The sequence below is a fragment of the Rhipicephalus sanguineus genome, chromosome 10 (assembly GCF_013339695.2).
Source record: "Rhipicephalus sanguineus isolate Rsan-2018 chromosome 10, BIME_Rsan_1.4, whole genome shotgun sequence".
NCBI classification, from domain to species: Eukaryota; Metazoa; Arthropoda; class Arachnida; order Ixodida; family Ixodidae; genus Rhipicephalus; species Rhipicephalus sanguineus.
In genome coordinates, this window is record NC_051185.1 from 43326258 (window position 1) to 43377237 (window position 50980).

Below are 50980 nucleotides of genomic sequence, written 5' to 3' on the forward strand. Positions count from 1 at the left end.
CTACGAATGACGAACGTGTGTAACATAATTACGAAATGTTCTTACGCGCAAACAACCATTGTCATTGTCATCTAAATCTTTTTTTTTCATCGCACAGTATCAAAAGCAGCTTAGGTTTTTCTCGAAATTTTTACTCACATTTTCTTCGCTGTTCATTTTTTCTTTGCATCTAACATGCATTTCATAAGCTGAAACCGTCACAAAACTTGTAGTCAGATAATCAAGGCAAGAAAATTCATCCACTTCAAGCAAAAAAAAAAAAAGATAGATTCAGTGCTGCGCCGTCGGCATGTGTCATAGCAAAACGCTCGTCAGCCATACCAAGTGATCTTGACCAATGCAGCTGCATGCGAATGTGTTTTACTAGCCTCGAAATAACGATATCGCGTCGTGAATGTGTTTCAACCAGACCTTGTGCCTAAGTGCGAACGACTTTTTTCTCACCACAGTGAAGTAACCACGGGCTGAGATCCGTTGTTTATATGTGTATATCTCAGAAAAATGAAAAAGAAAACAACATAAAGAAAGTTAAAAACTTCAGCCTGTTGTCTGCGTTGGTTTCAAGGCCTTGTGTTCTGGAAAATCAGGGGCTAAAAATGTCACCCAGTCTACACAGCATGGCCCACGGAACCATGCTCTTGATGCGGTCGAAATGGGCAAGGTAAGTGGCATTTTAACTGTGGCGCTTATTCTTTGATTCCTCAAGTGCCTAATGGAGCTAATATCCCCACATAATGTGAAACTGTTCATCACCTAGAGCGCTGCGTATAGAACATTAGGCCTCTTCATCATCAGTGTCGTTACGTATCGACAGTGTGACCCTGGCTTCGATTGCATCACTTATTTTATTCCACAGTGCAATACTGGCGGCGATTACAACAGTTATGAATATGGTGTTGGTCACCCGCGCATCAGCCACAATATTCTCACGTGGTTGCGACGGTGAAGAAGGCTGCAGCAAGACTGGAAAATACGGAACTCTTTATTTGTGCGAACTTGTTACCGGGAGCGGAAAAGTCAAGGTGCAAGCAATGAACGCTGTACACTGACAGCGGCGAGAACAGCCGACGGCCGGCGAGTAATTTGATCAGCAGTAAAGCGCGTCGGCATTTAATGCCTGCGGCATCGAAGGACCCATCGTTATTGCTTACTAATTATAATATCGGGGGTTTAACGTCCCAAAACCACCATATGACTATGAGAGACGCCGTAGTGGAGGGCTCTGGAAATTTCGACCACCTGGAGTTCTTTAACGTGCGCCTAAATCTAAGTACACGGGCCTCAAACATTTTCGCCTCCATCGAAAATGCAGCCGCCGCAGCCGGGATTCGATCCCGCGACCTTCGGGTCAGCAGTAGAGCGCCATAACCACTAGACCACCGTGGCGGGGCCCACACCGTTCTTTTCGACAGGCACAACGTGAAGCGCATGTGCTTTGTACAAGCAGCGCTGAAGACGAGGACGCAATAAGGAACAGAAAGACTACACGAGCGCTAACTTCGAGCTCAAGTTTATTCTCAGAAATCCACGCCCATGTATCAATCAAAGCTGATCCCAGAACTCTTCATGCTCCTTCTCGTGTCCTTGTCTTTCGCACTATTTGTCCAAGCATTAATTACTCCAAACTAGTATAAATTTTACTTCTTGTAAGCATAAGGACTGTTACAAGAAATCTATCTCAACTTTGGACTCCGTGTCGCAGTCTTGCTGAAGACTAGCAGTTTCTTGGCGTCACCAAGGTGCTCGCACTATTGCAAACCAGGACGACCCCACCACCATAGGCGTGCGCACGGGGGGGGGGGGGGGGGGAGGGTAGGGGGGTGCCCCCTCTCTTGTCAATGAAGGTGGAGGGGGGCGCAAAGTCACCTTCCACCACTACAGTTGACATAATAGGGAGGGGGGGGCTGCGACTCGGGGGAGGGACAAACCTTCGCCCCCCCCCCCCCTTGAGGGGAACCCTGCGCACGCCTATGCCCACCACCGCCATTGACGTCGTTTCTTCGTCGGCGAATGCTGCTATGGTGGCTACCATAATGCTGCTTTGAGCTCGTCACGCATCGCCAAAAAGTTGCCTGCCAGCAGGCCTGCACTTTTTTTAACAATTAAAGGGGGGAGTAAAAAGAGTGTCGTTTTGTCTCACAGCAATATTCATCGTCTGGCTTCCTTGTGCTTCTTTCCTTGAAAACTCGGCGCTCGCCACCTTGCTATCAGGAATGATCTGTCACGCTGATAACGCGCATGCCGTTTGTGACTTGGAAGCATTGGGCGCGCGCCGATAATGCAAGGAAGGCACGCAACATTGGTGACGATTATTACTGCGGGACAAAAAAGACACCCGCTTTACGTGCTCTTTGCGTCGACTGTAGCTGTACAGCACCTCCGCTCCTGTGCTGCGAAAACATCAGGGGTATGCGGCGCTTGCTTGTTGGTTAGCGCTTTACGTGGCAGATGGCGCTGCATAGAGTTCTGGCAGCGCGGTAGGATAGTGTGTACTACGTAGTGCAAGCAGTGCGAACGATGCGGGATTTCGACAACAGCAGAATTCCGTGCTCCGTGGACGTCGGATTCCCCAGTGTGAGCGAGCATTTCTGCATTTCACGACACGAAAGTGCACTCTTGACTCACACTTGTCTAGAGTGGTCGAGCGCATAGCTGAGGACGCTGTCGCCGTCCGCAGATGCCGCCTCGCGTTAGCTTGAAGCTTCAATTCACCCTTCAATTATAGCGCAAGGACCTAGCATGCGGTATGACATTGTTTAGTATCATTACGGCGTGCTTCTCTGCATACCTTGTGCCAAAAAAAAAAAAAAAAAAACGGCGGTTGAAGAGGCCGAGTGGCCGCTCAAGACAAGTGTGAATCGGACCCTACTTCGGAACTCTCTTGAAGACACTGGTCTCATGTGAGTTTGTTGAGTGTTGTGCAGATTCTGCATCTGCCACGCCCTGCGCATATCATTTCCCTTTTCGTCATACCCATTTGGTGTAACACGCAAGGCGTACCACCGAGCAAACCGCTCATTAATCAGTCAACATCATCATCATCCTCGGCCTATTCGATGTCCCCTGCAGGACGATTGCTTCTCCCAATTATCCCCAATTCATCCTGTCTTGTGCGAGTTGATTCCGTTTTGTGCCAGTGAAGTTCTTTACATCATCACGTTGTGTAACTCCAACTCTCTGCCGTCCTCGGCTGTGTTGCCCTTCCCTTGTGTCAATTCCATTGCTATAACTGACCAGAAGGTATCTGCCCAAACCTCTCCGGTATCCCGATCAAAAGAAGGGGTCACTGGTCATCTCCTATCACATAATTCAGTAACACAACTTCGTCATTCTGTCGGATGCGTCTATATACTTCCACGCGCGCTTATTAATGTGGTCGGGCTTCACCCACAAAACACTGTTGCCCCCATTCGTCGAAGACCTCGCCGTAATGTTTGGAAACTTTGCGGTCGTTTCAGACTGTTAAGACTACGCGCAGGACACGAGTAACAGAGTTTCTTCTAGCGCTAACGCGAGCCCCAGCGATAACGCTGGAAGGTTCGATACGGCATGTATAAAAGCTGACGCATTTCACAGACGAGCATATTATCGACGACCGAGGTTCTTGCTCGCCTTTGGGTTGCTCGTATTGTTGCTCGTAGTGCTGCTCGTATTTTAAGTATTTCCTTTCCATGGCACAAGTTCGCGCAGTAAAAAAAGTTTCATCTTTACCGGCCTGAGTTTTGCGCCCTTCGCCGTCACAACCACGTGGAAATGTCGCGTAAATAGTAAGTCATGAACGACCCTTTCTCTCTCTTCGTCGACGCTTCAGAGTTCGCCGACATAGATTTGTAGACAGGATTCCGCTTTTAAAAGCTATGGGCTCGCAATCGCACAACAACCGCGCTTTGAAGAGCTTCACAGTTTAAGCGGGACCTCGGGCGCGCCAACTTTCCAATTCAACGTAACGCCTGCCCACAGTGACCACTCTATTGTCCTTGCCGAAATAAACGAACGCGCGCCCGCTCAACTATACATATAGGCCCGCTCGCCGATGCGCCACTTTCGATCAGTGGCCGACCTTTTATCAGCCTTGTGCCGCAACCCATTAGCACTATTTGTCGCCCCGCGCGTGACCCGAATGCCCCATTCCGGCTTCCGTAATCCGCTTGGCGTTTCCGCAAGCCTGCAACCAAATAAGCGTTCAGTGTCCATCGGTCTGCTGTGTCCGCTAAATACCCGCGGTGGTGCGTGCCAGGGATCCGTAGTTGATTGGCCCGAGGCCCCATTACCAGAACCTGTTTTGCTTTACTTTGATCTCCTTGCTGCTTTGATTGTTGGCGGCTTTTCTTCTTTCCGGTGCAACGGTCTCGTATTCCAAGCACGCCGCGGAGCGTCCCTTGTTCGCGCGCTGTCCCTAATGGTCATTGCGAGCAGCGAATGGCTGGCTGCTTGATAAGAGAGGATGCGCAGCCGTGTTAGTGGGCAGGGGCGACCACAATGAGTAATGGTGCTGGCAGTTCAGAAATATTTTTTGTTGTTGTTTTGTTAGACTTGTTATGACTCGCAGGTTTTCGTGGCGGCGTCGTACGCGAAAACCCAGCAGCCGGCGCGGGCACAGAAATGCGACCTTCGAAGGTGTGCCGGTAACGTGCGCGTTTGTGTACGCCGTTTTCAAGTAATCGATCCTCTTTCGATCGCGTGCTTCTCGGCGACCAGCCGTTTCTGATATGACAATCTGATCTTTTATCCAGGTCACTTGTCCTTTCACGTTGCCGCATTTCATTGTTGCTTGGGTATCAGCCCTTGGCCGTTGTTGTTGCCTGTCGTAAAGGAAGTGTCGCTCTGCTAGCACGTGGATGAAGGTCCAATTCTTGGCATGGAGGAAGAAAAAAAGTTTACGAAGGAGCATCGCGCGGTGAGAAAGAAGAAAGAAAAGAAAGAAAGAAAGAAAGAAAGAAAGAAAGAAAAAAAGAAAGAAAGAAAGAAAGAAAGAAAGAAAGAAAGAAAGAAAGAAAGAAAGAAAGAAAGAAAGAAAGAAAGAAAGAAAGAAAGAAAAACTTACTTGATATGTGCTCGCGTGTGTTTGTATGTATGCGTGTATATACACACATGCAAAATTGAAAAAATTCGGGGGTGTTTCGAGCCCCTTAAACCCCTCCTCCCGGCTACGCCAGTGACCCAGACGCTAGACTATATAGTTACCTGCTACTGTGCGTCCTTGTGCCTTCTATGTGTGAAAGGCGCACGAACACGAGAAAAATCCGATATCCCTGTTGTCATCTAAGGGAGCACGCCAGACGCTTGACGAGGCAGGGGCAGCTCTAGCAATTTTTCAGTCTACCTTGGCTCCCTGTCCGGCTTTTCAAATTCAAAACTAATGGGGGAACGCGCAGGTGAGGCTGCTATGTTGAATCTTTAGGGAGATATATACACACGACTCTACAATACCACCGTGCGTCAAACTGTAAACCAATTCGTATACAAACCCACTGTCGTCACTTACCGTGAGTGCTCGCTCATTTGTTCGAATCCTAACTTGAAACTTGCGTTGAGACGCTAATGTTGAACGCGTTTCTATGAATGACGAGCGTCAGTCGTGACGGAACAATTTCTTTTCCTCCGTCTCGTCCTCATGTTCGACTGAAAGGAGAGTGCGTGCTGAGTATTGCCTTTATTTATCTCGAAGATAATTCACATCTTTGGCGACTCTTGACGACAGTAGTTGTGTATAGTCTACTATGTACAATAAAACACAGAGATCACAGTCAATGAAATATGTACAAAGCTTGGACTAGCGTTACAGATGCTATGACGAGTACTGAAACATTGCCCTTGATTCAGGGCTATAGCCGGAACATTTCCTCTTGCACGTAGTAGTGTCGTTCTCTTCTGAAAATCAAAGAAGTGTGCATTACATCGAGAATGACCAATAACGGCATGAAGCGCCATAAAAAAAACAAAAAAGAGAGACAAAGTTGGAAAGACAGCAAATGACACGAAGTCCTTTATATCTTACTCACTTGAAAGGCGTTAAAATTCGGCAATCTGTGCATAGCCATATGAGACTCAACCACAGGCTTATATATATAAAAAAGGACTACGCAACAAAATGCAGTACATCACAAAAAACCAGTTTGAAGTAACATTGCAGAAGCTTGTGCTAAAGTCCGCAAGTACTACGTCGCAAATACCCGCTCCACCCTAGAGTGAGCATCAAAATGCAGCGTATGCGTTCCGGGCAACTATGAATTGTGGCCTTCTTTACTAGCGTAGATAGTGAACGTTTTAGGAATAGCATCGCTGGAAGGAAGAAAAGACAACATTTATTCACAGAAAGCAGTGGTGCGGGACGGGGCCAGCTTGTTCCACAAGTCCCATCTACCTAGGCTGGCTGCCCTTAGTACAGGGCACCAGAAGGAACACTCAAGCTTAAAAGTGTGGCTGTTTAGAGGTAGTGTGATCGTTTCGAGGCAGTGTGACCTCCATCGTCTCAGGGACCCCGATGAGCACATCTGCGCTGCGTGAAGGCAACAATGTCCTACGTGAGCACAGTGCTCCTTGTTTAACGTGAATGTAATGCGTATGTACAACACTATTATTTCTCTCTATCTCTTTAGCTCTCTCTCCATGTATAGGGCAGGAAGCCGAACCAAATCTAGTCAACCAGCATGCCTTGTCTTTGTCTTCCATATTGGAGAAGTGCATTTTTACTCGGAAGTAGCTTTAGGCGATTGACTTGGAATGTCAAGCTGTAGTTAGGTAGCACCGTGGCTTGCGAATCTTCTAGGCGCATGCATTCCAGTTTTTCTGGTTTACTCTCCCGTAATACTCCCCACGTGTCCGCTGGCAGGCCTCATCAAGTCTGCTTAACATTTCCTTCATTACGTTCTCTCTCTATCTATCTCTTAACAGCTACTATCTCTGAGTTCCTGTGTTCATTCTTAATGAAGAACTGCTTGTTTCGTTTGTTTGTAACACACCGTACAGTGCAGAAACAGTGGAGCTCTCAAGCAGTTCGTCTGAGGTAATCGTTAATGCAATCACTGTGGAGTACAGCAAAAACCTTGCTTCCATTAGCTGCGAGCTGAAAGTGGACATAGACGCATTGGGGAGGAAAGCAATGTGCGCACGCATACGCTGCAAGGAATCATCATCTGAAATGAAGAATTGTCATTCAGAGCAGCCGGGTCGCCTGGCAATTGTCGACGGTGTTTGCTTCCTCATTTCCTACAACCACTGTGTCTGCAAAACACAAAAAGATTACGGCATATGCACCGATACAAACGCCTGTGCCTTCTTGCAGCTCGTTAACCCAAATACAAGCGAGGTCCTCCTGCACTGTCGATTTCATGTGGCGGAACTAATGCCGTCACATGCTATACAAACGTGAGTCGTTGGTCTTGTCGGTGCGACACTTCAAGGTAGAGGAGCGCTGATGCTGAGGGATGAAACAACAGATGCGGACGGGAATGGCGCTCACAAAAATCTCATCAGAATGTCGTCGTTCTCTCTGACGCATTCAAGATACTCGCCTGGACACCGTATGATATGGTGCTCAGGCGATGCACCATGGACACCATATTATGGTGCCCATGGCATATTCGAAACTTTTTAGCAGTAGTTACTTCTCTTTATGACAAAAAATTTGTAGTAGACAGGAGGCGTGCTGGAGCCGACGTTTCGACAAGCGGACTTGTCTTCTTCAAGACTGCAGTTGCAGCCTTGAAGGAGACAAGTCCGCTTGTAGAAACGTCTGCCCCAGCACACCAACTGTTTACGAATTTTTCATCACAAGCTTCCGTCGTCCTCTTATTAATCTGCCTTCTTTTGTATTACTTCTTTGCGAGTTGTTCTCAAGCTAAAATAACTGGCGTACCAGAGCCTTGTCGGCTTCTACGGATTCGCCTGGCAGCTGACAACACCAGCATAAGTTCGATTCTCCGGTAGTTTCGAGTGAGGTCAAAAATTAAACAAAAGTGAAAAGCGTCGCTTTATTTGCTCGACTGGCCTTGCATAGCTACGTAAATTGAAAAATAATAATAAAAATAAAAGCGAGAAGTTCTCATTACATGCACGGACATGTCATTTTACGGCAATGTCCACATGTCTGTCTAAACAAGAATCTCATCACATTCCGAACGGCGCCTCGCGATCGGAATATGCCGGGCGTGTGCGATAAGACGACTGGCGGAATAATTTCGAGGAGGCCGGGAGCAAATAATCAGAAGCCATCAAGAGCAAATATTGACTATGCAACCTTTTGTAAGGCTGTAGGCTGTGATGGTTTTCTCCACTCGCGTTCTCTTTTGAACGATGATTACATTTTTTTTTTATTTCTTTGGCTGCTGCGCCAATGTACAGTCTACAGGCTAAAATTATTATATGCTGGAATTATGTTTGTACATAAGCACCTGTCGGTTCACGAGAGATATCGGAAAGCTATTAAGAACACTGAGCGATTGTAATGTGTCCTGCGAAATTCTCATGAAGAAAGAGCAAATATAGATTGCGCTCCCGGCTTCGTATTTACTCGACCCGCGCGAAGCATACTTGGAGACTGCGCGTGCGTTGATGCGGATGAACCTGCATTTCGAACAAAAGGCAACGTTCTGACTTCTGATGAACGTGCCATCGCTGATTACTGTGTTGCGCGTGACGTCATTTTTATTTCTTCTCCGAGTTCGGGGTGGTGATGCCAACGTGGAGATTATGGTTGCTGTTTGGCTTGTCTTTGGGAACTTGTAAGAATACCGAACAACACACTGTCCGCTTATGGTGGTACAGTGTTCATGCTGCTCTCGGCTGCTGACCCGAAAATCGCGTGTTCGATCCCGGTCGCGTCAGTCGCATTTAGATGGAGGCAAAATGCTAGAGGCCCGTGCACTGTCCGATGTCAATTTACGTTAAATAACACCACATGGTGGAAATTTCCACAGCCCTCCACTACGGTGTTCCTCACGATCATATACTGGTTTTGGCATGTAAAGCCCCAGATATTATATAACACCGGTATACACACCGTGCGAATAATGATCTGCTGCTCCTCACTAGTCGTAATGCTAAGACTGGTCGTCAGAACGAACAACAAGGTTGAGTTAGACGTTTCGTACATATAGTAAAGAAGTTCGTGTTAGCTTAGCGAGATGCGAAGGCGTGGATGGTGAAGTAGCTATACGGGGAGTGTAGAATCACGACAAGTTTGCTTCACGTTACGCGAGGTTGCTCCACTAACTATTACATCTTAGCTTAGTTATCTTCACAGCATACACTCGTTCTTTCGTAACAGATTGATTCCTACAACTGCCCCCCCCCTTCCATCATTTTTTTTTCTTCTCTAATTTCTCGCAAATCCGCAAAACGGGAGCACTGTGTATGGCGGGCGCGAATATCCCCCCCCCCTCTTTATTTTCTTTCCAATTATTGATCTAGCCAGTATGAGGCGAGCAGCACAATGACGACTAGAATCCTCCCAGCGCCATCTAGCACCGATTAAGCCAATCATTGAGTAATATGCGTGAACCACGAAACACGTTCCAAACTTCTCGGCGTGGAAATAGACAATCAAGATAAAATGCCACGGAAAGATATGCCATACTTTTCCCATATGTTTGTGCAGCATCCTATTGAAATCTTCATTGGTAGCCTGCGGGAAAGCATTGAATAGGCGGGTTTTCACACAGAGCAAGAAGCAAGTCATTTACGTACAAAACAAAAGCACTTTGTTAGTCATAGGGCTTACAATGCAGTTCAGGCGACTGAACTGCATTCGAACTTCCACAAAGCAGTTCAGGCGACTGAACTGCCTTGTTGTAGTTCAGTCGAACTAACATCCACTCTTCAACAGTAAATTTGTTCAGGTGAATGTTAAATTAGCGAATACGGAGGTGAGCGGAATTCTATAGCGTGGAAAATAAAAAAAAAATTTGATGACATGGACTTGATTGTTTGTATTAACAAAAAGCTAACCCAGTGTAGCCTTTACCTTTCCCTGTCCACATCTTTGTAAGATAGATTTAGCGGTTTAAACACGTAGCTATTATCTACTCACATTTATTTGGTATCAAAATAGGTCCTATACGCTTCTATGTTTATAGCAAGCCAGTTCGAAATTAAATCCAGATTAATGAGTGAACGTCATCGTTGCTTTGATGTCAGTCAGATTTAAATGCAGATTCCGAGAGCAAATGACAAAGCGCATTTAGCATTTGCGTAGGAACTCAACTTTATTACACAACATAAATAAACTAAGTAATAGTACACAAGTTTAACGCCAGCGCTGATCCACAACTGTACATACAGGCAGAACTTGCGACACTTGTAAATAAGAAAGGACACGCAGTCAATAAGAACATATGTTCGTTAAGAAAAAAACAAAAAAAAAAACAAGCATAAGAATGTGAGGAAGCACACGCATTGTAATTGAACACTTTACCCCGAAAGGTAGCAATTTATGCTTACCATAGGGTTGTCCAATTCACAGCTATCAAAACAGGTTATATGCAATATTGTAGTAGCAGTTGTCTCCAAAAGTGCCCTGCCTTGGTGCTAGCCTGCTTAAGTGCCAGACACGTTGAGCACTCCTTTACTATGTACACTCTTCTAGATACTTTGTCCAAGTTATACACTTCAAGCTCTAGGCTTAAGAAGTTTTACACATAAGTGAAGCTGCAGCCAGCGCAAGGGTTAGCTGAAACGCATGGAAACTAAGAAAAATCTCGAAACGAAACTAGCCCCGTGACAGTTGAGTACGTGGAGTGTGTGCTGTCTGCAAATATTTGAGAAGGCCCTGAAAAAGAATGCCCAAAAAAGTAATTTCTAACTTCCAGGAAGTGTGGCATATTGGGCCCTGGACTGAGGTGTATCGAGCCTCTGCGACTTCACAAGCAAAACGAACAAAGATAAAGTTTTTTACGACTACTAGTGTGAAACCGCGGTGTTATGAATGAGCACTGTGGTCGCAGTAACGTTCTTTCTAAAATTTTTACTCGCGTTAAACTAAGAAAGGAGTTTTCGACCACGAATATGTCTTGCGAAAATGGTTGAAAAGTTGTTTCTCAAACGCCTTCACGCTAAAGAAACGAAATATCGACGTAAATGTCTGCATAGATAACAGCCAACGAAAGATCACTAAGGGGTTGCTCATGTGCATTCTTTCTTTGCAACTATTCCAGACGAGCAAAATGATTAGGCGTCATGCTTCCGAGATCGTTGCTCTTGCGAGCAATGACGCATCTTGTAACACTCAGACCTACTAAGCGTCTAGAATAATGGCAAAAAAACCAACCTCGATGATTGAAGAATATCGACGGGAATGGTGTATGAACGAATAAATACATGCGTGAATAAATAATACTATGAAGAAGACGACAGTATTGTTAAGGAAGCATAAATATAGTATATGTATTCGCCTGAAGTGCGAAACAAAACAGAAAAAGAAGTCAGGTGAAGATTTTTCGTTGTGTACTTTCAAGACTCTTCACACACTCTACGGCTTGCGCATGCAGAAATGATGAGCTTCTGTCATAACATGCGCCTTGCAGGCTGGATTTAGTGGCAGCGGAGGGACTGCATAGTTTTGCAGGGAACCACTGAAGGTAGTGTAATCCATACAACGCTTGCTGCCATATGGCCGTTTCTTTTCGAATACCTTCACAAAGGGACTGTAGTCAGGGTGGCAACGGCAGTGTTGCCTCCCTAGTAGCTCTTTCTTGGCATTCTACCCAAGGTGAGCAGGGAAAGACTTCTCAATCGTTTCTGGTGGTGCGGCTTTTTGGGCCATTCGGAATTTCGCGCCGTTGCGGTCGTAAAAATATGTGGAACATTGATTGCCACGTTGATATCTTGTCTTACCTACGGTACCATTCTAAAGGAGAAAGACAGTAGCACTGTCATTTTGCGTCTCGTTATTGCGACGTTGCCACCCTCTCTCAGTCTCTAACACACGCCATGTTCGAACAACCACGGTAGACTACAAAAACAGCACTTTCAAGACGTGAGCACAAGTACGACTAAAAAAATTAAACATAAACGCACACACAAACACATATACGCGTCTACTTTCATACACAGCACTTATTTCAACTACTTCTTGGATAATTAAACACGAAAAACACTTTAAAACACCATATGTACCTAACTTCAAACACAAAAAAAGCGTGGAGAAAGGGGGGGGGGCAGAAAAAAGCATGATGGCTCAACGATTATTTCATTGTAGTAAGTTCTAGACAGCGTTCGACTTCTCAGAAAACAATACCTCGTTGACGTTATTGTGTTACTGTAAACTAAACAGCCAATCGCAGATGTATAACCTGAAAGCCGAATGGCGAAATATTCCGCTTCGGACGTGAACGATGCGTCCACACAGGATGACATGCCATCTGAACTGCGTGTTTCGAAGCAAATGAAAAAAAAAAAAACCCGCAGGTAAAGGTTTTGCGACTACTGCTAAGTGCCACTTCTCATTAACCATGCAGCGTACAAAAATGTCTACGATGTTAGGCCCGTAGTAAGAAGGACACATCCGCTTGTAACCGGCTGATATTAAGCACTGCATGTGAACCACTTAACAATGTGAATAAATCGCAGATTGTTTTCTGCACCAATGAAGTTTCTGAAACTTGCGCTTTGAAAAAGACACCGTAGCTTATAATGATGATTCAATAGATCTAAAAAAGAATCATCGCTCTTAGGCAAGAGTGCCAGAACCTCATCCTCGTGTAAAGAGCACAAGACTATTCAAATAATTGTAAGTTACACCTTTTTTTTTTTTCAACACCTATTAAACCAGTCTGGTTTCTTATTGTCCATTTTTCTTGCTAAGTTGACGGCAGATCTTAAACTTCGTTCAAGGTGATAGCAAGACAAACGTTTGCTCGCAGCAATAAAAGGAATCTGAGGTACGTGCTAAAAATAGAATTTCTCGAAGCATTCAACTAGCCAAGACTCATTCAGTGACAACTACTACAAGTTTGTTCCTTCAAGCGCGCGTAGGCGAGTGTTTCACTTCTGCTACCACGGCGGTCATGTGTCAAATTGAGATATTAAAAGAATTCTAGTTTGTCCACAGACTTCTCACCGTTTGCGTATTACGCACTTACGGACAAGTATGCATATTGGCCAACGCTGGTGGCGACGCCTGACGATGCAGAGCCTAACCAGAGGCACGAAATGTACACGCTCTTCTTTACTGTTGGTGTAAAGCGCTGACGGTAACATAATCATTGAATCACAGTATTTTCATGCTTTTGTCCACTGAGAACACTAACGCCACTGACCAAAAATGCAAATGTATTGTGGTTGTAAAAAACGACACAGGATGTCACTACCAGCTGTGCTGCTGCCGTCAACTGCTCCTGTAAACGGTATTCGCAGACGTCAAGAAGTTCACGGACAAACCGAAGCTCGCTATTTTTTTGTGTGTCACTTTTTTTTTTCTTCGGAACCACCACTGACGTACCAAATAGCAGAAGACCCGCACATCTTGAGCGCATCACGCAAACACACACACGAAACACCCTTACGCAAGAGCGCTTGCTCTCCTACGCCGATTTCTTGTCCCGCGGTCCAATCGCGAAGCATTTCACCCCTTAACAAAGAGTCTTTGCGCGAGTGAACATTTGAGTCCATTGATAATCAACCGGCCACACCGCGATCACCTCCGGTGCGGCCGACCGTACAGAGCGGCCACGTCGTTCACGGTAATCTCGTTCGCCTCTCGGTATCCCTCGAGGGTCCGAGACGCCGACACGACGTGCGGGTGGTCTAGCGTCTCGATGCGCGGCGCCTTGTGGCCCGCGGCGCCGGCGTCGTAGCGCAGGTTCTCCCAGGCGCGCTTGTAGTGCCTCTGCAGTCCGTGCTCGGCGTAGGCGCCCACGGGAGAGTGTTCCAGAGACGAACAGCCACTCGATCCGCCCGGAGGCACCTTGGTACCGCGACAGCGGTCGACGCCGTCGCAGTCTCCTTGCCTCGCACTGTGGTGTGAAGGGATCGGCCCCAAGTTGGTTGGTTGGTCGCTTTGTTGTGTGAGACAGGGAGGGCGGGGTGGGGCCTAAACACCGATCTACCGAGACCTGTTAACGTGCGAAAGTGGAGAGGACGGGAAGGAGGGAGAGGGCACGCAGGCAAACCACGAAGGATTCTGGTCAGTGATGGTTAATAACCCGGGCTCGCGCGCGTGATGGTAGTAACAATGCATCTAAAGCCAAGCCAAACAAGGTGGGCACCAAGAAACGTGCCAGACACGTGGTTAACAATTTCCGTCCTGATGAAAATCTATGCGCTATCGTCCAAAAAGCTCTAGCGGCTGCGCTAAGTAAGGAATAGAAGAGCCCTAGTTTGAGCTGTCCATCAGTTCGCTCAGATGTGTCTTTTCCATATGCAGGAACTCGGGGACGAGGACGCACCGACCACATAGATATAAAGGGCATCCCTACATCTATTTCAATACAGAACTATGTTTAAATGTTTCAGTGATAAGTGACCTTGTGCGTGGACAGGCTCAATATATACCGAAACGTGCAAATCTTGAAAACAAAACTCTAGATAAAGACTGAACTCTTCTCTCGACATAGGCACAAAACTTCTCAACCATCTATACCACCGAAGGTACTAAGAGGTAACTGCTATCCGACCAATGTATTGGTTTGATCTGGAAACATTGAAACACTAACCCAAAAGGGCTGCGGGTATATTCCCGCAGTTTGCGTTCTGCTTTTCTTCCATATTTTCATGGAAGTCCTTAGAGCAATGGATGTCGGAGCTTGGTTGCCGGAATCGCCTCCCGACGATACCCGTACCTAATATTTGAGTCTGCTTGCTCTGAACTAGTTAGCGCAATCACGCAAGGAAACATTTCGATTGGAGAATCACGTTGTTAAAAAAGTCATGAGCACGCACAAGGGCCTCAGTGAAGAAATGCGGTTACTTTTCCTCCGGTAAGCCTGAACAAGTTTATTATATATTTATGATGATAAGTTCGCTCCATGCCATGTACAATTTAAACGTGGTGAGGTAAATTAGCGGCCTGGAGTAAACGTGGCCTTTGAAATTTAATACTGCCAGCGAGGTCCAGAGGGCCGGCATGGTTTCGATAAGCTAATGCACACCTCCATTGAGTTCCCCTCGCACAAACTAAGGAATCGGTGCATCGTCTAGCGAATGACTTCAGGTGGTCTATAGATCCCTTTCATACTCAAGAATTATTCGTACTGAAGAATTCATACCTTTTCATATTATAGAATTATTCGAGAAAACGGATAGGCAAGATTCTTTTCTCTGTTACGTGATCTATCATGCCCAGGAACCATATCAACGTCCCTTCAGTGTTACCACAAAGGCTCAAACACCACGATTCAAACGAGCTGAATTTTCATGTCAGGGCTCTTTGAATATAATGTGCGAGAGTAGCAGACCGGGCTTGTCAACGGTTGTACGGAACCAATTTTTCAGCCTCCCCGTTTCCCTCTTTTATATAATCAAGAGCTCAGGCCATTTGCCCGCTGTTGCCTTGAAAATACCATATGTCACACACTGTGCTGAGCAACTAAAGGATGTGGTACAGGCTTCACGCTTTCCACGCGACAATGTCAGACGGGTCATAGAACACTGTTTGAGCTCTCAAGGTTTATGCTGTAGCCGGGCTATCATCTTTGAGCTTTCGAATAGATTATCTCAGATTCATCTGGCAACGATGACGAATATGAAGTGTATATTGGCGCATCAGACCAATAGTGCCCAAAAAGAATGTGCCGGACATTGTTTGGCTTTGTGGCAAAAGTTCATTGCTCATACACTGGCTGCGTCTGCATATACTCAATTTTGGCTCCGAAGCTGCCTTCTGGTGCTGGTGGTGGCGATCTGTACACTATGAACCATGGCACTATGCAAAACTAAACTTGCATAAAATTTTTTCAACTGCAAAACACAATCAGCAGTCCCTTGCCTTATTGTTATTTTTTGAAGTATGGTATATCGTTACTACTTCTTAGAACATTTTGATAATGACATCCCCTTATTTCGCCTTTACCATGTCGCCTTACCATGAGATACAAGAACGGTGCCACTGCAGCTAGTTAATATCAATCACTCCTTCGTGTTAATCAACATAAAACGCATCAAAAGGCAGCACTGTACTTCACAATTATCAACGTCAATGCCACATCACTAGAAGAACAAAAAACAAAGAGGCAACAGTGCCGGAGATAGTGGAGAAGGACGTGCTGTGCCCTCCATTAATGTTCTTGTGTAACCGGCCACCCATGCAAGAGGATGCAATAGGGCATGCGATTTTCCCACCAATGCCGTTTCCCACTCCAGACATCATCGTGTGTCAGGTTATTGACCTTTTCAACACACATGCACAAAAATGCGATAAATTGACACTGCCGTCATGTATTCAGCTTCCAGTGACTGTTCAACGCTACCACCGGTCGAATTGCCGAGGCCCGTTCATAGCGAGGCCGCAGGCTCGCACACAAAGTGCAGAAATGTTTGCCTTGGCCGAAGCCGGTTTCAATTATGATCATTTCTTTAGCAATCACTTCTTCACTGGTGGTAGCGTTTCTCAGCCAGTAAAACTAATTTTTGAAACATCGAATATTGTTGCTCTCACGAGCACTTATAATCGTAATCATTATTTATAAGTCTATTATACAGGGGCGTAGCCAGAAATTTTTTTCGGGGAGGGTTCAACCATACTTTATGTATGTTCGTGCGTGCGTTTGTATGTGTGCGTGTATACATGCGCAAGCAAAACTGAAAAATTTCTGGGGGGTTTTCAACCCCCCACCCCCCCCCCCCCCTTGGCTACGCCCCTGCTTTATATCTCCACTGCATCACGAAGCTTCTTTCAATTATCTTCAATTTACCCTATCTTGAGCGAGTTGATTGCAAAATTCCATTTTATTACTGCGAATTAATTTCGCCCCTCCATACAACTCGCTGCCTTCCTCGACTTCACTTCTTATCCCTTGGTTCCGTTGATCTAACTAGCCACCGGCTGTTTCTCCTACGCATTACGCGTCCCGCCCAGTTCCATTTCTTGCGCCCAATGTCAACTACAGTATCAGCTACCCCTCCTTGTTCCCTGACACAGTGTGATGTCTTCCGATCTCGTAATGTCACGCCTGCAATTTTCCTTTTAAACGCACACAGCGAGGTCCTTAGCTTTTTCTCGAGCTTCTTAGTTATCATCCAAGTTTCAGCCCAGTATATAGAACTGGCAGTGCAATGACTATTTTTCGTTTTAGGGACAGCGGCAAATTGTCTGTCATTATTCGGGAATGCCTCCCATATGTGCTCAAGCCAATCCTTATTCCCCTGTGGCCCCGTCACGGTGATCTAGTGGTTATGGCGCCCGACTGCTGACTCGAAGATCGCGGGATCGTATCCCGGTCGCGGCAGCTGCATTTTCGGTGGAGGCGCAAATGTCTGAGGCCCGTGTACTTATATTTAGGCGCACGTTAAAGAACGCCACGTGGTCGAAATTTCCGGACCCCTCCACTACGGCGTCCCTCATAATCATATCATGGTTTTGGCACGTTAAACCCCAGATATTATTATTATATTCTCCTGTGAATTTTACTTCCGTAAGCAGGCTTCCCTGTTTGTAATTGACCTAGTATGAACGCTCTTTTACAGAGCCCAAAAGTTCGATGAACTAAACGTCATTTGCACTCAGTGCACTCATCATTTGCACTCATCGACCTGACGCAACATATTACACGAGTAAGGTAACTGGAACACATGCACCTCCTAAATGCCAGGCTACCTGTAGCATCGACCTTTCTGAGTGCCAGCATCAGCACAAACGTCTGATCACTTTTCAGGCGAGCATAGCTCGTTATTACCTACTTCAGCAGTGGTTATAAGCGTTATGTCAAGTACACCAAAAGGCATTACGCAAAAATTACAGTAGTCGTTTTAGCTAAACCGCATGTTTCCTACTTTTCATCAAGTTCTACGCAGCAACCTTCGCGAGAAAGTTCGGTTTTCTCACCTTCTCCAGACAAAACGTGCAGGTACTTGTTCACACTTGACAGTGCTGTTTAGTTAACGAGAGTTTCACATGTGTGAAGATTTCTTAATCTGAACAGCTCATCAAAACTAACTTTTGCCCTCCGCTATGACGCCTCCCACAGATACTGGGTTAATATAAGATGTAACGTCCCATCTACACAATTTCCGATAGCATCAAATGTTTTACGCCACACCTTTTCCGAAACACTGCTCGTCGATTTTTTTTTTTCACTTGAGACGAATTTTCCATCTCTCCAAGCTTCCACCTTCCGCTGAAATTCTGCTTGATCAGAGTAAAAACAAGAAACATCAGTTCAGCCCTACTGTTTTCTTTCTGTTTGCGTGTGCGTGGTTTCTGCAAGTATGCTTACGTCAGTGTGACGACACTTCTCGCGAGCAAAGTGTAAAGCAAAAAAAACTTTTCAGTTCTGGGTTTCCGGATGCATGCTAGCGTAATCGGGTCGCAGCATTCGAGTCGAAGAGCGCCTGCCATAGACGCCCAGCGGACCGTACCCTACCCCGGCATTCATAGACGGAGAGGCCACGAAGTTCCGCACGGTTCCCCGCTTTCCTTTGGTTCACTCGCACTCCCAACTCGGTCGCCTGGCACGCGTCACGCCATCGAGGCACGCGTACAGTCATTGAGACGCCCGCCTATTGTCAACCGGATCCGAATCCGCAAGAGCCGGGCGAGACGGAGCCCAGACCCTCTCCTCTGCCTTCCAAGCATAGCTTCTGACTTGCATCGAAATCCGGGTAGCTTTGTACTTTCTAATAAACGAGCGAGCTTTACTCCTGATCTAAGTTGATCCTGATACCTAATACAGATCTGCATCTATCTGGCAATTAACTGCCCAGTAACTGCCATTTCCCGGAAAATATCGCCGTCAGGCTTCCTGTTGCTAGAATTATCGTATACTCTATGCCGCAGTCGCCTAAGGCCTCATGACTAACACTACAGATCACTCAGTCATGCATACAATTTGACCAAGTCATTCAGTCAATCGTTCCACCTTCACTGTCAACACGGCACCAATTCGTGTTTCGTAGCGTCAGTTCCGTCTTTCTGTTTTCGGATTTGCTTTTAACAATCCTGATTTACATAATTCGAGAAAATTGTTAAAATTTTACATTTGCTGAAGAGGTAAACATAAGTAACCGGCGCACTATGCATGGTGAATCACTCAATTCAGCGGGCCGCATTCACGTGTCACCCGTAACTTCACCGTTATCCCAGCAACGGTCCACGCAGTACTTATATAATTGGATTAGTAATTACATGGGCGTATCTCACGTCCGTAGACGGCAGCAGCAATACTACAATAGTATTACACTCCGTCATTTCGCATGGTGTTCAACACCCTCAACAAAAGTCTATGTAAGTACGTTCCGAATATGGCTGTACTATTCCAGTTACGTGTGGGCAACTCTCGCGGCCTTGATGAGCATGTTTGGAGACACCATGCATGTGGTCTTATTCCTCAACAGTATTTAGAGAAGTATCGAGTTCCTCAGAAATTTTGCGAGGTAGGTGCAAAAATGTGCAGTGAAGGGTGCCATGATTCAGGTTCTCGGCGAAGTGAAACAGCAGATTGCTAAAGTGCAAGATCATGGTGCTGACAACTGAACTTACCGTCGTATGACGATGACAACGATTGTGATGACTGCGGCGAGCACGACGAAACCTCCGAAGACGCCCAGTGCTATGAATCCCCCTGAAAATGAATACATATATCATATGAATAGGTTAAAGGTTCGTTATTATAGCCCAACCTTGAATAAGACCTCTCCTAAGCACTAAAGAAGCAAGAAAATATGGTAAAAATACACTGCAGCGCTTGTCCTCATCGTTTCCTTGTCCGCTGTGTACTTTTTGCGCTAAAGTTTTAACATTACGGTAACAAGACATGTCCATCTTTAACAGCTAAGAATAACTTACAGATGGGTTTCGGGGCCGCCATATTGGGCTTTAGCCTTGTCGTTTTGCGTCTTTAACAAGTAACTAAGCAGTGCTACGGTAGACGAATGCGCATGAAAACGGCTAGGATGGTGCATTCAACGTTTCGTGACCTTATTAATTCCCGTCGCGATATAAAAAAAAAATAGGAAAGCGTTCACTTAACAGCCCGATATGGCGGCGCCATGCGTCTTACGTAAGATGGTCGCCAGTCGTAACTCTGCGAACAGCAAACTCCCTAGTACACGTCTGTGCTATAGAACTTGGGCAAACCCCACTACGCAACAGTGGTCCACTGAAAATGAAGGAGGGAACCCACGGGAGGCAAGCATAAATTAAAATCGCGAATGAAATGCCAAGCCCATGCGGCAAGTCATACACGATGGCACATGTCCCGGCAAAAGACGCATGCTGCTCAAAGGGAAAACATTATAAAGCTCAAAAGGGACTTTCTGCACCTTTTGTGCAGCTTTCATCGAAATTCTGTGCCCCTCCCTGCCGTGTGCTACACAGCTCCGCTGGCCATCCACCTTCATAGAGCGGAATGGCTCATGAATTTGTTTTTAATAGCGAAGCTGTTAAAGCTGACAGTAAGACGTCCGTTAACAAGAAATCCTTGCTGTGCCGTTGCCATAGCAACTGCCACAGCTGCACGCAACCTGTGCTAGGAATAGCCGAGCCGCCGCCGCCGCGCGAGGAGCAGCCGCCGCCCAGCCGTCGGCATAGCAGCCGCCACATTTTCTTACACTGTGGCTCAGGGACGGCGATTTCAACATATTCAGAGTGGCAAGCTTTGCGCGTATTCCGGATCAGCCCGTCGCCGTCTCTTCGCTGCCGCTTCTTCGATGAAAATTTGCTTTAGTTATGCTGCATTTAGGTACCATATACAGTAACTCTACTTCCAGCGCCAGGTCAATGCCATCTGACGCCGGTTCAGCGCATTCAAAGCCTTGCTTTTGACACGCATTGCCTATTATACTTTGTTTCAAAACACGTTTGTAAATAGGCCATAAAACCGATGTAATTTTTTTCCCGCAAAGCCAAGATGCTATGCAAGCACTTATTTAGAAAATCGGTTAGGCAAATGAGGCTTACCCATGTTGAGCTTGGCTCCCGCACGTGCCGCCGAATCGTCGGCGAAGCTGTTGTGCAGGTCTGGCGGGGCCAGCACTGTCCGGTGTCCCGACGACCCGGCCACGTCATGGTCGACGGGCCGGAATGCCGGCCTGCGCGGCGGTTGCGAGGGCGTCGTGGGCTGAGGCCGCGGCCGCTGCGTCGCCCGGACAGTGGCCGTCGCACTCGGCCGGGGAGACGCCACGGTTGTCGTCACGAACGTGGGCCGCTGATCGGGACGGTCGGGCATGAAGTCCGGATGGAACCTGTCAAGTCATGTAGAAAAAGGACGAGGCTCTGTAGCACAGCTTTCACTTCATTAAAGAGAAGTTTTCTTAGTGAACCTCGGGTTTTTCTGACCATCCTGCTGATGGCGGCTGCTGTTCAACCCAGCTGACTTTCGGTTACGCAGCTCCGGCCACTTAATCTACATCACATAGTGGACAGCAGCCACATTACTTAATGTTGGTGGAATGGGCTTGGAAATAGATGCCGCGTCGCGCAAGTAGGAGCATTTGTTGAAAGACAAATTAGCAAAGAAGCTTCGCTCTTTTTTTTTACAAGAGAACGTTGAACACGCTGCATTTATTTTAAATTTTTCTAGACTGGAAGCGTCCTCATCCGCTAAACGCATCGGCAAGCAGCTTGGCTGGTCCAAGGAGGCTTTTGCTTAGAGAATGCGATAACACCGCTGTTTTTCTGACGCGTTCATGAGAGAGCAATGCATATTAAAACTTGCAAGAGAGTTGAAAAAAAATTAATTTTCATATTTACGTATTGCATACCAGCGATAGTATACTTCAAATGCAACGATTTCATGTGACGCCTTTTCCAACACTGTAATATTAGGTAATCTGGTAAATGGTATTCTACTAAACGAATCTGTTAAGCAGACCCTTGAAGGCCATGGAACTTCTACCTTGTCGGCACGATGGCAGGACCTTCGTTGCCACCTGCGCTGTGCCCATTGATCTGAGGTGGTGGCGGCGGCTCCTCAGTCGTAGTGGTCGTTGTCGTCGTCGTAGTCGTTATAACGGGCCTCGGTGTCGTCGGCCCTGCGTCATCGAGATAGCCATACATGTAGACGCACAGCACGCCTTGTCACTATGCACAGTTTCGTACAAGACTCAGCTCTTACGAGAAACAAATGCAGCACCAGTGAATTCGTCAAACGCAACTCAATATGTCGGTCCTATGACGTCCTTAAGAGGACACGTTGTTCGCAACAGAACTACATCTCATGTCAACGTCGTAGCAAGGCGACAGGCTTCTAGCACTGTTGTGTGCATAACAACGAATATTCTTAGTGTAGGGAGGAAGAAGATCATATGCCACAGTGGGCCCCTACCTTAGCTCAAAGAGCCGAGCGCGAGCTGTTGGCGCTTGGACTGTGATTCTCGTTTCTGTTATCGCCGGCCGCCTTCAGCGTCCGTAAACCTCCTTCTCAAGTGCTACTTGTCGCCCACAAACAACATTCCATTAGTAACATAGCAAAGCACGTTTTTGTTGAAATGCGTCCGGGTGACTATTCACTCTGTATAACGCCAAAAGCATCCTTTAGCTCTTCATGTTCATCTATTACTGCTAAAAAAATGCTGCAGTGGCTTAGCTCGGCTATGCCAGGATAACGTAGCGTTAGCAAAGGTTCACCTGATTGTTCTTAGCTTTCCTGATTGTCTAGGATTAGCTTGATTATCATGCTTACTGCTGCTCCAATGACACACACAGTATACATAGCATGTGGCACATGTATATTTATTTTGACAGGCAACTACTTCGGGATCTGGTGGGTTAAGCTTCTTCGCTCTTCTGCGCCGTTGAACAGCATTTGCGCTCTCCTTCTCCGTGGCTAAACCACACTGGCAAACGCAAGTCAGAGGCGCTATTAAGCGGCTCCAGCACAGTGTCAGACGGCGACTGCACAGTGAAGGCGAATAGCTGTGCGCGCCGGCGCCAGTGCGTCTACTGCGTCTACTTCGGCTACGATGTCACTCCTCTGGAAAGCGCAGACCGGCGGCAGCGAGTCGCGCGCGGCAGCGGCGGAGTGCGCGGGAGGTGCCGGCTCCGATGCGCCAGCTGTGTGACATCACTGATCCTTGTGCATGTGCAGCAGGGCTCTTGAGGAGCCACGCGAAACTGGCTCGGCTAGGCCAGTGTAGCTAATGCTACAAAAGATTGCCAGATTGCCTTCGCAGAAGATTGTTTCACGTCTAAGCCAAATTTATATTTGAGGTGTTTAGTTTGTGTTTTAGGCTTTATTCTAGTATTACACTGTTCAGGTTTTACATACTTCACATACAATATTCTATGTCCATACACGAGCATCTTTCTTTTTTTCATGAACTTAGTCTTGGTAACCTAGCGCCAGCTTGGCGTGTCCATTATTTATCACTCGGAGGGCACAGCAATTCCATGCATGTCCTTTCGCACTTGATTCCTGCGCCCTGCGCAAATGCACCACTAGCCTCGCGAGTTTATACATTTTGCGTTGCCGCGAACAAACTTTCGGCGGGGCCGCAAAAGCCTGCGAAAATTTCAAGCGCACTTCAAGAGGCCTCCCTCACTCTCGTGGTCTGGCGCGCATCTCTGCGCGGGAAGACGCTGTAGCTACGTCCTTTATTCTTTCTCGCCATCGTTCACCAGAGCGCACCCTGTATCTAAGTCGGCGAAACGTATTTTTCTCGCGGTTCGTTCACGCGAGATTCGAATCAAGTTCCGTCCGCCTTCCCCACAGTGCCCTATTCCGCTAGATGAGCAGGGCTGAGCGTACAGTGCGAGAAACGGAGACATCTCTGAGAAACCGCCAGGCCGGAAGGAAGCGGCCAAAGACAGGAAGGGAATGACGGAAGCGGCGATGTTGTATTCGCGAGCCTCCAGGCCCCGCAGTCTCCACCGTTTGCGTCTTCACTGGGCCACCGCGCGGCATTTAATAGCGGCGCCCAGAAGCGACGAGCTTATCAGAGCGACGCCGGCCGCCTCTTCTTTTGAGACGGCAGCGCCAGACCGTGTAGCCGTACCGCACCTGTCGCCTCAGGGGCTGTTGTGGTACAAAAGCTGCGCGACGCCACAAAAGTAGAAAAATAAAAGCTGATACGACAAAGGGAAGTTCTCCTTGTTTCGCGTCCGGCATTTCCGGAGGCTTGAACACCGTTCTACTATTCACCCGTAGTTTATTAATGAGATAGCAGTGTAGACAAGGAGATGTCTGCGGCTGCAATACAACTAGTGGTGATGTCTGCAACGTTTCGCATATCCGCGGTGCGTTAGACGCGTTCTTGTCTTTCGTTACGTGGTATTCATGAAACAGCGCACAAAAGACACCTGTACACACACATAAAGAATACGCAAGCACAACCGCTGGCTTCTTCATTATCATGGCTCACCAAGGAGTACGTCAGTACATATTGTTACATGGTGTTCTCAAAGAAAACAAAATATCGAAAAGGTAGCTGCTCATTCATGATAACGAACATTTACATCCGCGAAAGCAGTTGTCTCTAGGAGCTGCAGGGAAGACAGTGGAAAAGTACGTGGGCAGTGGTTTTTTCACTGCCACAGTGATCACAGGCAGCACGCGCCTCCATGACTAGCCGCTTTCCGAGCAATGAATTTTAGGATGCCGGAAGGTTCGGGTTTCCAACTAAAAATCGACGAAGGAGCTGCTGAAGCTTCCGCCGTCAACCGCCCTCGCCGAACGCCTACGACACTCCCGCGCTTGAGTGTTTGTGTGTGTGTGTTTTTTTTTTAATATTTTAACCCTTTCTCTCAATATTTCATTCTGCCTTTCTGTCCCACCTTACCATTTCTCCAGTGCACGGTAGCAAACCGGATAAGTTTCTTCCGGTTAACCTCTGCCTTTCACTTAACTTCTCTCTCTCTCTCTCTCTCTCTCTCTCTATGTCCACGAATAAGATATGGCTTCAACATAAGTATAGCTTTGTGTTTTCTATGTCTAGATTCGACGTCACTAGAGGCCGTCATCGATGTAGCTCCTAGCGCGCACGCCCACAGTAACCCTGAATTCCGTAATTGGTAATATTGCATTAATACGACATATGGTCCACATTTAAATTCCATAGTTTACGGCACATTATTTCTAGCATCGTGCCTCAGTTGGGCCCTGGCATATGCTACATACATACATACAAAGAACTTTATTGGAGTCCTGAGGGACAAGATTAAAAGAGGCCGAGAAACCTCCCTAGTCAAGTCGGTGGCTCCACTCATGTCGGCACCGGGAGATGATGACTCTCGGTGACATATGCTAGACGCAATTTTCCTTGGTACTACTAATGTTTGATTGATGTACACTCAAACCTCGATATAACGAACACGGATATAACGGATTATCGGTTATAACGAAGTAAATGAAGAGTATACTTGTCATAGCTACAGTGTTACAAATAAACGTTTATAATGAATTTTCGGATATAACGAAGTTATTTTCGTGGCAGATGTGACTTTGTTGTAATGAAGTTCGAGTGTACCTTTAAAGGGCTCTGGCTGTTGAGTCGCTGTTTCTGTTTTAAAATTGCGTGCGATAGTTGTGTTCCTAGCAAAACATGCTAGACGATTGTCCTTGGTGCAAAGCCTTTCGAAGCACAGAACTTGAGTACACAACGCGGCCAAGCACATTTTCGTCTCAGCATGTTAGTTCACTCCACCCCCAGTGAGTTATGAGCTGTTCGACACCCAGGTTTCGTGCATCGAGGGCATTGAACTCACGGAGGCATACGGGAACGTCTCCCTGCCAGAAGCCTGTGGGTCCGCACAGCAGATGCGGGTTGCCGCTGAGCTGATAGCCCGGCTCGCAGTCGTACTCGGCCACCGTGCCAAAGATGGTCGAGGCAGCCGAGAGGCGAACCAGGCCGTGTGCAACGGCTGGCGGAGGTCGGCACATGACCGCTGCACAAACGTACGCCGGTGTGCTTATTCTAGCAAATCGCCAAGTTGGACTAGTTGCTGGAGGTTAGCCTTGAAAAAGTTTTGTTTCTCTTTTTTTTTAGCGCTAAAAACACGGACAACAGAAGGTGAAAAGTAGAAGACGAAATAGGGACGAAAATGGAGGACGCTAAATTTTCATTCACTTTTTACCCGACTTCCCTTGTTACGCAAGGAAACTCTTTTGATCAATTAAACACGCCGGTGCACTGTGTTTCGCGCTGAATACAGCTCTTCGCGCCTGTAGTCAACGAACAGAATGCTATTGGTATTATTTTTTAATGCTTCACAGAACAAAGATGGAGCTCGGCCCTCAAGAGCTCGGAGTATCATCATCAACTTTGGGCTGTCCAGAGAGCCTGCGGTGCGGCGGTTAGGCTAGGTCTAACTGTCCCCACATGGGAGCGCCCCACGGTGTAGCCCTAAGGGGTCGCACTTCTCATGATGCTTTAAATAAAACTTCTCGTACCGTACCGTATGCCAGGCGTGGTATTAGCCTAGACAACCCACTACGGCCCTTAGATTTAGCGTGGTTGAGCACGTCACTTCACCGTCTAACTTATCTAGACAAAAAAAAAAAAGAACAGCGGAGACGGGAATTTCGCTAGTGCTGTACTTGTCGCGCACGCTTTCAAGTTAACAAAAAATAACAATTTGAACTATAAAAGCTACAAGCGATTTGCTCGCTTCGTGTAACACGCGCGCCCAGAAGCATAATTTAAAGGGTTTTAGCATTCCTGCAGGAATACCTGAAGGATAAAGGGAGGCAGTCGGTATATACTTGTACCCACTAGCCCCTTCTTTTTCATTTGTCCTACGTCTTTGCGCGCTGTTGATGGAATCCCGGCCGCGGCAGCCACATTTTCGATGGAGGCGAAAGTGCTAGAGGCCCATGTACTTAGATTTAGGTCAAGTTAAAGAACCTCAGGTGGCCGAAATATCCGGAGCCCTCCACTACGGCGTCTCTCATAATCATATGGCGGTTTTGGGACGTTAAACACCAACAATTATAATTATTAATTATTATCTTTAGCTTTTCTCATAACCGAACGGCGGATCAATTTTCTAGTAAGCTGTTCCGTTTACTTGCCCATTCAAAGACACCCCAAGATATCATCATGGCTTCGAACGTACGTTCGCATCTGGGCGGCGGTCCGTTCCACCGCTGGTCGACGTCGCAGACCAGCAGGCTTCGACCAATGAGGACGAATCCCTCCCGGCAGCGGTATTCGACGGCGCTCAGGTAGTGCCTGGTACCGTTGATGAGATCCAGGGACCCGTTCGGGATCGGAGCAGGAGGACCGCACTCGAGGTCTGCGTGCATCGACGGCAGATTGCACTTCACGGCCGTACTTCATGTTTTCGCAGAATCCTGGTTTGAGCTAGTTGATACTGTTTCATCACTGGATAATCCTTGCGGCGCAAATTGAACGAGGACACATGACACGTTGCGCCCGCCCTGTTCTTTTGTGTTACGTGTCCACGTTCAATTTGCGCCGCAATGTTTCAGTTCACGTTTTCCTTAAATCACTTACTGCGTCATTCGTTCGACAAGCCGGTTGAGATGTACACCGAGCGGTTGCAAGAAGCTTCACTTCCGTTTCCGCAAAACCTCTTTCCCGTGAAGCTTCGTAACGTTGGCCTGTATAATCAAGCGTTCAGCTGCTTCGGATTCTTTTCGTTTGCTGACCTTATAGAGGCTGTACTAGGTTCGTACTGGCAAACACATCGTTTCTATACACATATTGTTTCTTTTATTACATACGCTTCTCTTAGCATCGCAAATCACATTAAAACATAAACAGGTGACCTGCTGATCCAACCAGTTGTTTCCCACTGTAGGACTCCTCGAAACTGTTTGACATAACACTAAGTAGGCTAGTGCTAAGCGTATAATTATAAATTGTAAAGCGTATGATGGAATTGATGGAATTGTATAGAATTCCATCCATCATCGCAACGCTTACGTTGATCGAACATTGCTGTCTATAAGAGCTGGTTAGCTGCTATAAAACAGAAAAGAAACATCTAGGTAGCACAAGAACCTGTTCAAGGTCGATCGAACAGCTTAAAAAGATTTCATGTTAATTGCTTTAACTCTTTTATGTCAACTTCCCTTGAGCGTACAATGTCGGATTGGACTCCTTTCTCAGCGTGGTTTATCCAATAAATTGATAAAGCTACACTCTGGCGACTGCACTCACATCTGCACTTTGGTGCAAACTCGCTGTAGAATCCGTTGGCCAGGCAAGTCCTGATGTTGGGTCCAACGAGAAGGTGTCCAGGTGAGCAGCGGTACTCGACCACAGAACCTACGTCGAAGTCCCGGGCTATCAGGGTCGAGTTGGGGGGACGCGAAGGCTTGCCGCATGTTGTGGGTCCTGAAAAGAATGTTTGCGTACCTGTCAGACAAGGAGATCAATCTACCTGGTTTAGAGGAATAATTTGTTTAGAAGCCTTGGTGAAAGCATCAGAAGCTTCTGAGAAACCAGATAAGATCCTCTGTTCTACGTACTAAGCGCCTTGCACCCAATCTTCGACACTTACCATGCTTTCAACTTCGATTTCCTTCAGGAAAGATTTCGGCAGCTATCTTTCTATCACCCCAAGATGACTTGAGAAGCTGCCCAGTCCCTTAAGTCACGGGTATCTTCTGTGCGAAAAAGTTGAGATTTCTTTTTTTTTTTTTTTGCAGTCGTACAAAGATACATTGCGTTCTTCACCAGGGTCGATCAAAGGGTCTCATAAATATTGCGAAGTGAGCCGAAGGGAGGAGAAAGCATCAATTCCTGAGTCAAGGTTTGCAAACAACTATACACAGAGATTACGCAACTCAGTCTGGCTCCTACACCTTTTAAATCTAGGACTGGGTTTCAGCCCTCGAAAGACCACGAGCTATGCAACAGAAGCGCATCATCTTTGTACAGTGTGCGCCTTAGTTCGAAGGCTGTTAAAGGGGTGGTGCCACCATGTTTGTGGCTTGCGCGTTCTTTGCTGTAAGCGTTTCCTATAGCTCCAGGAAGAACGATGCACGCACCAAGATTCATGTATTCTCGCTAAATAATTTATTATCGCCTTTTGATGTGGACAACTTTCGGTTTCGGTTTCTGGGCGCCGAGGTTGGGCAGTGACGTAGAATTGTAGGAGGCGTGGTCACGTGACCACACAACGCTGTGACGCACTTAGCCAGAAAACGATCGAAACTCGGCGAGTGATGTAGCAACCGATGCTTTGCCGGTACTATAGTGAACTAGAATATATTCTAGTTCACTACAGCCGGTACGTACGTTGCGGAGTTGGCGGAGGTCGGCAGGTCGCTCACGTCACTACAGCAGATCTGGTGTGACGTCACTGCAACTTTCGTTGTCCATCCTACAGATCTACGTCAGTGTTGGCGCGCTAGCGATGGGTTTTGATCGGGAGAATGGGCATTTAGGTACACTTTGGAAGTGAATTAAAATATATTCTAAATGTTTGCTGTGTCCGACCCTTCGTGTGGAGTGTCCTTGCATACAGAGGAAACCGACAACAGGCTTCTTATAGCCTCGAAATTTGATGGCACCACCCCTTTAACGAGAAGACACCACGTGTCGCCAAATAAAAAAAAAAACTGCTGCAGCTTGCACTAGCGGTGCAAGGCTGGAGCAAACATCGGAGCTGGGTGGCCTTCCTTGTTTCTCTTTCTTTTTCTCTTTATTTTTTTCCTTCTTCTTCTCTTTCTCTCTTTCTGTCTGTTTTTATCTTTTTTTGCCTGTTTCTTTCTATTTCTTTCTTTCCCCATATATCTATTTCTTTCTCTCTCTTTCTATCTTTTTATATTTCTATCCTGTTCTCTCTCTCATTCTCTCTATTTCTCTCTTCCTCTTTCTCTCTCCCTTTCTCTCCTATTTAATTCTTTTTTCTATTTTTTGCTTCTCTCTCTCTTTCTCTCTGCCTTGATTCCTGTTATCTCCTTTCTGTGTGTGTTTCTAGCTATTTCTCTCTCTGTGTTTCTTTCTCTGTCTTTCTATCTTTTTCTCTTTCTTTCCGTTCTTTCTCTCCATGTCTTAATTTCTATTTCATTCTATCTCCTTCTTTCTCTCTCTCTCTACTCGTTCTCTAGCCCATCCGAGTTATTGCATCCCACGCCGGGCAAATGGGCGCACGTGTTCTGGGAACGAGGCAGAAGATAGGGAAGACGACGAGAGCGCGTGCCGCTTCATGATGATATTTGATGAAGCAGCGCACAAAAGGACAAATTCACGCGCACATAAAATCACACAAACAAGCGCTGTACTGCAACTGATGCTTTATTACATGCGAAGCATCTTATGGCGGAGTTCAAACTGGTGGTGGTGGTGGTGCGGTGCGGCGTGACCACCCTTACTGCGCATGCGCGAACCCTCTCCACACATCTCTCCCACTTTCCCCTTCTCCCTATCCCCTCCCGCTCTCTCACTTCCCTCTCTCCCCTTCCCCTCTTACATTCCCCCTCCCCTTCCCCTCTCCCACTTTCTCCCTCTCTACTTCCCCTCTGGAACGCGGGCTCGACATGCCGAAACGCTGCTTCGCATCGCCTCATGGTCCCCTTTAGCGGAGATGGTGTTCGTTTTGACGACAGACCCGCCTTATATAGAATAATACGCACATGCGCACCCACAGAAGTGAACGTGATCAAGACCACAAAAATACAAAAAATATGATAGTTTTCAGGTCACGCCACGCGGTATAAAGAAAAGCTCCGGTGTAAAAAGTTGTTCGCCAGCATATGACCAATATGACCAAGGCAAACGCGCTTCGTAACTAATGGTATATCGTATCGGCATAAAGCGGACTTTCGATCGGCGTACGATTACATTCAGATGCACCTGACTCCAATTTTTTGTACTGCGGTTAATTCGATGTATCGCCTCCTTCGAACGCACCAGAAAGTTCTAACGAGAAAAATGTTCCGTCTGCCGGGTTCGTTATGTCTACTGGTCTTACATCCGATCAAATTCTTGCAAGAAGCCAAATAACGGGATTTAACTATACCAAACCGGGTAAGATATCACGGAAGAAGAAAAACAATATATACAATGAAACAATAAGTACTCACTGTGTTGACAGATAAAGTTGAGTGCGTGGTCACAGTTCGTGTCCGACCACAGCCATCCGCGGTTGCCGTCAAAGCGAGAGCAGTTGTTCTCCGGGACCGAGCTGGTGGGAGAGTTCCAGAAGGAGATGGTCACCTCACGACCGTTGATCCAGCGCCAGTTGGTTGGGTCACGTGGGTCTCTGCAATGGTAGCACAAAAGGGAAAAAAACTTGTGGAGCGATTGGCGTAGTTCGAAATCCTGCGCTAAATGCAGCTCCAATACGCTCTGAAACCTGAAGTGCGTAGCACGGGCACCCGGCGATTCCCGTTCGTAGGATTCCCATCTGCTCCGTTTACCAAACCGTAGATTCATTCACTCATTCATTCATTCATTCAGTTTATTTCGAAAAAAGGAAAGTTTGCCTGGGTTGAAGGGACTAAAGATGACGTCAATGTTTTAGGTAAGCATCTAGGGTTTTCCCGGCGCAACTAAAATCTCGTTAGGGAGATTCGCAAACTTGGTATGTGATATGCGCTCTACTTTTGGCTGCCCTTTATCGACTTCCCGCTTGTTACGGTAGTTGGGATACGTGTTGATGGGAATAGTGTTGATGGGAATTACGAAAAGTATATCAAGAGCTCATATACGAAAGCTGCCTATCGTATGTCTGTGAAAATCATGTTCCATATCTATTTTTTGTGTGTCCGGCTGAAATCTAAGACCACCCCGACCTCAAGTCTATCTGCGTGCGATTTATTTCGATCGTGCTAGTGCTGACAAGTGCTCACTTAGTCTTTCAGGCTGCCATTTTTGACTCCCTTGTCTACTGAATTCTCGGTATCTATGTCGGCTGATATGAGAACTCACGGCGGCAAGGTTGCGTCTGTTCGGCTCACAAAACCTGCGGGTGTCCGGCTATGGGGACCACACACTTCTTGTAGCCAAGCCATGTGCCGTAACCATTGTTTTACAGGCGCACTTTAGCTGCCTGATGCGTAGTTGCTCTCTGAAACAGCTCCAGAATGTCATTGATATGAAAATATGAATATATGATATGTTCACTGATATGAAAAGTTCGCGTACACCCTGAGGTCATGGAAATGCCTGATTGTGATTCTCTGACAAGCTTTATTTTATTATTGCTATCTGATTATCGCGATCCTTCATCTGGTTATTGTTATTGGGTAATTGTGCTCCTTCATGTCAACACTGAAACATGAAGGAGCGCCCTTGTATTATGGGCTGCACAAAGCTTAAGAAAAACGAACATTTATGGTTCTGCTAAGCTCCGTTCAAGTCATCAGTTTCCGCACGTCTAAAGAAAAAACTGTAGCCCCTTAGGCTCAGTGTATATTGATGATTTTTTTTTCTTGGGCTCTGTATTTCTGCTTAGGGCTCCCTTCTACTCACACTTACCAAAATCCTACTCAGTCGGACTCACTCTGGCTCAAGATTACCGGAGTGTCACTGAGCCCAGACCCACCTAGACACTGAATCACAGGCTTGTCTGAGTCCTAGTTAGTCAACTAGTCCAGATAGGTGCGAGAGCTAGCACAGCTAGGCCTGAGTCCAAGTTAGTCCACTAGCCCAGGGACTAGTTCAGGTAGGTCTCTGTCCAAGTTAGTCCACTAGTGCAGATAGGTCCAGGAGTTGGTCATGGTAGGTCTGACTCCAGGTTAGTCCTAGTTAGTCCATTATATAAGGTAAAGAAATAAACACGCACCTAGTGGCGCCCATCCAGTACTGCCCATTGTCGCCGTCGTGCCTGTGACGTCGGTAGAGCTCCCAGCTCAGGAAACCCTGCAGCGCGGGGCTCGTCTCGTCAACGAGTGAGCCACCACGTTGCTCGCAGAACCGCCGCGCTGCCTCGAACGGCGCCGGTTGGTTGTTGTAGAAGGCGTAGCACTTCCCGTGGTACGTGGCCGCCGACCCGAGCGGCTGGTCGCGGAAGGACGGACACCGTTCCACGGGGAGCGCCTGGTCCGTGTAGACGAACACCTCGCACAGTGACAGGGGAGCCGGACCTGTCGAGCGAGTCCGTGGTTGAAGGGGCGAATCTGTAACGCAAATCTAAGCTAAGCTAGGCCTGAGTTGCTGGTCAACGTTCCGATCGACCATCTGAGGTGTCACGCTGAAAAAGTACATGGCTTTGCAAATTAAACAAGGACTTCGGCGAAAGGAGAGCTGATGTGTTAAACAGCAGTCGGGCAAGAGAATCCTGAGCAATGGAGAGGTACCTGAATTAGGGTTTCCTCACCAAGTTCCTTAGCGTTAATATGGCTCTATAGCTTTGCTCATACCACAATTGATCACTATGGGAAGAGGCTGTTTCACTGTCGGCGCGACCAGACAAGGACGCTCGGAGCTGGAGCGTGATGTAGCGTCTCTGAAGGCATGACCACACGTACGCGTTGCAGCGCGTCAGCGCGTGGCGTGTAGACTCGGCGCCGCGGCCTCTCCCTATGGAGAGAGAGGACGCGCAGCTACACGAAGCGGTGCGCCCTCTCTCTCTCCATGGGGAGAGGGCGTGGCACTGAGTGTACGTGCCACGCGCTGACGCGCTGCAACGCGTACGTGTGGTCAGGCCTTAAAAGGTTCAAGGGACCAGCAGGGCGAGCAAATTGTTGGCAATGCTGCTTGACGAAGGGGCGTGTTCTGTTTCACAAGAGGAAGAATATTACATCGCGGTGAGGCTTGCCTTTCCGTTCCAACGTGGGAGTGGCCCGCAGCCTTGCCCCTATAATAACGAGGTAACGATTCTGCTGGACCTCAGTAACGTTTACCACCTACCTATCTACTAGCACAAAGTCACAAAATAATTATACTTAACTGCTTGATGTCCTAGAGCATAATACCATCCATTATGGTATCGCTGGCTACGTTACGGCCATTGACCTATACTTCTTTAGTAGGTTCCACTTTCAAGATAGCGCGTAGCACATGGCTCAAATGTGAGACTTGTCGTCTTAGCTGTTTTCATATGGAACGTTACTTGGTCGTGTTTCTGTAATGGCTGCAGCTCTGGGCTGCCAGGAGCACAACGTAGTGCGAGAACAAGGCCTGCTAGTCCTGCTGTCTTGTTTTCACACTTTTTCTTACTCGTCTTTTCGTGTTCGTGAAACTGGCCCAGCAACTTACATCGCTAACCAAAGTGTTTTCCTGTACAGTGTAAATACTGCATTCTCCTTCTTCACTTCAACGAAGCTCTTCAGTCGTCATACTCAAGTCGATGCGACGAGCGCTAGTTACTGCAAGTGGCATCGGTCACCGGCTCACCTTCGAGATTCATACTCAAGAACAGTGCAAAATATAACACGGACAGGTACGGACACAGGATTAGCGCCGTCTGTCAACTGATTTGTTTCAAACAAAGCAGTTGGCACTCAAACAAATCAGTTGGCACTCAGTGCTACTCCTGGGTCTGCCTGTCCGTCTTTTATTCAGCGATATTTTCTGACTATGAATACGTACCAACTGGCTCGCATTCAAGTCTGTTAATGGCGTTTTTCACTGGGAGACTTCGAGCGGCCACCAAGATCCAGGAGCGCTCGATCACTTGGATTGCACCAAACCAAATCTGCCAGTAAAACACGGGAATTCTCCTCATGAGATTACACCGGCAGTTAATTAAGCAGATGTCACGTTAACCGGTTCCGGAAACTATTCCCGCTTCCGTTCTGCACGTTTCCATGGCAACCGTGGTCGCCGCCGAAAGGCGCGACCAAGGTTGCTGGCAGAATGACGGAAGTGACGTATGCTGTTCGTTCCATTTCCGCCCGAATCCGCGACTTGGTGGAGGTGCAAGTGAGAGCAATCCGGCTCGAAGCGGCTTGCTCTGAAAAGACCAGTGGAACGCGGGGGCCCGCTCCACATCGACCACTAAAATACGAATTCACCACCGCGGAGCAAGAAATCCTGCTCCGGATCGACCAGTGAAAAACGCCATAAGTTACCTTCGAGATGTATGCTGACGAAAGCGCCTGGCATGGGCGCCGCGCAGGGCAGGAACAGGGGTCGTCCTTCTTCGAGCGGTCCGGCAAATCGGTTGCACACCGGATTGGCGCCGAGGTCGGGTCGGTTGTTGCCCACCCGCACCACCACGGTGTTTGCGACGGTGGCACCATCGGGATCCACTTGGGACGATCGGCCCCAGTCGATGCGCACCAGTTGCACCACGTACGGCTCGAGTAGGTTCACGTACCACCTAATTCAAAGAAAGGAGTTCCCGCTCAGCAATGAGAAATAAGAAGCTGCGACAACCACAAGAGATAAAAGACCCACGAAGGAAGCAAACCGAAATGCAGAAGATTAACCAGAAAGGCTTCCAGTTGGCTAGCCTACTACGGGGAATTGGGGAAGAGAAATAGAAAGATCAGAAAGAGAGAAGAGATACAAACTCGGGAGTCCAGGGGAACATGGAGGCTTGAAGGAATGAGAACTCGTTCTACAGGGAACGTACAGGGAACCAGCGTTGCCAGATTGTAAAGTGGGCACGACACCAGACACTTGCTAAAATTTCCCCAGATTTCACCAGAAATTAAAATTGTTACGAAATTCATAAAAACGACCCAAAATCAACATTTCTAGCAAATAAACAAACATTCGCTAAAGTTTTTTTTTACATTGCAACTAGGGCCAGTGTGTTTATTCGGAAGAAATGTTTATGCCCCTCGCCAGACGGTGTTCCGTCGAACCCCTGGACTACAAAATCAACATTCGTGAAGAACTCATTTTATTTTTCACAAAGTCATGATGAGGAGCCTTTAAGGTATGAGGCCAAGTGTCGGAAAAAATTTTTTAGAAAGCAATAAGCACTAGAAACTATTCGTCTACATTAAAAACACCTTTTTATGCACACGTGAGCATCACAAAGCAAATTCTTTTTTGTTAATTTTTCCTAATTAAGAATTTCATTAAAAATGGGATTTACGCGAACACACCTGAGATTCCACTAAAAAAACAAATTTTTTCTAGAGAAATAAGAGAAGTTTCGACCTGTGCAATGAACCAAAACAAATGAAATCTGATGAACAATAATTAGTGGCACCTTCGTATGACAGGCAGGCATAATAAATCTTGTCGCACGATTTTGCTTATCGAGGTTCATTGCACACCCACTCATGTGATAAGGAAGTGTGCCAAGTTTTAATGAAAAATGTTCTTTAGCGAAAAGTTATGATTGTTCGCGTATGGAAAAATACGAGAGATACAGGTTCTCAGAAAAAAAAAAAAAAAAAAAGGATTGGACACAGGTGCAGCGCTTACACAAGGGGATCAGGAGCGCTAAAATTCTCGATATTTATAGCCGGTGCCATCCTGGACTCTATACTCTTGTGTGCCTTTGCTTGGCCGCGAACCCGCCATTTCTTTTTTCCAGACTGCCTTGCTGCATGAGCGCCGTGACGGGATATTTTCACGATGCAGTGCCGATCACTTGCGCGGCAAGCACTTGCAGTGTAGAGGCCAGGCTCGATGCCAACTTGCTTTAAATATCAAATTTATTTTGTTGTCATTAATGCAATGACACACAGCGTTATACAAAGCAAATTTGATGACTGACAGGATCACACTAATGTCCTTGAGCGTAAACACACGTGCGACGTTCGGCATACACTTGGCGAGAAAGGTTATAACAGCTGGCGCCGTCTACTGAAGCCTCTTATAACTAGACATGCGTTGCAGAAAGAAGCTTTCGTTCACCGTGCACTCTAACTATGCCCTAGCGGTAGCGCAGCAACACAGGTATTAACAGTGGGTATTAAATGAGGAGTAGAGTCAATAGACAAATGCTAATATCAGCCATATCCTGCAAGCCTTAGAATCGGGTGGTCACACGCGCTACCTTGTGTTATAAGTTTGGATGAGCAGCGATGGTGGGCGGAGGTTCGGTAGAGTGATTTTCCCCAGATTTCACCAGATGTTGGCTGGTGTAGAAGTTTGCCGACCTGGCCACCAAAAGCTCCAGAATTTCACCAAATTTGCAAAATCTGGTGGCGAGTTTCACCAGATGGCAACGTTGCAGGGAACCACACGGCATACGAGAACCAGGAAGGGAGAAAACAGAAAGGCAGAAAGAGGAGGGTTAACCAGAAAGATTCCGGCTGTCTACCCTGCACTGGGGATTGGGGAAGGGGAATAGAAAGATGAGAGAGAGCTAAGATATCCAAACAACACAGAAGTCCAGGGAACGATTGGAACTTGAAAGAATTAAACAGAAAGACAGAAGGCAGGGAAGTTAACCAGTAAAGCTGTCGGTTCGCTACCCGACATTGCGGGATTGGGGAAGGGGAATAGAAATATGAGAAAGAGACACGAGGTCGCAATGACACAGGAGTTCAGGTGATGCTGGAAGCTTTATAGAATGAGAAATCGTTGTTCAGGAAACGTCCCTGGAGCTAACGTTTCCACAAGAGCGTGTGTCATCATCAGGGTTTTCCTGTCGAAGACAAGTGTTGTCGAAAGGTTGGCTCGAGAGACATACTTTGTTCAACGATTTATCTTCAGAGACAAAATAAGATTTAGTATAGAGTTCTGGGGCGTCCAAAGAAAGAAACATGTATACAATCATTGAGTCCCTATTTCAATTTACTTATGGCGTATTCGGGTGGGCGATTTTGAGCGCTCTAGAGCGCTCTGAAAAGTGGTCGCGCGTTCGGTTGGCAAAATCCGAGCGCTCGAACTACCTTCGGGTGGTTCTTTCGGAGCGTCAGCCTCCGACTCGGAGCGCTCCCGAACGCTCTGACTTCGAAGTGAGAGCGTGGTGCGATCTGGCCGGCAGGGGCACTAGACGCCGCGTTTACCGGCAGGTGACAGGGTGACAGCACGAGCGCGCATTTCAGAAGGGGAGAGCATCGGACGCGTAATACTTTGTACACGTGTGTTGTATTGTGTTCGTGGCGTTTTTGAGCGTTTGTGTGGTGAGTTCACATGTACCAAGCCATAACTGCACCATGTCGAAACGGAGGCAGCTACTGAAGGCGGACGAAACGTAAATGGTGTTATACAGCAGCTCGCAGACGAATGCCTTCACATCGATGACGCCGAGCAACTTAATAGCGTATGGTAACGCATTACATGCGAGTACAAAGCTTAATCGTGTTGGCAAAAACAAGCGTTCTATGCCGAGCTCGCGTGTGATCGTGAACGGCGCAGACGGCCGGCGTCCGCCATGCTAGGCCTACCTCTCGGAATCGTGAGTGACGGCGAGCTATTGCGATGTGCCTGTCGTTCGCGAAGGCGTAGTTGTAGTGATTATTTTCTTATATAACGAAGCGTGGCTGTGCAAAGTTGTGTGCATGCCGAGGCGCCCTATGTGGGCGGAGCCGCTGATTGCTCGTTCGCCCCGTGTGTGCTGAATCGCCGTACGCCGCACGCCGGACATCCGACGCCGCACGCCGGATCGGAGGCAAAAACGTATCATCTGTCTCGTCCTTAAACCAGCAGCTCGGACGATGACGCCAGCTCGGATGGTTGACCGCATTTGTCGATGTTTACCCGGCGGCTTCCCGCGCTGGTTGCACGGTGGCGCTACAGGCGCGCTGCTCCGAGATCGTCGATCCATTCGGTTGGTACGCTACCTCTCGCGCTCCGATTGCGGGCTGCCTCCGCATCTGCCGACTCCGAGCCAGAGGATCGGAGCGACCAACCGAATACACCATTAACGTGAGCAGACCTGGAGGCGCTATACAGCATAAGTTCTTTCTTGCTTGTACGAGGGACTATTACACATAGTAACGTGAAAACTAGGGAGCGTTGATGATTTTACGCATCTTGCACGTTACACATTACAGAAATATTACACATCTTGCTCTATGCAAGGGCAGTTCATCCTACCATGGTGACAGTTCCGGTTCTGTAAGCGAGCAAGTATCAGGTGTGAAGAAGGCGCTGGTGCTGCCGTCAACGGCCTTCTGAGGCAGTCCGCCGGCCACCGTTGAGGACTGCAGGGGGGCCTTGCCGGCGGCAACGTTGATCACTGCGCAGAAAACATGCGACACTGTCAGACACGAAGACCGCAAGCACCGAAAGCTGTTTCGCAAAAGATCACTTGCCAAAGCTTCAGACGAAGTTGGGAACTCTTCGCATGCGGGAGCATCCGAAATAACAATTCACAATCGCTCGTCGAAATGGGGTACCCTTTCATCGTCGCATGGTGCCTGCAATGCACCAATGACGCACAGAGCAATATGCATGTTACTGGCGAGCGCTGCTAGCGACATGCAATAACAAATCTTTAAATCGAGGCTTCCGTAACTCAACTCCCGATGGTAATAGCGTGTCTGGCCACTTCGGATATCCAAGCAATGTGCACGTTCGCTAGAGTCTTTGTTTTGAATTACGCGATAACCTAAGGATTTCCCTGAGAGGTTAGTTTCGCTGTCGCGCTGGCCGCAATACCCGCGATTGTGGCTTATCGGCCATATTGATGAGCTACTGAGCTCGAGGGTGCTGGTTCGATTCCCGGCGACGGCGACCGCCTTTCCACCCCAATTACAAGAGCGCCTATGTACTTAGATTTTGGCACACGTTAATGAACCCTAGGTGGGGAAAAAAAGTCAAAATCGGCCCGCACAATGGCGCGCCGCATAATCGCATCGTAGTTTTGGCACGTAAAACAGCAGAATTTTCTAGCAACAGCACTGGTATAACTATGCATTCACTTCACGATGTACAATCGTCAGAGCTTCTATTTATATGAAAGTATACTCGATGTTGTTGTCGGTCAACATTCATGTGTGTACAATGCACCAAAGGAGATTTATCACCGCAAACGCAGACAGACAGACAGACAGACAGACAGACAGACAGACAGACAGACAGACAGACAGACAGACAGACAGATAGATAGATAGATAGATAGATAGATAGATAGATAGATAGATAGATAGATAGATAGATAGATAGATAGTAGATAGATAGATAGATAGATAGATAGATAGATAGATAGATAGATAGATAGATAGATAGATAGATAGATAGATAGATAGATAGATAGATAGATAGATAGATAGATAGATAGATAGATAGATAGATAGATAGGAAAAAAAGGAAGAAAGTGTTAAAGAAAGACAAAAAAGAAAGAAAAAGAAAGGCGGAAGAAAAGAAAAAGTAGTTGTCGCGCGGTGCGAAATGCAAGTCCGTGAAGATTTTGTAATTACGCGGAAGCTGAAGTAACCGTCGGTCGACGTCTGTGTATGCCATCCATCATTGCTACCGAGAAGCGGAAGCGAAAAATGGCCAACGTCACCGTGGAGGCCAGGTGGACGTAAACGGCCGATTTCTCTGCACGCGACGCGGGTACGAACGCGTGCGTGATCAGCGCTGAAGCTCTGGTCCCATCCGCGAAAGCGACCTGGAGGCCTTTACGCACCATTAGGCCGCCTATTAGTAGCTTCTTTTTTTTTTTTTTCGTTGCGTGGAATGCGATAAGGACTCATCGTCGTCGTCGCGGCCACTTCGTATATTAGGGTTGTTTGACCGGATCCACTCATTTCGGCAGAGCGGGAAGCGGTATTCCGTGGTGTTCGATTGAAGTATGGTAAGAATGCGAGTGGCAGCTGAAGCATTAACACCTGCCCACATATATACTGACTAAAAATGGACACGCGCTGGTGTCCAACTTGTTCAGCGCATTTTGGCTCTTATGAAGGCCAGCAGAGAAGACTGTGACATTTACTTTACAAATACCATGATCACAGGCGTGCGCAGGGCCGCGGGGTTGTGGAATTAGTGGGGGCCAAGTATCACCTCAGCCCCTCCTTCCCCCACCTCCCCTTTCGAAGGTTCGAGTCTGAAGTAAAACAAGGTTCGCGATGGATGCAAGAATGAAAATGAAGCGATGACGTCCTTTTTACTACGGCCTGCCTTTTGTTCCTGGATTCCGGGTGTAAGTGGAGGGTAGTAGACAGCTACTGGAATGCACATCTCAGAGCCTCGGTAGCCGTTATAGTCACAAACATGTGTCGCCATAACTCTTTACATCAAACATGGCAGAACAGATCCGACTGAATCAAGGTATGGAGCGATATTGGCGCCCCCCCCCCCCCTTAGTCTATTAGAAGGGGGTGCCTCCACTCCCCCTACCCCACGCGCACGCCCATGACCATGACATTAGCGTGCTATTCAAAGGCACCAAAAGGAAATAATGTAGTAGTTGTTGTTAATAAGCGGCGCCATGCATAGCTTTCCGGTATAGATGAATTAATGGTTGTCACTCCTTGATCGTTGGCAACACGCTCCAACAAACTTGAATGTGCGTTAGAAGGAAACCGTCATGGGGTGGATTCGATTCCAAGTGCCGCTGTGCACACACCGATTTTTCTCAATGGTACAGAGGTACCCCGGTCCTGGCGCTAGGTGTTGTGGGTACTCATTTCTCGAATAGGTGCAGCCCTCTCCTTTCATGTTTCCTCTTTCTCTCCCCTTCCCCCTCTCCACCACGACGCTGCGCCGTTCCCCCTCATGGGTCGCAGCAATAAGCGTCTTTCCTAATCTCAAACCACAATCTCTCTAATGCTTGTCCTTCCGCAGTACATTTTGCAAGAGCGCCGTTACAACGCCCAGATTCCGGCTCCGAGGAAGCGGTACCGTAATCTTTAAAATAATTACGCTTTTCTTCGCACTATCCGGATGTCCCCTGATCTGCACAAGCCTGCGTGTAGTTGGTCTTTCTCTTTTTCTTTTTTTTTTTTTTGAACATTGCCTTGAAAGATCGATTCCCCGGCCGTGATCGTCTGCGGTTGCGACAGCGTAATTCACGTTGCCCTGAGGTGTAACCACGACCTCGACTAGTTTTACTTTTCTCCCTCCTTGCCCTCTTCTCTCTCTCTTTCTTTCTTCTAGGCGATAGTGACCGTGACCGCCATCAGCCTCGCCTCGTTCCGTCTCGAATGAAGAGTAAGAATTCTTTCCTCTGCGAACGCTCAGGGGAAAACGATCGAAGCGCCGCGAGTGGCAGGGAACATCGCAGCGAGGTCGCGGTGGACCTCCTCCGTAATTGGCATTTGCGTTTCACTTGTTTTTATTTCGCGTAGAAGCGGCGTAGAGGTCATCGTGGAAGCTCCCGGAGGGGGGAGTGGGGAGTCGCCCGAGAAATTTTCGCGGCTTGTTGCACTGGTGTTTTCGTTTTTCTCGCCCCGGGGTGGCGTTCCAGTAGCATGCTTCTGGGGTCACCGGTGTGTTTTAGCCGTTTTTCTTTTATGCCCCTAAACGTATGTTGCCTTATAATATTGAAATGTGTTTAACCGCAGGGTGGCATTCCAGTAGCGTGTTTCGGGGGTCACCGATGTGTTTTAGCTGTTCGGTTTCGTGCACCTATACTTGCACTGCTTTCAAAAATTGAAATGCTTCTAATGACCTCTTTGCACCTTGTCCTAGTATGCGTTTTATATAAAAATGAAAATTATAGTAAATGTAATAACCAGCAGCGTACTGCTGCCGGACCCCGTAGTCATATTATTTCGTAAAGCTGTAAATGCAGACGGCCACGTTGGTCTGCAGTCATTATAGGCAACGGACAATGAAATGTTGGCGGTCTTTTTGGCTATGCAATACAAGAATATCGTTTTTTTTTTATTTTTCTAAGTTTTTTCTTCTTTTTTTTTTTTTACGTTTCCTCCTTTCTTAGCGCCTGAAGCAACAATAGTCCGTTATATAAGGCCTCAAACTTTGCGATACGTAACAGCACAGACTTCCGCGATTTCGTAACGTTCAAAATGGTCGAGACAACTTCTAAGCCGACTGTAGACGACTGTGCTAATTATGAGCGTTGGAAACTGCCTGTTTCACCGAAAGCCGTTTCATCGAACGCTGTTCTATCGAACGCCGTTTCGTCGAAAACTCGTTCATGGTAGTAATCGAAAATCGTCTCTTGGAAGACATTATATCGAATTTTTACAGTTCCTTAAGTCGATATTATCGCATGGCAAACATCTGTTGGCTGATGGAAAAATTATCAGTCTTGTTGAGTCGTACCACGTTGCTTAAGCGCGGGGAATCTCGTTTGCTTATGATGAAAGCTAATTATTGCCAACTCGAGTCTGTGTACTTGAATGCATGTAAAAAGCCAGAAATTCTCGCATGAGATAACCGTTAGACTCATCCTAATCAAGTTTGTTTCATATCAGAAAGGGGAAAAAAACGAATTCTAATGAGCTTAAGTTCTTTACACAAATTCCCACAAACTTTGATAGTTAATGAATAAAACCAACAAGTTTACCAGAAAACAGCAATGTTCCGTAAACTCATCAGTTAATGGATCTAAAGTCTAGTTGACAGCCATGGAAACGAACTTATATGCCTTGCGACGTTTGTGTATCCTGCATATGAACTGTGGGACTCAGTTCCGTTATCACATAGCAGCAGAGCAAACCCTCAATGTATTACGCTGATCGTTACAGGAAACATGGCGCCATTACAGTGCCGGCATTGCTACGCACTTGCATTATTTAATAACCACGTCTCCGGTGTTCATGGCGAGCTGCCAACAATCTTAAGTATACACAAACTCGAATGAGACCACCTGTGACAATACATTCAGGCACAATGAGGCAATAGAGATTCAGCCCGCCTAAGCAATAACAATGCAAATGTGGCTAAAAACAAACGAAGACTGTTGGCGCAAAGCGCGTGACTGCGTAGAGCGCACAATATTCAGATTACGCTCCATTAGAACGTATCTCTTCGCGAAGCCGCACGTACAAACGTTAGGCATAAAGTCCGAAATGATATGCGCTCCAGGTATGCTGTATACGCTATCCTGCGCGCAGATCGCATTGCGTACGCGCGTTCCCGCGTAAAGCGCTGTATAACGGTTTACGAGGAGGACGAAGGTAAAGAAATGAGAATATGGCAAAACAAGAACCGACGTAGGAAGAGATACAGCTTAATGGCCGGGAAAGAAGCCAAGCCTCCGTCGACGTGCTTCGCGTGAGAATCACGGTTACACGTAGAGATGCCCTCTCCCCCCCTCTCCTTCCTCTCTCCCCCGCGCGGCCTACCTTGGAGGTGGAACGCCGCGATTGCCGCACTGTCAAGGCCGGTACAGATAGTGCGCTCGGACTGCGGCAGACACGTCTGACGTTAGTGTGTGTACACTGCGTAGCGTCCGTACACTGTTCTTTTATTTTTTATTTTTTATCTCTCGCCGTAACGCGAACCGGAAAGAGACGTCGAGGTCGTCGTTCGCTAACGGCCCCCACGGTTGCTGTTTCATTTTGTGATAAAAGTTTTAAACATTTGGGAACTCGTTTCAGTGTACACCTATAGGTGCCGGTGATTAAGAGAGGACCATAAGCGGATGTTTGGAGACGAGGTTTAAATATATATATACATATGTAAGTCCTGGAATCGGATTCGGCAAAGCGGCGGCGGTAGGCGGTGAGCAGCACCCGAATGCGGTCACTGGGACGCAACGTAGGCACGTGGATGATCCCGGGGCGCCAGTGTTGACATAAACAGCACTGTCGACCTTAGCTGTGACAGGGTAGAATTTCAAGCATAAATTAATTATATCTGGGTTGTTGCGAGACGGTGTGCATTATAATGACCCAAAGCATGCGCAGATAGTCAATGTGAGCGTACCTTTACAAGGGCCATAACACGATCACCCAAGAATTTGCGGTTTTCAGGGGAATATAGACCTTTTCACACACGGCTCTCTGGGCGCCACCATAATTCTCTCTGGCAGTAAGGTAGGGAGGTGGGCGAGTTGGAATTGATGCATATTGTGAAAAAGTCAGTGCAAACAAGACGGAACACAAGAGAGGAAGGACACAGTACGAGGGCTGCGCTCGTACTGTGCCCTTCCTCTCTTGTGTTCCGTCTTGCTTGCGCTGACATTTTCACAATATGAGTCCTCTATGGGGTGCGCTATATAGGCGTGACCCCCAAAAAATGCACTGCCGAGGCTGTGACGTCAGCCTTGCGACTCCCGCGCGCAGCCAAGCATGGCGGCGTTTTCTCTCCTGTAATAGGGTCTACAGAAGTAACTGCTCTATTGTGCCTACACGTATTTGAAAATTGGGCCGTAAAAGAATATTTTGGTGCAAAATAAGCGCTAGAAGTCGCTGGCTATAAACCTCGACTAGAGTTACTGTCTATGCTACCTTTAGGTAGCAGAGTTGCGCATAGGTCTGGCCAGGTCTGGCTAGCAACCTGAGCGATGCGGTGCACACTCCATTTCTGCCGGCGACATGCCTGCCGTGTCGCTGCTTAACGTGGCTGGCGTGTCTATTGACTATCGATGACTAGCGTTAGTTCAGTTAGCTGCAGTGGCGGCGTCGAGAAATACAAGATATTGGCCCAAGCGTCAGCTTCTCCGCAATGCGTGGTTGCTGGCGGCGTTTGGAAGACAGATGCGCAACTCTGCCACCTAGAGGTATCATATACAGTAACTCTAACCTCACCCACCAACGGCGACCGCCATATTATCATAGCGTGTGTGACGTCATGTCGTCTTCTATCAAAGTTTCAGCCGTTAAAAACCGTTCAGTTTCAATGCCAGGCTGAACAAATCTGAAATAGCTCGATTGCACGCGCAGCTGAGCACGGAACAAATCGATTGCCGGAATGCAGACGCTCGCACATCAAGCAGCTTGCTACGTCACGACTCGCCAGTACGCCAATGTTGCCAGATTCTGAGACCGCTCGAGTATTTATAAAGACATTCCATTATAAAGTAATTGCTCGACCAGATGCGTTAAAATTTCGTCGGCTCGTTTCTGAACGCGCGAGGATTAACACGTATATCACAGATTATGATCGAAGATTGGTTATGACCCCTTTAAAGAGACCGATAACCAATTTTTATGTTGCGTGTTCGCTTTAGTGCAACGGAAAGCTTACCGGTCTGAGGTCATCGCGGTGAAGGCGACGAAGGCAGTGCTCAACTTCTTGAAGGCGTCAGACTTGCACCGGCGGTGATAGACTAACGACGTTAGCATGACTGTGAGATCTGTGTGACTCATTGTGCGTGCGTGTTCTCCTTCTCTCTCTATCTTTATATCTCCCCCATCCCTTCCCCCAGAGTAGGGTAGCATACCGGTCCTTCTAGACTGGTTAACAACCCTGCCTTGCTTTCTCTCCTGCTCCTTCCTTCCTTCCTTACCGGTCTGAGTGTGCAATCGCGGAATGGTAACGCTGAAAGCGCTGTGGAAGTAGAATATTTTTAACCAGAATTTTTTTTTTCGTACACAAAAATCGTACACACAACGCGTGCTGCAAACTGTGGGAGGTACGCACGACAGCGGTTCGTGTTTGTGCGCTGCGGTTTGCTGCGCACGCGTGCACTCCGCGCGCATGCGCCGCGGCTCGACATGTTCCACTAGTTGCCGCGAAGGCAGCGCCGCTTCTCAGCGCGCAACTTCAACTTGTCAACTACTTAGCGCCTGCTACTTACCTCGTAAGCAGCAGAAAATATAGCGAAGCTCGGTAATGACATGTATACTCCAAATTAGGGCCATAATTAGGGCGCGCATAATAGCATCACACTACGTACAGCAAAGGTAATGACTCCGTAGTGCTGCATCGAGGCTCTTCCGCTATGCCACACGACATGACGTTTTTTGTTTTACAGCAGAGGTGTTGTTCTCGAGGTTGGCCGTGTGTCGGAGGTAGGAAATTATGATCATCACGCGCTCAACCACCGCCCATGAACTCTGTACAGATAGTTAACAAGAGACGCTGCAACGTGCATGCCCTAATCGGTGTATACCACCCGTGTGCTACCTGTTAATTTTTAGTGGACCCGTGTAATGAGTAGTGGGATTTGCCCAATTTCTGCGGCACGTACTCGCTATAGGAGTTTTACATTAGAGCTGCTATGCTCGAGGTTGGCAGTGTGTCGTAGATAGAAAATTCTCGGCGAAAAAAAAAATTATTGACAAGGCGAAATTCGAACCCGCGTACCCACGATCTGAAAGACGAGCGTCGTAACCTCTCGGCTGTCCAAGCACGGCAGCAAAGCATAGCATAGCGTTGTATAGTATAGTATAGCGAGGAGGTGAGAAAGGGAAGTGAGGGCGAGGAGAACAGATTTGAAGGTGAGGAGGAGGGAAAAGAGGAGGGGAGAATGAGTACAGAGACAGAAGGAAATAGAAAGAGAAATAGATGGAAAGAAAGGGAAAGAAGAGAGAAGAAGATAGAAACACAGAGAAAGAAATAGAGCGAGAAAGAGATAGAAAGAAACAGACACAAAAAGAGATAGAAACTAGAGAGAGCAAGCGTAGCCCTGTGTAGAATAATATAGCAAGGTGTGGGAAAGAGAGAGGTGAGAGGGTAAAAGCCTAGCCAAGTCAGGACAAGCTTAGATGCCCACCAGCTCTGCTTTGACCCAGCCTTGAGCGACTGAGTGCAAGCTGCACTATCTTTTTTTACAGCGAAAGCTGTTATGAGATCATTTCAACGGCCGTTTTTGGTGGCGTAGTTGTCCGCCGCCGCCGCCGCCGGTGTCCGTAACCACTATCGCTCGAAATAAGAAAAAATTTCCACGATGGAACGGGGTTCGAACCTGGGCCCTCTGCGTGGGAGCCCAGTGTAGTACCTCTGAGCCATGCCGGTGCTTCGAACTGCCTTGCAAAACGACGCTATACAGGCTTCATGTCCAGAAGGAACCACATTAACATATGTAATTAGTGTGGTAGAAGATTGAAATAACAACCACGCACCACACAACACGAATTCTGTAACAGGCGTCACACAATGCGAATTGCGCAACGAGTGGGCTGTTGGATGCCTCCAACCTACTACAAGGGGCTCTGCAATAATTCTTCATTGTCATCAGGCACAACACCAACAAAGTGCGCATAATGCCTTACATGTTTTTAGCGGGTACCACGGCTCTCCGTTGAATGACGAAAAATGGCATAGTGGCTGCTTCCCTACTTCACAGAAATTATGATTTGTAGCGTAGTGGGTTCCTCGCAAGTGCACTTGCATTGGTTGCCAAGGAAGCCATGAGCCCATCATCCATATCCTCAGGGTCTCAATAAAGTTTTTCCCCCTCTGTCTGTCTCTCTTTCTCACGTCAATGTATGTTATATTGCATGGTGGGAGCGATCGGGTGTCGCACAATGCGAATTACGTAACTGGTGAGCCGTTTAAAGCTTCCAACCCATTATAAAGGGCTGAGCCACAATTCTTCGTCGTCATCAGTCGTCACGTAAAGTGCACATAATGCCGTACATGTGTGTAGCTGGAACCTCGCTTCTGCGCACAATGACAAATAATGGCGTTGTAGGTGCTTCCCAATTACAAATATTGTGATTTATGGCGTAGTGGGTACATTGCTAGTGTGCTTGTATTAGTAGCCCCAAGAGAGTTTACAACGGGCTCTAGAAATGCCGCTCTTCCAGCTTTCGCTGTGACTGTGCTGCGCTTTCCGCGCAAGCCTGGCATTTGTTTTGTTTTGTGTGTGTGTGTGTGTGTGTGTGTGTGTGTGTGTGTGTGTGTGTGTGTGTGTGTGCGTGTGTGCGTGCGTGCGTGCGGGCGTGCGTGCGTGCGTGCGGGCGTGCGTGTTTGTGACTTTCAAGCGAAGTTTAAAAAGTACAAGTCCAATAGGTATCGCAAAAAGAATGCTTGATTCTGTGACTATAATGCGCAGTATTTCCTCTTTCGCCGGTGTCTTGTGACTCGCTCTCGATGGCTGCCAGAACATTTAAGGTAACCGACGTTTTCGCGAGCCACCAAAATGGCGGTCCGTGCATCACTCGAATTCCAACCCGAACCCATTCGAACTCCATCGCGGCAACTGCACATGTCAAATAAGCCCTGTTTTAGGGGCGAAGCTCCTTAAGGCGGCACCCGTTCGTCCCTCGTAGTCGTCGTCATCGTAGCAGGCTAGTGAAAGAAACCCACGTGACCGGTATGGCAAATTGAGGCGCCATCTGTTGACTGGGATCAGAGTTAAAATCTGCGTTCCGTCTCTTTCCTCCCAACTCTCTTCAACCCCCTCTCTGGCGGGATCAACTCCCTTTCCTGCGGGAGGCGCGCTTTCCGCCGCCTTGCTGGCGCCGCCGACTTTGAAATCCGTTAGAAAGTTTCGTCGTTTCGTGTCTGGCGTTGGTAAGGCGTGCGTTAGCCGTCGTCGCTCATCCGTTTCATGGTGCTCGCTCGCTGTGTGCTTGTGCGACGCGATGTTTTGCGACTCGCGCTGTTCGTGCATAGTGCTTTGTTGCTTGAATACTTCCAGAACAAGTCCGGAATATATGTGCCGGCCTCCAAAAGAACGACAGGTGAGCGTGCCCTTTGACAGACAGACAACGAACTTTGAGTCGCGGTTTTCATTGTGTCAATTGAATTCACGTCCATACCGAGTAGCTGTTCTCTGCAGTGGGGCTACAGTTACTGTTTTCAAAAATGACTGATTTGAAAAGGGCAGGATGCTGCGTTTAAATCGTTATACGAACAAGCAGCGGACATGAAGCCCATGCGAAGTAACTATAGTTACAGGTTTACAACTCTCACAGAACCGCGTGCTTGAGTGTGTGCTTTGCATTTGTCTCCGGTTAATTACTCCCCATCGCCTATAACCACGTTTGTGAGACATTAGGTAGATGTATGAAAACTTATGCTGCTCTGAGACGAACAAACGAGTTCACTTTTGCACGAATCGACGGCGCTCTTTATCTGATTGAAACTTGCCCTTTTCTTTAGGGCGTATTTCGGAACGCAACACAGCTGATCGGTGCGCCCAGAGAAAAGCTGAAGAATTGCAGAATCGGCGCACTTCAAGAAGAGATGCCATGAATCATCCGATATCAGCCGTTCATTTTCTCCGCGTTTATCATCACTAGTTATATGAAAATCAACGTTTTTGGAAATGTAGTCAATAAAGTGCGGCAAATATTAGTTGTGTTATATGTGGAGTTCATTTTGACATCTTTAAAATGGTCGTTACATTATTATTCTACTTTTAGGTATTTCAACTGCTTTCATTGCTTTTGCATTTCAGGAATGTTCAATTTTGTTATGATAATTTTGTGCAATATCGTGCGCATGATCAGAAACTGTTCTGCACTTTTGTCCGTATAAATATTGTGTTTTGAATATGTGCCCTAGTGTTATGTTCTGTTTTTTTTTTCACTGTTCTTTAAATTCTTAACATTGCCGAGAACTTTCGTGTTGTTTAGTGATCATGAACACTTGTATGTTAATATCCTGAGCCTGTATCGCACCACATTTGATAGAATGTTGATTTTCGGAAACGAGGAGAATAAAAGAGACCAAAGATATTCTGTGTTGTGAGTGCAATTCATTCTTTTGCGTTCTGGCACATGCTGCACGACTGCAGTGTTTGCAGAATGCCTGATTGCAAATTGCGCACATTCAAACGCGCAACGAACGCCGCGGTGCAGCACGCGCAGCGGATGCAAAAAAAAAATAAATAAATAAAGCGCCCGGCGCGCTGCACGGAGCAGCACGCGGAGGAGGGGCGAGGGTGTCATAAAAGAAAGGGAGAGGGAGCCCGCGCACGCAAACAAAACAAAAGAGAACAACCGGCGCGCGCGAGGGTGCTAGGAGAGGAGGCGCGGCTGGTGTTAGTGTGTGCCATGACGAAGCATTACCGTGTGCGCCGCCATTCTGCCGTTCGAGAGTCTGAATCCCAGCCGCCAGGAATTAACTGAAGGGACGTTTGGCGCTGCCAGCGGTGAGTCATGAATTAAGGCATCCTATGGGAGGTATACGGAGTAACTCCCCCTGATCGTAGTAGTCGTAACAAGTCTACGCTTGACTCCAAGGTGGTGCCGGTAGGAGATTTTCTCCTGTGCGTTGTTGAACAATAAAAATTCGCAGCGTGCGCGTTAACTAAAAGCCGAATTCTTCTGTCTCTCATTCCCCTTAGCAGCCATTGGCATGTTCCAGTAGGAAAACGTTAGTAGAAGTAGAAAGTTAGCTAAAAGCGACTTATTCTGTCTCT

General features: G+C 47.3%; 2 protein-coding genes across 2 annotated transcripts in view; one reads left to right on the forward strand and one right to left on the reverse strand.

The window, feature by feature from the left end:
* Positions 1 to 13533: 13533 nt before the first annotated feature.
* Positions 13534 to 41034, reverse strand: LOC119406362 (uncharacterized). Its single transcript, XM_049420061.1, has 13 exons — positions 40923 to 41034; positions 38899 to 39061; positions 35019 to 35269; positions 32789 to 33089; positions 31086 to 31264; positions 28213 to 28389; positions 27143 to 27322; positions 25793 to 25972; positions 21987 to 22122; positions 21050 to 21333; positions 19631 to 19712; positions 18004 to 18022; positions 13534 to 14029 (listed from the first exon to the last, which is right to left on the reverse strand). The coding sequence occupies exons 1-13, from the start codon at positions 41032 to 41034 to the stop codon at positions 13634 to 13636; spliced, it is 2460 nt and encodes an 819-aa protein (XP_049276018.1). The 3' UTR covers positions 13534 to 13633.
* Positions 41035 to 50734: 9700 nt separating this feature from the next.
* The window catches only part of LOC119406363 (sushi, von Willebrand factor type A, EGF and pentraxin domain-containing protein 1-like), a 43945-nt gene continuing 43699 nt past the window's right edge, over positions 50735 to 50980 (forward strand). The window contains exon 1 of the mRNA XM_049420062.1: positions 50735 to 50741. Coding sequence (XP_049276019.1) covers positions 50735 to 50741 — 7 coding nt within the window. The remainder of the gene's footprint in view (positions 50742 to 50980) is intronic.

Excerpts from the sequence above, each read along its gene's own strand:
- LOC119406362 (XM_049420061.1), bottom strand. The coding sequence starts at position 41,034 with ATGGCGACACATGTTTGTGACTATAACGGCTACCGAGGCTCTGAGATG. Across the intron at positions 27,323-28,212 it reads GTTTGCACCAAAGTGCAGAT|ACCTCGAGTGCGGTCCTCCT; the intron begins GTGAGTGCAGTC and ends CGATGCACGCAG. Across the intron at positions 25,973-27,142 it reads ACCGCCGCCCAGATGCGAAC|CGGTCATGTGCCGACCTCCG; the intron begins GTACGTTCGAAG and ends ACGTTTGTGCAG.